At 36.7% G+C, this 72,089-nt stretch overlaps 1 protein-coding gene across 1 annotated transcript; it reads left to right on the top strand.

Annotated features, from left to right (window-relative positions):
* Nucleotides 1-21,553: 21,553 nt before the first annotated feature.
* LOC138175773 (prestin-like) lies at nucleotides 21,554-68,257 on the top strand. The gene is made up of 18 exons (XM_069106229.1): nucleotides 21,554-21,726; nucleotides 25,241-25,380; nucleotides 28,505-28,615; nucleotides 29,688-29,857; nucleotides 30,767-30,931; nucleotides 42,032-42,184; nucleotides 44,825-44,907; nucleotides 46,903-47,050; nucleotides 48,210-48,323; nucleotides 49,076-49,153; nucleotides 49,384-49,479; nucleotides 50,982-51,088; nucleotides 56,983-57,052; nucleotides 61,525-61,617; nucleotides 62,885-62,992; nucleotides 64,335-64,550; nucleotides 66,731-66,785; nucleotides 67,570-68,257. Exons 1-18 carry the CDS (start codon nucleotides 21,554-21,556, stop codon nucleotides 67,752-67,754), a joined length of 2,265 nt encoding a protein of 754 aa, XP_068962330.1. The 3' UTR covers nucleotides 67,755-68,257.
* Nucleotides 68,258-72,089: the final 3,832 nt, after the last annotated feature.

The following is a 72,089-nucleotide window of genomic DNA, read 5'->3' as shown; positions in this document are numbered from 1 at the left end:
TCCACCTCCCCCTTAGTTGTGGAAGCAGTGAGTTTAGACACATTTGAGACTACCGTGTAACCCCAAGTATCATATATGAGGAAATAGAAGGTTCTAGAAAGAGCTCAGCCACTACCTAAAAGACTGGGTAAATCCCAGCTGCTGAGCCTTAAAAGTTTCTTCTTGTAAAATAAAGGATTTCTCTAGCCACTTGCTTAGGGCCCTTCAGCTCTCAATTTGTACAGTCTGGTGCTGTCATTCACAAAAATACTTTTCATAACATTTTCACTTAACATGAAATACTGTAATATTCAAAAGGCATGAATTTGAGAAATTTATAACAGTAATTTCCATTTAGTAAAGGCTAAAATTAGAGGTAAATGAGCAGTGTTTTTGAAGTTACTCAAATAAGCAAAAAAAAAATGAGGGCATAATGAAAAGAACAAAAGTTTTGGAGTTAGTTAATTCTGACTCATAAAAGTGAGTTTAAGTTAAGAAAACAAATTTAGAGTTCTCTGGATCAGGTCTGATACTCTGGAGAAGATAGGATGAGTTCTTTTGAACAGGGTTGTAATCAAATGCATCTGAATGATAAGGAAGTTTTTGATTTTTGTTTTTTTTTAATGATGCCCCCATGCCTAGAACTAGAAGAAAAATATAAATTTCAGAAAAATTTATATTCTAGCATCTTCATTCATTGACATGGAACAGGGTTAACAGATTCCTTTGAAATACCTAAAAGTTCTCTTTGAATTCTAGATTTAAGACTGGGGCAAGTACTTAGACCTTTCTGCCTTAGGGTTTCTGTGTCAGATGAAATTTTATTATTAAAGTCAGATACATTTAAAATTATTACAAAAACTGTTGTACACTTGCATACCCTTAACAGTAGCTAGGCTAGCCAGATGGGATAAACCTTTGTAAAATGAAATTTGTAAAAAGATTCAAGTTTCCTCACTTCCCTGTCCTACTTGTTCACACTAAGCACTCTTTCTAATTACTACAGTGTAGATTTATATCTGAAGATTTCCTTGGGGAAAAAAAATCCTCACTAATTTGCATTAGAAACAAACTTAGGGTAAAGAATTAACAGGTAGGGTTGCTACCAACAGATCTCCTAAGTGCTTTTCTGGAAAGCATTCTGCTTATTAACACCTGAAGCCTGACTTGTGTTGGGGTTTTTTTCCCCCTGGAACTAACTACTCTGAAACTACACAGAGTTTCACGTTCCTCATTTATTTATGAACAACACTAAAACGAAACCAGGTGAAATACTAAGTGTGGCTCTTCATTCATGCTGAGAGGGCTCAATGGGTGATTCTCTGATTTAGAAAATAATCATAATTCTAGCTCTGAATTGACTTACCAATACTTTCCATGTATTGCATTTAATTCAAAATTAAATAATTGAGTATTTAATACCATCCTAAGTGCCATATATTTTTGCTCATGCCAAGTCACTTTGCAGGTATCCTCTGCACTGAGTTTCAAAAGCCTTAATATTTATTTTATAGGTTTCAAAGCAAAAAATTAAGAAAAATATTGGAACTTATACCTGACACCAATGTTGAATTATCTCTGAGTTAATAAGGAGAAACTAAACTAATGGAAAATGGGACAGAGGTGATTTTTTTCCCTTTGTTTTTTATCAGTTCTTGATGACCTTTTATTATCAACTCTGTGATTTTAGCGTCTTATTTTATCCTAATCCCACCTTTTAGAGAATGGTCTAGTGGTTTCCATCATCAAGTCTTTTCATGTATCACTTATTGGTTTTACTTTTACATCCTTTCTCTCCACCTTCTCAAACTTTAGTACAAGTACAACTGAGCCATAAGCAGGCTGAAGGATGGGTAGCAGGAGAGATACTGAAGTGACATAAAAGGCCTGAATAGTTCAAAAATTGAATAATTACTCCCTCAATAAAGTGTGTTGTTTACAAATAACTTACATACAAGCTTAATGAATGCTTTGAGGTTATTTTGTCTTTTTAGTAAATTATCCTTTAAGTATATCAAATATTAGTTCATGAGAGGCAAAGATTCATAAGAAAAGAAGAAAAGACATGTATTTGCATCTTACGTTCCTCAGGATCATATTTTATCTTCTCAATTCTGATTCCCTCTCCACTTAATTTTTATAAATTCAATTTTATTTTCATGACCACATTGTCTCCTTCCCACTTCCCTTTTCCAACATTGAGGGAAAAAGAAAGAAAGAAAGAAAGAAAACCAAAATAGAAGCCTTTAACAAAAATGTGTAGTCAAGCAAAATAAATTCCCAGATTAGTTCTGTCGAAAATGTGTGTGTTGTGGTCAGTCAATATGTTGACAATTCCTAAGTCTTTTTAAGTTGTTTATTTTTATAATATTATTGTCATTGTATAAAATGTTCTCCTGGATCTGCTCACTTTTCATTAGTTCATACATCTTCCTGTGTTTCTCAGAAGTCATTACCTTTAATATTTCCTACAGCACAATAGTATTCTATCACATTCATATACCATAACTTGTTTAGCAGTTGCCCAACTAATGAGTACCCTTTATATCCCAATATTTGGTAACCCCAGAAAAAGATGCTATAAATATTCTTGTACACATCGGTCCTTTTCCTATTTCTTTCATCTCTTTGGGGTATAGACCTAGTAATGGTATCACTGGGTCAAAGGGTATTCATAGTTTAATTGCTTTGGGGGAAAGAACAGTGGATTTAGAGGCCAACGACCTGGGTTCAAATCCCTGCTCTATTACTTTCTATCTTGGTCAAGTCACTTAACCTCTCTAGGCCTCAGTGTCCTCATCTGAAAAATGAAAGGGTTAGACCAGACTACCTCAAGATCCTTCACAATTCTAAATCTGTGACCCCATGGTTTTCTCTCTCTCTATCAAGGCAAGAGGTGTTGGGTTTTGTTGGGTTTTGTTTTTTAAATATTGAAACCATGATCCAAAGTTCTTCTGGTGTGTATTTCCAGTTTCAGTTCCTCATTGTCATCAAATCATTTGAAGTATTAACACTGTTAAATGTCTGAAAGACTAGCAAATATTCCATGGGTTAGTAAACTTAAAATTGTGAATCTATAGAATTAAACCACATATACAATCCTTTTCTTAAAAAAAAAAAATAACCGGTTTGTATAGTCAGCAGATTTTATTAAGCAATTACCATGGGCTGGTCACTATGTTTAATAGTTTAAAGCGATTAGCATTCCTTATTCTCATTTGGTCCTCACAACAATCCTGTGAGGTAACTATAATATACATTTATTATCCTCCTTTCATAGAAGAGGAAATTGAGGCTGAGGGAAATTAAGGTATTTGCCCAAGGTCACATGTCTAGTAAGTGTCTGAGATAGGATTTGAACTTGGGGTCCATCTAGCTCCAAGCTCAGGTCTTTGCAATGATGTGGTGATGAATGGGTGGGATTGATAAATGGAATGTCTTCAGGTTCTTTCAGTGGATTCTGTAGCAGAACAAAGCTATAATTTGACTTCTTTGTTCATCCTTCACAGGGGGCAGAAGAGGTCAGAGGCTCTTATCAAACTGTCTAAACTGAAGAGCCACTTTCAGACCCTTTAGTTAAATCAGTGCTGAGTCACACTGGATTCCACCATTGGGAAGCCTGCATTCCGGCTTCTACCATTTTTTCTTTTGATTTGGGTAAGTAGTAAATAAGCAATATGCTCTTTAGGCCACATCATCATTGTATTGGATCTCATCTGCCTTGAAGTAGAACCTAAAATATCCAGAAACCTGAAATAAACACTGTACTCAGTTTTTGGTTTTTTAAGAAAAGAAGTATCAGAGAGAATGACATAACCAGCTCAGCATCCTCTCACTTTCCTTCGTTTGGGTCAGGGCATGATTTAACTGGTCCTTGGGGAGAGTGAACTTTGAATGCCCTTTGTACTTATGAGGCAGATGGCAAGCTGACCAGTCACAGGAACCAGCAACCCTGTCTGATAACATAGACCACCAGTCCTAGAATGTCTTTGATATAATCTAGAGAGCAGAGACCAGGTCTGTGGCATTCTCTTTGTGCAATTCCCAGTATGGTACCAGAAGCCACTGAACATGGCACAACTCTTGATGATGATAAAGCCAGAATCTCACACAAATTATATATAAATATGTATATGATATATAATTATATAATGTATAATTGCACTATATCTCATATACTATATATTTTATATACACATATATGTGTGTATATTCATATAGGTGTGTATATACATATATGTGTGTGTGTATATAATATATATAAATATCAAATTAAGCCAGATTTTCTAAGTAACTCAGATCAAATACAATGAACACATTCTAGTCTTACATGCATGGACAGTATTAGCTTTTAACCTTAGGTATTTGAGTTTTTTATGCTGCTGCCCAAATTCTCCTGCTTTCTTGAAATTTATTGATTGCAAGAATGAATAAAAACCAACACTTTTCTAATTCTCTCACATAAGTTGTAACTCCCCTAACCAATTATTTAACATGAAAACCATTTCCAAGGCTAGAAACAGATTAACTTCCACAAAAGCCTAAATCACATTGTTGAGAATTCCATCTGGCCATCAGGGACTTTAAGCTACTATATCTATTGAAAATGATCTATGAAATTTGGCCATTTAGCTGCTTTTAACTCAGAAGTCCTAAGTAATCCACACACTACATAGCCTTGTCAATGAAGGTTTAGGACGTGCACTTATACCTAAATATTCATAGCATTCCCCATTCCCTTGATAGGATTCAAAGAGCTCATGGACAATTCTGTATTTTATCCTTCCTCTGGTTCTCTGGAAAGGTGCAGCCTCCTATCTTTTGACTTATCCCACAATACCTAGCAGAGTACTTAGCATCCATTAAATGGGGACTGACTGACCACATTAAGTATCCCCCTGCCCATTCCAGACAACTAGAAGATGATGCCCTCTCTCTGTTACACAAGCCACTGCTTAACAGCCTTTTGAAATTTTCTCCATGTGGTTTATAAGTTGTGGGGGAGGGGGAATAAGCAAGTGAGGTGAAGATGACTGCTTTGGTCACTGCTGAAATGTGAGCTTCCTCATTCAATATGAGATAAAAAATGATCCTCACACCTTATCAACAGTTGTAGACTATTGGATTACTAGAAACAGGGTAGGAAAAAGGAGGACATTGTCTATTTAATCTGCTGCTTGGATCTGCATACTCTATCCATCACTCTGTAACTTATCACTTCACATTTAAAGATTTCACATATTGGTTTGTTCATGTTCATCTGTTTCCTCCTTTCCTCCATTTCCCAAGTCATCCATGCAAAGCAAAGTACCAAGTATATGTGTCTATACATATTAGCACAAGTTGAAAGATACAAAGTAGGCCCAGGGTAAGGGTGAAAGGAGCTAGAGAACAAAAGAACAGATGCCCTTCTTCAGTCATGACCTGAACTTTAGGAGTTGGGTTGCTCTAAGAATAGAGTATCTTCAACCTGCTGTTAGAAGTCTTTGATTACTTATAGCCTGGATGCCATGAATAATTTCCCCCTCTAAAACTGCCTCGGGAGAATTTGCCTACCAGGGAGTAAATTCACCCTCCAGGCCTTTATTAAATACTAGACCTACTGCCTGCCAGTGGTTACTCTCTATTAGCTCATTTTACTTTAGTGACTTCCCCAGTTCATCATTGCCCAGAGATTTCCCCTGGATACACAGCATGTGGATAATAATTCATGTTTGCACCTTACTCCTGAGTCTTCTGGAGAACGAGCAACTCCTGTGTACTGTCTTACACCCTAAAAAGCTAAAATCAGCATATGGCGTACAACTTACTATTAAGGATAGGGATATGGACTGCACCTGTTATTTCATAATAATATTCACACAGCTGGTAAGTAGGATTTAAACTCAAGTCTTCCTAACTCCAAATCCAGCAGTCTAGTTGACTTTCCAGACCATTTCATTAGTTTTGAGAACTCTTTCTATCAATGCAGGTCAGAACCTCTGCAGTTTATAGTCTGCATTCCCTAGAGCACCAAGAGATTAAGTGACTTACTCAAGATCACACAAAGCCAACTTTCTATGCCATGCTGCCTCTTAACATATGACTAAGTTACAAATTAGCAGAATCTAAATTAATCATAAGTTACAATGGGAAAATCATTCCCTATTACCTGTATGGTATTGTGGATAGAGAGCTGGTCTCAAAGTCAAGAGAAACTTGGGTTCAAATTCTTCCTCTGATACATAATTTCTATATGAACCTGGGCAAGTCACTTAACTTCTTAATGTTCCAGGGAGCTCTCTTAATCCAATCCAATCCTATAAACATTAAGTACTTACTATGTGCCAAGCACTGTGCCAAACTGTGGAATAAAAAGACAGCCCCTGCCCTCAAGGAGTTTACAGTCTGATGGATGAAGACAAGAGGTGTCAGTCTCCTTTGCTAGAGGAAGTATTCTCACCCAGGAATTCTCTATCAGTGAGTGAAATCACAGGTTTAGTCTCTATCCCTCTTGCCTATAGTATGTAATACCTCCCCCCATTTCTGATTTTTCCAACCACACATCCAGGCTGTCTTTGTAAATGTACTACCTTGTGGTTTCTTCAGCATCTCAATTACTAAATGATTACTATTTTAGCTGACCTATCTCTCCTCTTACCCATTCACATCCACATTAAACCATCCCAGGATATATCCCCTTTTTACATCTTACTTTTCTCTTTCTTAATAAAATTCGGTGTGGCATAGTAAATAGAGAGATGACCCCAGGAGGTCTTGAAGCCAGGACCTGGCTTCAAATTCTTCAAATTCACATACTGGCTATGTGACACTGGGCAAGTCATGTTCCCTTTTTTTTTTTAATCTGAACAAGTGACCTTTCTGAATGAGCAGACAACCATAAACTATGAGAAGAGCCCTATCTAGGGAGGGCAGCTGGGATTTTGCTCAAGGGTGCTGACAACCTTTTATTGCTTGTCAGGAAGAAGCAGCTAACAGTCACTCTATGCAACTATCTAAAGACTATGTGTTCGCAGAGATGTTGACCTGCTTTCTTCACTTGGGAGTTTTCTATGCCAATGAAATGGCAGATTTCACCCCTATCTTTTGTCCCTTTCCCTCTTTAGGCCAGTTGCATCTGTCAGTAGCAAGGGAGTAATAATCATAATAGCCACACTACAAAATTGCACAGCACTCAATATGCATTATCTCATTTGATTCTCACAACAATTCTCTTATTACCCCTATTTTACAGATGAGAAAAGTGAGGCTGAGAGATTAAGTGATTTGTTTAGGGTTATAAAGCAAGATTCCAGATCTGATCTTCCTGCTTCTAAGACGAGCATTTTGTCCACTAAGCTGTGCTGTCTTTCCCTGCATAGGCTGAATCTAAAGATATTTTATTTTATTAGATGATAAACCACTAAAGTGGAACACAAATCTTAATTATTGGGATATTTACCCTTCTAAGGCTGTGGGGTCATGGAAGCTGAGTACTGAGGATCTCTGAAATATTCCTAGATAGAAAATAGATGGTGTGGCTTTTAAAGACAAGATTTTAATAGTAGAATAGCACATGAAGAGATAATGCATTTAATAAACTTGAATAATTCCTCAATGCCCCAGTTATTTTGATCTTTGGCTATCTGGTAGGTGAAGCTATAATAAAAAATTACAACATATAGTATCAAATATTAATTCCTCTGCCTGATTTTCAAGGCCATGCATAATCGTATTTCCTATCATGCCTCAATATGTGCCTTCTGCTTTTGTCAGGCTAGTCTCTCCCCCAATCTTGTCAACACACCATATTTACTTCTTCTTCTGTGAAAGGAAATGGAAATTTCTTTTCCATTTATCTTCCTTCCAGTGTGAGAAGTCTATCATTCAAAGTTAATTCAAATCCTGCAAGTCCCATGAAACTTTTCCTGGTCAAGTATGTTCTTTCTGTTAAAAAAAAATACCTGAACAAGCAACCACTCTAAATAAGCCAACATCCACCATCTTCAAGAAGTGCCATAACTAGAGAGGGCAACTGAGGCTTGCCCAAGGCTGCTGACAACAATTATATTCCTTTGTCAGGTGGAAACAGCTAAGCGTAGGCCTAGTTAACAAAAATGATGAGTTAAAACAAATAGCTAACAGATGACCTAATTTCCCCTCCTATCCACCTATGACCACTCAAGGTGGGATCATCTGTCTTCCATTCCGGTTTGTAACCATAATGTCTTCAGAAATACCCTTGTGGTATCCTATGTCCCAAGATCTCTCCCTGAGATTGTCCCTTAAAAGACTGAATTTGTCTTCATAAAGTTTTTTAAAAGGTACTTTTCATGCTGCTTGAAGACTTAATATCACTTTGTGGTATTTCCTCTAGAAAATTGCTAGTTACATAGTTCTGTCTAAGGACACTAAACTATGGTGGCAAAACTTAAAGCAAAAGTTTGACATCTTTAATGATAGAGAATCCTTGTGCTTCAGGAAAATTAGAGAAAAATGGTAAGCATTTCACAAAAATTACAGTAATTGGTATTACCTTTCCACAGTTAAAGCCAAAGTGTTTCTTATTTTCTCACTTCTACTTCTCTAGTATTAGTATAGTTTTCCTTGATAGAACTTTACATTTAATCCTCATCATCTTTGAAAACACAATCACATAAAAGTACATTAAAAGACAAAGGTATTTGATTTTGCATCCCAGTGGCTGCCATTCTCTTGCCTTCTAACTTCCTATCTTTCCTTTACCATTTTCCAATTCAGAAATTTTCTAGATTCAGCTCATGTGTTCCCATTTCACCAGTCATCTCCTGTGGTTCCTTCCTTACCTCATGACTATCACTACTACTGGGTGTGGGGGGGGGAGGTTGGAGGGGGTGATTAAGCAGCTTTTGCAACTCTATTACCATAACCCCAAACTAGGTATCTTAGGTGCAAAGGGATGTAAGTTACCAGAAACTCTGAGCTAATGAGATTTTGAATTTCCTGTCCCTGGAGTAACAGCATAATCACTATTTTAGATGGAAGGGTTTAGTGGCTGTATTTCAGGGCATCTGTGAACTTGGATGGGAGAGAATTTACATGTTTATTTTCACTTACCTCTAACCAAAATTTAGCATTTCTTTCAATTGTTTAAAAACAGTATTGTGAGAAAGGTCCATAGACTTTACCAGACTGCCAACAGGAGTACATAACCCTAAAAAGATTAAGAATCTTTACTTTAGAGGGTTGGGAAGAAGAAGCACAAACCAAGAAGGAAAAGCCGAATGGCATGTTCATTGTGGACTCTTGGATCTGGGTTCTTGGGCAGAGGGATGGGAGAAAAGAGATTAATATAAAAAAAAAACAATAGAGAGATAGAGGTAGGGAAAACATCCAACTCTCCTTTTCAATCCATCCCCCCTCCAACACCCTAAAACATCTATAGGGGCAGTTTTCAAGATTCTTATTTCAGACACAATGAAAAAACACTCTATGCCACAAAAGCTTTTCCTCCTCACTCTCTTGCCACTTTCATCTTTTTGTTATCAAATAACTATGTTTTTCATTCCCCAATTACAGATAAAAATTAAATTTCAATTCATTTCAACAAGCATCTTGAGCACTTGCGTGTACATTCCTGTACATAGTAATATGGGAACTGTGAGAGGCAACATGACTTAATGGGAAGTGAAACAATTCTTAAATCAAACCTGAGTTCAAGTTTCATCTCTTACCCATATAGGGTCTGACCCATATATATGAATAAGTCACTAAATCTCTAAGGCTCCCCAAGAAATTCCTTAAGACTGCAATTTTCATTCTTCATTGGTTAAGGGAGATCTCTATATAATGAAATCATAGATCCAATCAAAAGAAATTTACCATATAATAGGCATATTGTCAATTGTCTGCTATTCCCCCTTTGTTAGCATTTTAGCATCCAGCCATTAGAAGTATTCACTTGTATTTGTGACCAACATTAAACTAAAGTATAAGAAATAAAGGTTCTGTGAATTCTTCAATGTGTAGGACTCCAGTGGAATGTATGCCAATAAAACCAACAACTTAAATGAAATACATGAATATTTACAAAAATATAAAATACTCAGATTTAGAGAACAAGAAATTGAGAACTTAACCAATACCAGACTCAAAAATTGAACAAGCCATAGATGAACTAACAAGGGGGAGGGAGCCTAGGACTAGATGAATTAACAAATTAATTCTCTCAAATATTCAAAGAATAATTAATTCCAACATTACATAAACAGTTTCCTAAAATGGGAAAAGAGGGGATCCTGCCAAATTATTTTTATAATAACAGCTATTGTCTTGATACCTAAACTAGAAATAACAAAAAAAAAACTACTCCCAGAGTAAACTCCCAATGTGGGAGATTCTTCTGTCAATTCAGATCCACCATGACTTAGGAGATAAGTACTAGAAAAGAGAGAGACATATAGACATATATGAGAGACGTATATAGAAACATATAGAGACTATAGAGCCTGAGACCCAAAGAGGTTAAAAAACTTGCCCAAGGTCACATGGCTAGTTAAGTCTCATGGATAGGATTCAAAACCATGTTCCTGTTTCCAAGCACAGCACCCTATCTGCCACTTCTCTAACAAATGAGATAGTCATTGAAAAAAATAGTCTCCAATGTAAAAACTCTATACACACATACGTAAATTAAAAACACTGTAAATGTTTTCCCAGTTGTAAACTTTAAAGGTTAATATGCAATGTGTGAGTTACAAATGAATACTTGCCTTTCCGAATGGATCCTACCCCATGATCTCATTACAGCATGGGATTAACCTTGATTTTTTAAAGATTTTTCCACCATAACTCACTCTTATAGCATGAATCTGACAAGAAAATATCTCTCTGTTGATAGCTCAGATCAACCTTGCTAATTGTGAAGAATTTAATCATCAGAAACTTGGCTACCTGGTGATAGATTTTTTCTGCTACAAAATCTCATGTCTTGTACTATCTACTAAGACATGGAAGTATCCATATCAGTGGAAGGAATATCCATTCCAGTGAAACCATAGGTCTTCTGAAGTATTGAAGAAGGGAATGTACTAACCTAGATTTGTCTTTCTGCCTTTTCCTGTCCGGTTTTTCAAGGTTTGGGAATTAGTGGCTAACTAGATTCTCTTCTCTTGGATCAGAGGCCATAACTATGGCAACTGGTATAGCAGATAAGTTTCATATCAAAAACTGGTCATAAAAATTTAAACTTTGAAAAAGTTTTCTAGATCATCTTGTCCAATAGTTCTCAAACTTTTTGTTCTCAGGACCCCTTTATACTCTTAATTATTAAGGACCCCAAAGAGGATTTGTTTATGTAGATGGTATGTATTGATATTTGTCATATTAGACATTAAAATATCTTAGTATTGTTATGAAAATAACTTTTACCTTGAGGACACTTTGAAAGGGTTCTTCCCCAGACTGTACTTTGAAAACTGCTGAAGTCCAACCCTTTTTTTCTGGAGATGAGGAATCTTAGGCTCATAGAAATTAAGTAATTTAACCAAAGTTATAGTTAGTGCTAGAACTGGAGCTTAGAATAAGGTTTTTAATTCCTAATTGAATGCTTCTCCAACTCCTGACATTATCTCTCTTTTGATTTTTAAGTTCAAAATGTGGAGTACTTTTCATGACAATTTTAATATACAAATAACTCTTTCACTGACTCCAAAGTATATTTTAGAAAAGAAATATTTGGAGAATTTTTGCTGATTTTCATTTTTATAGTTTCATCTTGGAACATTATTGGCCCCTTAAGCCATACATGCAAAATCTGTAATAAGTTCTGTTCTCAAAATAAAGTGGTGCATGCACTATTAAGTCAAAGTTTAGCACTGTTCTTTTGCTCTTTGATACTGACAAAATAAGACTGCTTTGGATATAGATGAAAGCTAGTTTTCTAATATCTGTCCTTTTAAAATGTTTGTTCAAAATGCAAACTTAAAACCACACCAGGATTTGTCCTTATCTTTGCTTTAACTTTATGTGTGAACTTCTGACAATTGCTGATCTTTGTGTCAATTATTTACCTTATAAAATTGTGGTAATATTTTTCAATTCCATAGCATTTATTAATCTCCTACCATGTACTCTAGGGATATAAAGTCAAAAATAAAAGTATCCCTGGCCTTAGCTTTAATTCTACTAAATTAATTCCACTAAATTCTACTAAATTTTATCTGCACAGATAAAATAAGATGAAGTGTTTTCAGGAGTGAAAGAGCAATATCAATTCCCAAAGGAATCGATCCCATAGTGCTTTGCACATGTACTGAGCTCTGAAACAAGTTAGGGTGGTTAAGAAGCAAACGCAAGAAGTAACTTTATTCCAGGATTGGAGCTAGGAATGTCAAATATCAAATGTAGGTCAACTTGGGTATAACTGTATATGTAAAAGGGAGTAAAATGAAAGAAGTCTGAAAAAAATGTATGAGAGTCCTATTATGGAAAGATTTAAATGCCAGGCTACAGTTTGTATTTTTTTTTTCCCTTGAGGCTTTAAGAAACTCCTGGAGGTTTCAAGTAAGGGAGTAATGTCATTGTCCTATGTCTTACAAAGGAAAAATAATTTGGCAGCTGGATGGAGGGTAAGTGGAAAGAAAAAGAGACTGGAAACAAGGAGATGAGTTAGGAGGTTCTAGGAGAATAATATGAAGGTATTGATATAGAGTAGAAGCTCTGAGATTGGACAGGCTAAGGCATAGATGTCAAGGATAATGTGGCAGTAGAATCAAAAAGACTTGGAAAGTGATTGGATATGGAGAGTAAATGAGGGAAGGGTCAAGGATGATTTCAAAATTATGTAGTTGGGTGCTACATTCAATAGAATTTTGTTTTTCAAACATTTCAGTAGAGTCCAGCTCTCCATGACCCCATTTGGGATTTTCTTGGCAAGGATACTGGAGTGGTTTTGCCATTTCCTTCTCCAGCTCATCTTACATATGAGGAAACTGAGGGAAACAGGATTAAGTGACTTGTCCAGGGTCACACAGCTAGTAAATGCCTGAGGCCAGATTTGAACTCAGGAAGATGAGTCTTTCTGACTCGAGGCCTGGCACTCTAGCCACTACATATATTCAATAGAATATATTTTTCCAGCTCTCCTTATAATCAAACTTCATTTATTGTTCCACAAAATAGAGGTGCACAAGTGAGAATTTCTAGGCCTCAGTTTTTTCATTGGTAAAATAAAAGGAGTTGGACATCAGGGGTGGGGAACCTGTGGTCTTGAGGCTACATGTGGCTGTCTAGGTCCTCAAGTGCTTATGAAGTTTGAATTCCATCAAAGGGCACTTGAGGACCTAGAGGGCCAGGCCTTGAGGCCACAGGTTCCCCACTCCTGGAGATGATCTTTATGGAGCCTTCCAGCTCTAAGTTTCCATGATTCATGTCTCCTCTAGTATGAGAAACATTTTAAGCTCTCTCCTTTTAAGTAGCAGTAGCAGCAGTACTAATAGTTAACATTTACATAGTGCTTACTATGTGCCAGACATTGTTCTAAGTGTTTTATAATTATTTCATTTGATCCTCACAGCAACTCTGCGAGATAGGTGCTGTTATTATCCCTATTTTACAGATGGAAAAACTGAGGTAAACAGAAATGTCTGAGTTCAGATTTGAGCTCAGGTTTTCCTGAATTCAGGCCCAGTTCTCTATCCTCTGTACTACCTAGCTGCCCTAATGAAAAAAAAAAGAAGCGTTAAAACTGCTGGAACCTTTTCACTTCTTCCCTGAAATATTTAGTGATGAAAATATTGTGTACTGATGTTGGGTGTGTCTTGATTTTATATCAGAATCAGACCCGAAATTTGACTGTCTCACAAAAGTCACAATCTCCTCTAAGTTTATTTTTTTAACTACCATGGTGATATATAATTGCAGTCAGCCCCTTGAAGGCCTGTGATGAGTTAGATAACGGTCTTGTTATTCAACACCTCAAGCTCCTTAACTGCTTTGCCACCCAGCCTAGTTGATAACAGGGTACCGATAGTCTTTGGTGTTTAATTATTAAATCACTGTTGTTGAGCATGAAAATTATTCAGCAAGAACATTTCATTTCTCTCTCTTTTTTCTGTCTGTCCTCCTCCTCAGTACCAATCATTACCTTGTCCCAGTTGAAATATCTCAGAAGGAAAAGGGGAAAAAAATTTTTTTCACCTGATATACATAGTACCCTAATGCTACAAAAGACTCTAGTTCCATATCCCTTCTTTATCTAGTGATAGTAGAGATTTTAACCCTTTCTTTAAAGCCTACCTGGGGGCAAGAAAAAAAGTATGTGATCTGAGTTCATCTGAGGCTTTACCTAATTTAGACCTAGATAGAGCCTCAGTGTCGACTCAAGACTGAATTTGGTTCTTCTTTCTTTTCCAAATAGTAGAAGTCATTAGAGACCTGGGTTCAAATCCTGACTCTAGCATTTATTAGTTATGTGACCACAGGCAAATCACTTAACCCAAGTTTTCTCATCTGCAAAATGAGGAAATAAGATTTATAGTCCTACCTCAGAGTCAGTCTGAAGATTAAAGGAGAGAATGTAGGTCAAGCAGTATGCACACTATGTAAATGTCAATTATTATTGTTATCATTATTCTGTTTGAGTTCAAATACCAACTTCTCAGCTGAAACTTCTCCTGTACCCCCCACCCCACTACTCGCTTTCTCCCTCCCAAACTACTTTGTATGTAACTACTTTGTGTTTATGTGTATTGATTCTATTATTCTGTATTTTTGTATATATGTTGTTGTCTCCCTGTTCTCTCTTAAGAACAGAAATTGTTTCTTTCATGAATTTGCATGTGAATGGCACATAGAAGGCACTTAATAAATGCTTGTTGATTTGACTTCATCATGTTATGCTGCAAGCTCTGATGTGTTCCCCTTAATCAAGCACTGGACATAGAAATGTGTATAAATTTTGCATTCTCAAGAAATCCGTCTTTATCACCCAGCTGCTACCCCCTTATTCTCTGACTCTTACAGACTCTCCACATTGATTGTTAATTTATAATAGTATCCTAATACCTCTCATATTAAACTGAGATACATGCTTTCTGAGCTTCAAGGCCCATTTGTTAACCTTCCTCCCCACCCCAACACCCCACCCCACCCCAGTCTCATTATTTCTCTAATACTCCAGCCTAAGAAACTTCCTTAATCCTTCCCTTTTCCTCCATATCTTTACACATAGCATTGTCCTCATTTAGAACATAATTCTTCCTCTTTATCAATTCATTTATTTCATCTCTTTCAAAGCACTACTCAGTTCAGTTACTCCAAGAAGTCCTCCTTGAGTAAACTCATATAATCTCTCATTTAAATTTTTGTATAACTTTATTTAATAATTTTTGCTTGCTCACATGATTCTTTCCAAATGTAAGTCTGGTGTTTTCTTATGCATTTTCATATCTTCCCAATTAAGTTTTAAATTCCTTAAGTGCAGTGACTATTTTATGGGGTGAGGAGGGGTTGTTTTCAGGAGTGGAGTCAGAAAACTATAACCTGAGAGCCAAATCCTGCTTCCTATTATATGAAGCTAAGAACTGTTTTTACATTTTTAAAAAGAGTAAAACTTTCTTTTAAAATGTAAAAATCATTCTTAGCTTGAAGACAGTACAAAAAACTGGAAAAAGGATGGATTTGTCCTGCAGGCCATAGTTTGCCCTCCCCTGCTGTAGAATCTGAAGTGTCTGGGTGGCCCAGTGGATAGAGCACTGGCCTGGACTAAGGAAGACCAGAATCTCAAATCCAGCTTCAGACATTGACTTGCGGTGTGACCTTGGGCAAGTCTAAAACCTGTTTGCCTCAATCCACTGGAGAAGGACATGACAGACCACACCAGTATCTTTGCCAAGAAAACCCCACTCGAGATCATGAAGAGCTGGACCTGTCTGAAAAATGGAACAACAATATTCCAAGATCTAGAGACAAAGATTAGACGCTTTATCATAGATTAATATGGGGACAAGTGACACTGGCTGAAGCAAGCTGGGTAGCTTTTTTTAGGGATTATGAAGTCTGGATAAAGAAACTGAAAACCTTGGGGGTCCAGATAATATTTTTATGCCACTGTCAGTTAAGCATAGGAACTTCAGAAGAAAGGGGGAAATATGAACACATTATTATAGGCATGATTTGTAAGCATTTTGGAGAAGCAGCACCAGGAACCATGGAGAGACCAACATCATTTCACTTGGGTGGAAGTGGGGAGGTTTACTAGACTATCCATTCAATCAGTAAATTTTAAGTGTCTGCTATGTGTCCCTGTTCTGGGCACTGAGGATACAAAGATAAAAAAATGAAAGTTATCACTTTTAAGGAAGCTATATTCTATTGGAGGAAACATCATGAAAACATATAGTTATATGCACATACATCCAAAGCAAATATAATGTAACCTTGAGGAGAAAGTTACTAGCAGTTAGGGATGCTGAAAGATCTCATGCAGAAAAGGTGGCACTTGGGCTGAATCCTGAAGGAAACCAGGACTTCTAACTGGTGAGAGTGAGGAGGACATATAGGCATTGGGACCAGCCAGTACAAATCCGAGGGGGTGGATGAACCATGGAATATATGGAGGGGAGCAGTATATGATAAGGTGAGGTTTTGATGAGTTTTAAATGTCAGACAGAAGAGCTTATATTTGATCTAGTGATAATGGAGAGTCATTGGAATTTATTGAGAAGATCAGGGTGAGAAGTATAGCTTTATGAGGCCTATGACTTAATAAAATCACTTTGACAGCAGAGTAGAGGATAGTGAGAACAGGGGATGGGGACAGACTAAAAGATCAAGAGAATGGCAAAGATAAATTAAGTATTCTGAAATTTACATTTCAGAGTATTAGATGAAATCCCTCATGTCATCTGGTGGACATGGTTCGGGAATGTGAGCTAGCTGATAAAATGTAAATAGATCTGAAACTTGTTGAGTCAGCCCTAACTTGTCATTAAAGGGTCATTTCAACTTGGAGGTAAGTCTCAACAACATAGAGTCTATTCTTGGACCTAAACTGCTCAAAAATGTTATCAATGATTTATTTGAAGGTAATGATGACATACCTATTAGATTTCCAGGTGAAACTGGAAGGTGTAGGTAACATGTTAGACAATAGAAAAAATCAACATGACTCCCTACCGCCTCTAAGATAAAATATAAACTTCATAGCCTGTTGCTTAAGGCCCTTGGAAATCTGACTCCAATCTACTTTTTCAGCCTTATGTCACATTATTCTCTTTCATAGACACTATCCTTTACCCAAACTGGTTCCCTGATATTCTGTATCATGCTATCCCTTGTGTCTTTCTGCAGTCATACAGGCTGTCTCCCATGGCTATAATGGACTCCCTACGGAGCTCACCTGTTTGAAATCTGTCTCTCCCATGAAGCCATCCTCCAGCTAAAAATGTTCTCTCTTCCAGAAATTTTCCTAGTACAATCTGACATTCTCCTTCCTTTGTTTTGTTTGTTTTCTAAATGCTTGTTGAATAGTTAATATGGAAACATTTTTCATAATTTCCCATGTATAAATGGTGTCACAATGTTTGCCTTCTCCATGGGTGAAGGAGGAGGTGGGAGAAAAGAGAGAATAGAGAAATAAAAACAAAAAAAGAAATCTAAAAAAAATAATAAATGGGGCCGGCTAGGTGGCACAGTGAATAGAGCACTGGCCCTGGAGTCAGGAGGACCTGAGTTCATATCTGACATCAGACCCCTGACACATTTACTAGCTGTGTGACTTTGGGCAAGTCACTTAACCCCAATTGCCCTCCCAAAAAAAGCAAATAATAATAATAAATGCTTGTTAACTTGCTGGTTTTATCCCTCTTCTGTTTTGTATTATATGCATTTGTGTACTTCTTGTGTCCCTGTAGTACACCATAAGCTCCTTGAGGGCAGGGCTATGTCATTTTTCATCTTTGTATCCTCAGTGCCTGTTTAGTGCTTTACATAAAACAAATGCCCAACAAATGTTTGTCAGATTGTTTAGCTGAACTGAACAGCTATCATAGCCTCATTGGTACCATAGCCTCATTCCAGGCGTTTTCTTTGGACTTGTCGTGTAGGAGAACTTTACATTATTTGTATGCTTTTTAACATTATATGTCATTATAGAATCATTCCTATTTGAAAAGTAAGGAAATGGGATAGAAAAATAGATGCAGGGAAGATTCATCCAGGATCCATTTAGGTTGTTGCAGAAGTACTGTATTAAGTGGACTGCCTATGGTCTGAATATCTGTGCTTCACTTATTACTGAAAAGTAAATTGGGACCCAGTACAAATGTAATTTCACAATTCATGTGATTAATTAAAATATTTGAATAATGAACCAAATTCTCCCAGTGCCCAAGTTGGTTTAGCTCAGGTGTAGTTGTCTTGGAAGAAAGTATAACAAATATTATTAGATAAATTAGATAAATGAGCCTTCAGCATCAAAATTATAATCTGTAGTTTCATATATCAGGTAGAAAAATGCAAAGGAAAAAGAAAATAAAAATACACATTGACTAGAGACAGATTTAACTAAAAAGGTTGGGGGGGGGGCGATGTGGATAGGAAGATCTTGAGATTATAGTAGTCCATAATAGTTGAGACTAAATCTGACACATAAGCATACATCAATAGATCAATAGACCTAGACTCAGGAAGGCCTGAATTCAAAACTGGCCTCAGACAATAGCTATGTAACCCAGGGCAAGTCATTTAATTTGCCTCAGTTTCCACATCTGTAAAATGGGGGTAATAACAGCACCTACTTCCCAGGGTTGTTTTGAAGATAAAATGAGATATTTGTAAAGTCTTTAACACAATTTCTGGCACATAGTAGGTGCTATACACTAGCTCTTACCCAAATACCCAGTTTAAGGCCATGGGAAAATTAGAAAGGGAAAATTTCCAAAAGAATGGAATGGAAAATAGGATTTATAATGAAACATTAAAAATAAATTGGGGGGATTCACACAAATATATAAAAACAAGTCATTCTCCAATTAATAAATCATCAAAGGATATGAACAGTGAGTTCTCAAAAGAACAAATGTAAACTATTGACAATCATGTGAAATATTCTCCAAATCCCTAATAATGGAAATGAAAATTAAAACAGTTCTGAGGTTCCACCCCACACCTATCAGCTTAGCAAAGAAGGCTGAAAAAGAAAGTGATAGTTGTTGAAGGAACTGTGGAAAGACAGTCATACTAATGCACTCTGGGTCAAGCTGTGGCTTGATTAGAACCATGCTGAAAAAAGTCACTAAACTGTACATACCCTTTTATCCAGTGATACCACCAGTAGGCATATACCCCAAAGAGATCAAAGAGGGAAAGGATCCGTGTGTACAAAAATAATGATAGCAGTATTTTTGGTATCAGAAAATGGGAGACAAAGCAAGTGTCCATCCATTAGGGAATGGCTGGACAAATTATTGTATACAAGTAATGGAGTATTATTTTGCCATAAGAAATGACAGAGGGGTGACTAGGTGGTGCAGTGAATAAAGCACCAGCCCTGGAGTCAGGAGGACCTGAGTTCAAATGCAGCCTCAGACACTTAACACTTACTAGCTGTGTGACCTTGGGCAAGTCACTTAAACCCAATTACCCTGCCCTTCTCCCTCCAAAAATAAAAAATAAATTTAGCATATACTTCTAAAGATACCATTTATTGGTAAGAGAGATTCATTGTTTCCTATACAATCCTCTTTTCAATCCTTTATATATGGGAAAGTTCGTATTTGTTGTCTGTCAAGCTCATAATAAAAGAAAATTTGGAGGAAAACAAGAAATATGTATAGATAGTCATTTAGATAAGTATAAAGAATGAAACAAGAAAAGTTTCTTGCACAGAGAAAATTCATGTTATGTGAAATGTTACTAAAATATTTATACTTTCCACCATAATTGTTATGACTCTGAAAAAGCCTGAAAAGACTTAATTATCATTAGAAACAATAATAATAAATTGGTGTAATGTTAATGGGATTTAAGATCTCCCTGCCCATTAATAGACCTCACATGGAGTCCATTTAGGGAAGCTTACTTAGGGGAGGCTTGCTTATAGGAAGGCTTTCACACCTTTTGTTAATTTCTATTTAGGCACTGAGTCATAAAGGGTTGTAATGCTTCTGTCTCTGAGAAGTGTATATATATATATGTATGTATGTATATACATACATATATATATACATACATACATATATATATATATATTCTGAGTTGGTATTTTGCTTTGGGAGCTTGCTTATGAGAAGGATCTTGTGCTTCTCTAGTTGAGATTCTGAGTGTCTGTATGTTCAGAGCTCCCCAACTGCTCAGATGTAAAGGCTCTCTCGATTCAGGGATGTATGTAGTGTATAGTTGATTCAGCCAGTCAGAGCCCTGTCTTTTCCTGCTTGTATTTTCTCTGAAGTTCAGGGTGCTGACTTTTCCCCTGAACTAGTGAATGTAATTTAAAAAGATTGTTGATCCCTTGAACAGCTCTTTCCTAGTAAAGCAGATCTGAGAACCTGTACTAGCAGCCATCCTGGGTATACCAGTGTGGTTGCCACTACAATTGGGTCATTTAGTCTAAAAAAGATGAGCTAATGGGTGAAGTCTTCAGGATGTAAAGAATAGTAGTAGTTTATAGAAACCCTTTTTGTGGTGGCCAGTTGAGGTGATACCCATCAATTGGAGAATGGCTAAACAAGTTGTGGTGTGTGAATGTAATGGAATACTGTTGTGCTATAAGAAATGATGAAGAGCCAAACTTCAGAGAAACCTGGAAAGACTGTGCTGAGTGAGGGGAGCAAAACCAGGAGACATCATACATAGTAACAGTCACAGTATGGGAGGACTGACTTTGATAGGCTTAGCCCTTCTCAGCAATGCAGGGACCTAAAACAATTCCAAAGGACACATGATGGAAAATACAGCCACATGCAGAGAAAGAACTATGGAGTTGGAATGCAGAATGAAGGAGAATATTTTCTTTTTTGTTTTGTTTTATTTTGTGTTTTTTTTCTTTCTCATGGTTTTTCCAATTCTTGTAATTCTTTATGCAACATAACTAACGTGAGTGTGTTTAATAGGAATGTATGTGTAGATCCCATATCAGATTGCAAACCTTCTTGGAACAGGAGAGAGGAGGAAGGGAGAGAAAATTTAAAACTTACAGAAGTGAATATTGAAAACTAAAAATAAATAATTTAATCAAAAAAAATTTTATGAAGTAGTAATAAAGAAGATACTAACCATTTGCTTTCCTTGTCATCAAAGAAGTGGACGATTGGGAGAAGTGTGAAATAAATTTACTGAAAAGCTCCCTGACCAAAACAAAAAACCTGTTAAACACTGGAACAGGCTGCCAAGAGGGGGAAGAGGAATTACCACTTCTTGCGTGCTTTAGGAAGATGAAGCATAAATATCTTTCTTATGTTGCTGGATATATTTGTATTCAAGAGGAGTTGTCCTAGATGATATCTTAGGGTTCCTCCTAACTTTTCTAATTATGTTCACACACACCCAGTCATCTAAATTACCTTTTTTTTTTCCTTCACAGTGACATTCAAGCTAAGCTTGTCTACTACAAACAATGAATAACTTCCAGGATACCTTGGATCACACACAAGAAAATGAAATTCTTGTAGCAACCCAAACGTATTGTGTGGAGCGGCCCATCTATAGCTATCCAGCCCTACATGGGAAACTACACAAGAAGGACAAAATTTCTGACCCTATTGGAGATAAGATAAAACGGGCCTTAAGGTAGTGTGTTTGTACGCTGAGTATGGGGAAAGGTATTTTGTATAGTCTGTAATAAGCCTTTGTGAGATATAAGACCTGTGGTCTAGAGAAGCTCTGTTTGTTGAACGAAAGACAAATGAGTGGTGAATACTCATAATTTAGAAAACCATTTGTGCTATTCTTGGTAGTGCTGGATGTATGGGAATGTGAATAATGAATGGCACATAGAAACACAAGAACATAAACTGACGTTTTAGAGGTGATCCGGCCCAAGCCCATCATGGTACAGTTAGGACACTGAAGTTGGGAAGAGCTAAGTGACTCCTTTTAGCATTTTGAATAAAGATAATGGCATCTGAGGCCCTTCATAACTTCGCCCCTCCTGCCTTTCCACCCTTCTTACACCTTACTTCCCACCCTGTATTCCTCAATCCAGTGACACCAGCCTCCTTGATGTATCACAAATTAGATTCTCTATCTCTTGGCTCTGGGTATTTTCTCTAGCTTTCTCTCATTCCTGGAATGTTCTCCTTCCTCATCTCTGCCTACAGGCTTCTCTGGCTGTCCCAACTAATATCTCATCTTCTACAGGAAGCCTCTCCCAAACCCTCCTGATTCTAATGTCTTCCTTCTCATTTTTTTTCCTATTTATCCCCTATATGACTTGTTTGTGCATATTCATTTTTTGTCCCTCCATTAAATTGTGAGCATATTGAGGGCAAGGACTATCTTTTGCCTCTTTTTGTAATTCTGGTGTTTATCACAATGCCTAGAACATAGTAGGCACTTAATAATGTTTACTCACTGTCTGAGTGACAAGTGATAAGGACCAGGCCTGTGATTTCATTGTCAAAAGCAATTTCCAGATGAGGAAACTTTCTCTACCAGTGTAGGTCACCATCTTTTCTGCAAATTATGCTCTTCGAAAGTTGCCTAGAGCATTTAAAGATTAAGTCCCACAGTCATTATATGTCCGAGGCAGAACTTGAATAATCATCTTGAATATGACTGTTTATCAAGTGTTTACTGGAGGGGGTGGAGCCAAGATGGTGGAGTAAAAGCAGGAACTTGATTGAGCTTCTGATCCATCCACCTCCAATACCTGTAAAATATGACTAAACAAATGTCAAGTGCTTACTACATCTTGCCTATGTGTAAGAGTTTGTTAACAACTGGGTTCTGTACTTCTGAACTGTCAAAGTTATCTCTCCCCATCTGCTCCCTTTCTCCCTAGAATTTCCCGGCTAAGCCTGTTTTCCCATCCTTTCCCTAACTTCTTCACCCTTTGGTAGCATCCTTAGGTTTTACCAAAGAACCCTAGAAAAAAGAACCCCTAATTTTGGGAAACACTTTACCTAGGCAGTTAACAAGCCTAGAGATACTAACATAGCCTTTAGCAAATTTTGTCCTGAAAAAACTATTTACAGTATACCACAAAATGTGGTATACTATTGCTTCCTAGTTTGACTGATAATCACTGTTTACATCTTCAATTACAGACCTACATTTATTGTCAGAAAGTAGGAAAGAGTCAAGCAGGCAAGATGCAAGTTCCCTGGAATGTTTCTATTAGTTCTGAGACTTGCCTCAAATAGTACATGTTAGTACATTATTGCGAAAATAAACCCAGATAATACCAAGGAAAATAAGCAAACAAAAAGAAATAGTTCATTGCCAAAATAATAATAAATTCCAGTCTTTTACTGACACCTTATTAAAGTCAAAATCTCAGTTCCTCAAGCCCCAAATTGGTTCCAGTGGGATAACTACTAACTAATCTTCAAGCTAAGAAGACCTTTTGGTGAGAAGTAAAAGACAGGACTCAGAAAAGTTAGTTCTGATTCTGTTTTGTTACTGTCTTAATGGTCCTGCATCTCCAGGGCCCATCAGATCCCTCATTACCTCAAAAATTAGTACTGGAGAATTGTTCCTGTTCGTGTGAGTGGCAAGGAATAGAATTTTAATTGTTTTTCTTGTACATAGGAACATTTAATTAATAGAAGTGAATAATTCTAACGGATGTATCCTGTTCTAATACTTTTTAACTTCTTTAAAGAAATAGAAAAAGGATGTATAAGAAATTATGTAGCTTTTGTATTTGTAATAAAGATAGTCAGTCCTATTAGTGAAGGGATTTAGGATCCTTTTAAACTTTTATAAAGTAGACAAGCACATCCAAAATTAAAAGGAGAAATAGAAATAGGTATGATTTTTATTTTTCATGTTTCTGCTCAGTTAAATTCACAAATTCAAGTGAAGTGATAGGCAGCAGGTTATTTTAAAAGTAGCACTGTAGGAGGAGGAGGAAGACTTGGGTTCTGAGAGTGATATTGTAAAAAGTTTTTATGAAATAAAAAAATGGATCATGGGAATGATATAAAATACAAATTTTATTTGTATAATGAATCTGAATTATAAAAAGGAACATAGAGAAAAAAGGAAAAATAATTAAAAACATGCACTTTTTAGAGATTCCTGACCATTTAGCTTCACAATAATTATAGGGTCAGATACAAGGTGTTAAAAACATGAAAAAGAAACAGATTAAAAATATACATTGGCTAGACACAAATACAGCACAAAAAGGTGGGAATGGAGATAAGGTCAGACTTATTAATTGTATGATTTTGGATAAGTCATTTTACCTTGGTGCTCCTTAGTTATCTCATTTGTAAGATGAAGATAATAAATGTCCTACTGTCCTAGATCAGATGATCTCTCTTGAGTTGTTTTACAGCTCAGAGATCTAGGATTCTAGGTTAGCGGTTTTTTCCAGAATACCCTTTATTTAATTCATAGATACAGTTAACCACTAGAGGGCACACTGCACAAAACGCAATTCACAGAACAATCAAAATGTCATGCCTTTTCTATATACCAATAATATCAACACATTGACAAAATGGTACCTGGATTTTAAGTCTTATAGTGGTGGTAACAGATGCACACTGGTCCCTACACATTCTTCTACTTGATTCCTTTTAGGGCCAATTGCAATCTTGACTTAAAAAGAGCAAGTCTCATATCTACTTGACAAATTCACCTAGGATGCATTCTGCGTAGGACAATAGATTAGGTTTCCTTCTCTTACACCTTAAACAACCTCTTTTAGTCTTGTGTCCTCATTTCATGTTACCAAACTGTCTTGGACATGCTTTTCTACCTTCCCTCCTGAATGGAAAAATATGCAGCATGTGCGTCTTCAGCTTAGCTTATTCAAGACTTGAGTTTAGTTTACCAGGCTTCTCTTATGATATTTCTCATTGGCTTCTGAATGAAACCTTTTACTCTTTTTCAGAGTCAGCTACAGATCTTTGATTATAGCATTAATTCAGCTTCCGTCATAAAGAAAATGGATCTAAAAGACAAATCTTTCAGTTCTCTAACTTGTTAAGGATGGGAATGTTATCCAGAGCCCAAGTTATGTGATGATTTTATTGTAAAAGAATAATTACAGAGCAGGAAATGCCTGCTATTGTGAATTTTAAGTTATATATCACTAATTTGTCTTTTGTCTCTCTCTTGTCTTTTCCAGCTGTACTCCTAAGAAAATAAGGAATATTATCTATATGTTCTTGCCCATATGTAAGTGGTTGCCAGCTTATAAGCCAAGGGAATATGTGTTTGGGGACTTTGTCTCAGGTATAAGTACAGGAGTGTTACATCTTCCTCAAGGTTAGTAAAACACAATCCATGTTTATTCTGCTATCTCAAATAACTGCCTGCTTTTAAAATACATGACTTCCTTCTTTTTGTATGTTCCATTAGAATTTTTAGTCATGCATAAACCGTATTTTGTACCACTCTCATGACTTTTTTTAACTACCCCTAAAAACTTTTTTGAAAATCACTCTGTGAAAAAAGAACAGCGAAGATGGAACATGACATAGTAGCTAGGGAGGCAACCTCAGAATCAAAGATGAATAAATGAAAAGGCATTTTCTAGACACTTAACGCGTGCAAAACACTAGACTCATTGTTGGGGATACAAATGAAAAAGGTAGCCTCTACCCTCAGTGTATTGAAAGGGGAGACAACACACATGTGATGTTTCAACTGCAAATCAGATGGAAAGGACCATTGTGGTCCTTGGGGCTCCATGGCATGGCACATGGTAATATAGCTTCTTTTCTGTTGTTTCCATTGATAAAAACATATGCATTTCTGATGGTTAACAATTTGACAATGACAATGACTTTGGCAATGAGAACTTTGTTTTCTGGCTCTTCAGTCATCTTCAATAGCATGCTTTCTGAGAAAATAAGGGCTATAGCACCTGCTGAGGAAGTTGGCGGAACTGTGTCGCCAGTTGCCTCAGCATGTACCTCATTCATAGATAGATAAATAGATAAATGTGTATGTATGTGTGTATATATGTATGTATATGCATATGGATGTTTTGTGTATGCATATATCCAGGTATGTATGTACTCACATGTGTGTATAAATACATACATATATAAATGTCTACACTGCCTTTGTGACCCTGGGCAAGTCACAAAACTACTCTTTATGGGATCATGACTTGAAAAGTCTCACATCTACATTGTTAGAAGGAGCTTCCTCACTGAAGACTCTACACATCTATGAAGTTGTGGGAGGTTAAAAAAGCATATTTAAAAGAAAAATATATATTCTAACTACAGCTATATAGACAATGTTAACTACAGCTGTATAAAGATAATACTAACTATAGCTACGTAAAGAGAATATTAACAGTAGAAAATTTATGTCAAATATATATGATGACCCTGACAAAGTTAATATACATCTTTTATTCCTTTTAACAATTGACAAGATAACTGGCCATGTAACCTTGAGCAAGTTACTTAACCCCGATTGCTTTAAAAAAAAAACAACACAATTGACAAGAAACAGAAGTGTATGGTTATATACAGTAATGTACAATCACTTTGGGGTTTTGTTTTAGGTTTCCTTTCTTTTATTCTTGTTTATATATCTGAATACATGTAACTGCTGATATAAGTGAAGGTAAAATTTATAGTATTTAAAAAAAAAACAACTAATCCTCCCAAAGTTACAAGATAGTAGGAAATGGGGAAATGGTATTTGGTAATATTGATTCCATAGCGATAAAACTTGACAGGTAGACCCAGGTCTTACCCAGAGCTATACCAAGGCATTCTATCACCTGATACCTGTTGAGTACTTGCTATACATAGGGATGTACTTTGAGAGGTCTTTGAGATTTTGGTTGTTTTCTTTTTTCCCAACTCTTTAATGCAAATTATATTTTAAAAAATCTAACAGGGCAACTAGGTGGCACAGTGAATAGAGCACTGGTCCTGGAGTCAGGAAGACCTAAGTTCAAATCTGGCCTCAGACATTTGACACTTACTAGCTGTGTGACCTCAGGCAAGTCACTTAACGCGAATTGCTTTGCCTCTCCCCTCTAAAAAAAAAAAAAAGATAAAACAATTCAAGAAAATATTCCAAAGTCATATATACTATGAAGGAAATGTTCTAGTTCTAAGTATTCATTTAGCAAGCAAATAAAAGCATAGCTGAATTACCAGTGAATAGAAAATGTTTTCAAGATTTCAGGAATGAAACTACATTATCATGTATTTAATAGAACAATCTCAGTAGTTCAGAAATAATAAGATCAGGAAAAGGAATTGTAAAGAAGGAGGTCTGAACACTTTTGGAATGTGAAAAGGAACGAGTGAAATTTGAGGGGACTTGAGGAGTCCAGTTGCAAGAATAACAGAAAAATCTAACAAGGGAGAAGAAGTTGGTAAGACTAGGGATGAAAAGTAGGGTGTGTCTATCAAGATACTAATAAGGTAAAAGGATGCTAACAGAGGTGAGAATGGAAAGTGAGAATTCCAGAGTTGAAACATCTACCCCAATACTAGGTAATGATAAGGAGAAGCAGGGTTAAATGGAAGAACAATACTTTAATCAGTCAAACATATATCGTTTACCTCGTTCAGGGGAAAAAGGTCAGCACCCCGAACTTCAAAGTATACAGGCAGAAGTATCGAGACAGAAACAGATCAAGTAGACAACTTTCCAAACTGTCCGACCATTACATCCATACCAAATCAACATCTGGGTTTTTCAAAGCCGGAGGGCTCTGGACAATGGCTTCCCATAATCCATATCAAATCACAGAACACTTCTCAAAGTGAGCCCCCAAAACAAAGCTACACAGGGCTTATATAGCTTTCTTCTGGCTCAGAGAATGTAACAACCTTTTGGACCCACTGGCCAATCAAAAAGTATCAACTGAAAAACAAGTCTCCCACCCCAGGCTCCAGGTGCACTTTAGCCTAGGGGCAGGGAAGATCTTTAAATTTGCATTTCCATTACAGGGGTCAGTTATATTTTTTTTTCCTTAGAATTCTTCTTGAGAACTAAAATCTGTTGGTATTTGACAGAGTGGTGGTCTAATTATTTTAATCATCTTGACAACTCTCTTCAAAGCCTAACTTGTAACACTGTATAAGGGGAACTCACTTTACAAAGCAGATATCTTCCTAAAGTAATGTGTTAAGTTTTTTTTCCTTGTGAGTTGAATAAATTAAAACAGACTAGAAGACCTCATTGTTTGAAAAAATATTATAATGAGTTCTTTTAGAAAAAAAATCACTCCTAAAAGTATTTGTTTTTTTATTTTAATTGTTCATATAGAGAATTTTTTTAGAGCAGGATACTCATGAAATATTTAGATTTTTAAGACTTGTATTTTCTCTTACAGCTACAATTATTTCATTGGGGATAATTTTATGACTGTTTTTTTTTCCTTTCTTTTCTTTTTTCTTGCATCCCCTAGGTTTAGCTTTTGCAATGTTGGCAGCTGTGCCTCCAGTATTTGGCCTGTATTCTTCTTTTTATCCTGTTATCCTATATTGTTTTTTTGGCACATCCAGGCATGTCTCCATAGGTAAAAGTTTATATTTGATCATCGAGAAATTTTATTTTCCATTTTATATAATAGTATAATATATATTTTCTATTATATAATGTCATATAGTTGTATAATGTAGTATAATTATATATCATAAATATATTTCTATTTATAAATATATGATGTGATAATATATATTTCTATTTTATAAGTACTATAGTACTTATCTTCAATAAGATTGTTGTCAGTTTTTAATTGTATACCTCTATTCTTGAATATTCAGCAAGACCAGTATGGTACTTTTTGTGGAAACTTTCATATGGTCTCAAAATTCGACCCAAGTACTCTTACTGCCTTTGAAAAATTCAGGGTCAATTTCATCATATAGAAGGGCAATTTGTTGAAATATGTAAAACAAGATAAAAATTTAATTTCATAATACAAAGTTTTTATACATATAGATTTTAAAATTAAAGCCATAGGGCTAAAACATAGCACCAATTACTATGAAGGTGTAAAGTTATTGCTAGTTTCATTCATCAGAGAAAGGTTAGGCAAGAGTCCACGTCCAGTAAAAGGTTCCTGTGAACTTTAGGATTCTATTACTCTATATTTCTGTTATAGGCCCTATATGAGTTATCCAGTCAATAAGCATTTATTAAGTATGCATATATGGATATCTATTTGTGTGTATATATATACACAATACATATTCCTTCTATAATTGATTTAAGCCTATATATATATATATAATTGATATTAGCCTCGATAGGCAAGGTTTTCAGAATAATGTATACTACCACCCCACCTCTTTCCTTTCTCTCTGTTTCTCTGTTTCTCACTCGTTTTCTCCCTCACTCTTGCTCTCACTCTCTCTGGCTCTCTCTCACACACACTAAACACACACACACACACACACACACAACTATTTAACTATGAGGCTAGTGGTTAAAATACCAATAGCTGCTATATGACATAAAAAAGATATTTCTTGAAGCAATAAAACAGCATCTTTTGCCTAAAAGTAGATTAATTACAATTAAAAACCATTTCCTTGGACTCAAGGGAAATAAATTTGTATTAACCCCTGGATATGTCACTATTTCAGGGCCCTTTGCCGTGATCAGCCTGATGATTGGTGGAGTGGCAGTCCGATTAGTTCCTGATGACATGTACGTTGGTGGAGGAGGTGCCAATTCAACCAATGGCACAGAGGAAAGAGATGCCATGAGAGTAAAAGTTGCTATGTCAGTAACTTTGCTTTCAGGAATCATTCAGGTAAAATTCTCATTGATGGAGCAATCAGTTTGGACTTAAAATGTCAGCCTGTTGAGTTCTAATTATACTAGATAGAGGCAAAGGTCAGTACATGGATATGTTTGCCCATTCTTCATTAAATAGTAACTAATTCCTTGCTATATTCAGAGCCTCTGCCACATGCTGGCTGTGTGATCCTGGGTGAGTCATTTAGTTTCTCAGTGCCTCCAGACAATTCTCTCAGACAGAGTTTTACAACAGTTATCTTCATGCGTCAGTAGAAGGACAGTCTTCACCATGAGTCCCCTGCACCAGTGAAATCTCAGTTCTAGACTAAGAAATGTCCAAGAAACAGAGCTCGGTGCTAGGGATGCACAAAATACCACACTGATCTTGCCTCCAAGCAACTTACAATCTAATGCCAATGGGTGGTTGCACATAAATAACTAGTCCTAGACAATACTTAAAAGGGAGTGAATCACACACAATCACAATCTAACACTGCTTATATAACCAATAAGTGACTTCAGTTACGCCTCTGCAGCAGGTAGAATCTCATCATGTTCTCTAGGAGAGGCAGTAGAATGCAGACAGTGATTGAGCTCAATGATTGAGACCTGGACCTCCAGTCAGAAGACCTGAATTTGAGTTTTAGCTCTGTGTGACTGGAAACAAAGCACATAATCTCTCTAAGCTTTAATTTCCCTTATCTGTGAAATGGGTATGTACCACTTACTCTACCTCATAGGGTTGTTCTCAATACAAAAAGAGAAAATGTCTGCAGAGTGCTTTGTAACCATAAAATATCTCGGTCTTAGCTATATCTCTGTATATTTTTTTTGTATGTATAAGAATGTAAGCCATTGCTGTTATTATTTTTAAATGTCTGACCTGTTAAACAATATGCTTTTCTTTGCCATTAAAAATTAGTTTTGCTTGGGTGTCCTCCGATTTGGATTTGTGGCCATTTACCTAACCGAGCCCTTGGTCCGTGGTTTCACGACTGCAGCAGCTGTACATGTCTTCACTTCCATGTTAAAATATCTGTTTGGAGTGAAGACAAAGCGGCACAGTGGACCCTTTTCAGTTGTCTATGTAAGTAAGCTGCTTCAGTTCTCCTCAGCCCTCATAGTTTCTCCTTTTTTATTTCTAAGAGGTTTTACAATCAAGAAAAATTCCACTAAAGCTTTTCCAAGAAAAGCACAGTAAGAAAAAAGTGGGTCTTTAAAATTCCATAAAAGTCTGTTCATGGTCAGGGCACAGAATTCTGTTTAGTTTGATGGTGTATCATTAGCCTGACTGTCCAGATTCATAGACCAAAATTATGAGAGTTGTTGATACAGATCGTTGTGCCTTTATGAACTGTAAGTTAATATGTGTAGCTGTTGAAGACTCTTCTCTAAATAAATAAAAAAAGATTCATTGAAGCTATGACCATTATTGAAATTGTTACTAGACATTTACTTTAAATTTGGTTGATAGGCTTCTTTAAAATATGTGATACTGTGTGCAGCATATGAGGCATTGTGGGCAGTGATAAAAACATGGGCCTTTCCCTCAAAGAATTTACAGAGACGTAAAAATGTGTATAATATAGATAATAAATAATAAAAATATGTACATGTGTATATATATGTACATGTTTCAAAAACAGTTATACATATACCCAAATAAATATGTAAATGCATGAATTAATCACAAAATACGAATCAGAAACAAGTAAACCTTTCTATAACCTATCTTTCATTGGGTGAAAGGTTGAATTAGATCAGCAGTGAAAAATTTGTTGGCCCACAAAAAACTCCCAAGTGTGGCCCAACTAGATTAAAATGTAATTGGGAAATGTTTAGCAAAAATCAACAAAAATACAGTACAATGAAGGCAATGTTAATTTGTGGTTTTCTAAGGCCCAATGGGATCTCCTTTCATTTGAATTTGACTGCCATTGGATTAGATACCTGTAAGGTACCTTTCAACTCTTGAGATTCTGTTACTTACACCCAGCTGCAGAGATATGGGAGCATTCTGGAAACAAACAAACAAAAAAAAGTAAATGATAGTAAAATCATTTTCAATCCTTAAGTATCACCATAGAGATAAGTGAATAGAGATTTCATTGGTTGTAAAAACTGAAATTTTCTAGTGAAACAAGGTACTTTAAAGAATCTCACATTTCAGTGAGGGACTTATTACAAAACAATGGCACACTAGAGCAATGAGCTATGTGTATTAGCCATAGTTTGATATACTTACCAGATATTTTCCCAATATCTTGTGTATATTATTAAAATAATTAAATTAAAGCTTTTAATATGCATAAGTGTTCAGTCATATATAAACAAGACATGCGATGAAACATAACACTGAGTCAACTTTTCTTTGTTTTTAATCTGTTTTTTTTTTCTAACTTTGGTAGCTGACTTGAGTTTTTCAGGCCTCTAGGATAACTTTACTCAAGGCAGTAATTTGTTGAACCCTAATTATGTGAAGAAATTATTGTAGTTTCCCAGGACTGCCTAACCAACTGTCAGATGGGAATATCAGATTTTATTAAGAAAGTACAGGAGCATTTTAAATGTAATGATGCTCAGAAGAATTTTAAGGGCAAAACAAGCTTACATCCTGAGGAACTGGCAGCCTCATTACAAAGACTATATATGTTTTGTGTGTATATATATGTGTGTGTGTGTGTATGTATGCATATAACTAATTACCCTTGTGCTTTTAGGAAAATAATTAATGAGCCTGGATTTTATTATTTATCATCGTGTCAGCTCCCAGCATCCATTTATTTATTAGTAGCATCTTAAATTCATTACTATCCATAGCCCCAGTATTTTTTTTCACTTTTTTCTGAATGGAATATAGATTAGATGAACGCCTACTTGTGGATTTGTTTTGCCATGCTTGTCTCCCAGGAAACTGAGAGAATCTTGTCCCCTAAGACTTAATTTAGAAGAAAATTTTCATTTGTAAGTGTGTGTATTATTAATTTATAATCTTTAATGCTCATAGGAGCTTGTTTATTTAGTAGCCTCAGAGATTTCTAAGGCCTAAAAATGCAACATTTAAAAGAATTTAATTTAAACAGTGAATAATTTAACCAGGATATACATGATATCTTATCTGAAGCTAAATCTATCTCAGACTAGATCTGCATTCTAGAACCTCAAAATAGAAAGCAAGAGACTCAGTTATCCAGTTGCTTCATCTATATAACGTTAAATATTTATGGTAGTTCTGACTTCTAGATGTTTGGAATCATGTGCTGATTAAATATTCAGTTTTTATCCAAATATTTTGCCAGTCAGAGCCTTAAATTTTTTTTTGGAGAGGGGAAAGCAGGACAGTTGGAGTTAAGTGACTTGCCCAAGGTCACACAGCTAGTAAGTGTGTCAAGTGTCTGAGGCGAGATTTGAACTCAGGTCCTCCTGACTCCAGGGCCAGTGCTCTATTCACTGTGCCACTTAGCTGCTCCCTCCTTAGACTTTTATTAGAAAAGTAAATGACAGATATCATATTTTGCTTATTCTAGGAGCTTTCATTTTAATTTATATGATACTTTTTTATTTTTAAGTAGAGGATCTTATTTTTTAAAACTCCCAGTTTATTTCAGAGAGGACTAAACTACAACCCTATAACCTGTTGAGACCTTCCCCTCTCATTTCAGACATTTGTTAGCTTTTCATACTATGTAATAAAGTGTCTTAATTTCTTGGGCCTCAGTATATTCATCTATAAAGTGAGGAGGTTGGAATCACTGAGTTAAGATTCCTTCCAACTCAAGTTTAAGAAGTTCAAGGCCTTGAGTCATCTCCCCTAGGCTGGATTTTACTTCACTCTAGATTAGCTCTGGGATAGTTTTGGGTTTCAGAAAGAACTCAGTGCCACACTCAGGAGTGCCAGAGACATGAATAATAAGATACTATAGAAGACATACATAGCAGGGATCAAGGAGGCATTTCAGTGGCCCTTCTCACTCTCTGTATTTCAAGAGTGATGCATTTGGGGTGGCCAGATGGCGCAGTGAGTGAGGGCGCAGTGAGTGAGAGCGCCGGCCCCAGTGTCAAGAGACTCGGGATCGGTTCCGGCCTCAGATACTTGGTACCCACACAATAACTGGCCACGTAACCTTGAGCAAGTTACTTAACCCCAATTGCTTTTAAAAAAAAAAAGAGTGATGTACTTGACAGGCATCTTCAAACCCACATCATTCTGCCTTTCATTGAATGGCCAATAATAGCCTCAACCCAACCCTTCTTTGTTTAGGGTTTGACAGTTTCTGTTCCAGAAACTCTGAGGGTCTTCCCCTCCTAGATTGATATCTTTGTGATGGTGAATTGAGCCATCTTTTGTCTCAACTCTTACTTTGCCCTTAGTCGTTGAATGGGCATGGCCTCAGACAAACTGAGACCTGGGAAAGACTTTACTTTAGAAAGGCAAAGGTCACCCACTGCCTACTGGGCCATCACTAGTCATCTTGAGCTTTGTCCTGCAACTGGACTTCGATGACTCATAAGAGAGAATGGAGAGATTGAGGCTGATGCCTTAGGGTAGCTCTGCCCCGCTCATATCTAATTCACTCACTAGTCAAGACATCACCTTCATGATGCTATTGGTCCTCTTTGATGAACAACAAATGAGCAGAAAGTATGATTTCTTTGACAATAAGAGAAAACGAATCTAAGGAACATTCTTCTTAAACCACAGATTTCATCATTTTATTCCCTTACCCAAAACCCTTCAGTGACTTCTCTTTGCCTACAGGATGAAATCCAAACTCCTTGGCCTTGCATTCAAGCTTCCCTGCAGTCTGACTCTACCTTCCTTTCCAAGTTTAAGTTCAATTACTCTCTTTCATGGTCATCACCCTCCAGGACAGACAGGTAGGGTGAGCCAGTCATGTTCCCGACACTCTTAAGGAAACATTCTTGCCTTTAACACCTGTGTGTATACACATTCTTCTCCCCTAGAATGCCTTCCATCTATCCTTCAAGGTCCTGCTCAAGTCACATATTATCATGAAGCTTTTGCTGAACCATCCCAAACTACAGAAAGAAGCAGGCTCTCATTCTATTGACTTCCTACATCATTAGTCTAAGCCACTCATTTGGCACTTAGCCTTACTAACTTTGTATTGTTAGCAATCTATGCATACAAATTTCTTCTCTCGCTTACCAGATTAGAAACTCCATGAAGAATTGTATCCCTCATAGCCTTTTTTGAAGTTACATAAATGAAAGGGTCTTAGTAAGTTTTTAGTAATTAAATGGCTCTGAGTAAAGCTGTAGAAACCATCGTTCTATGCAACTACAACTTCTTTTAATTACTGGTTATGTATTTCATCCTTGAATTTAAAAAAAAAAATCTCTGTCATGAAGCTGTCACATTATGACTTTAGTTCTACAGATAACCACTCCCAATTGCATTTATTCACCTCTCAGAAGGATACAGACTGAAAGTTGGGGATGTTGCTGTCCAGTCCTGAAATGAAGCCATGAGTTGAGGAATTGAGATAACAGGATAGCAAACCTGCTACCCTGGGCGATATTCCAGAAGTGCAGAGCACAACAGATTTCCGACGGCAAAACCTATGCAAAAGCTTCTTCTATCTCTAGGAGGAGAAGGGGAGGAGTTAGCATGAGGCAGTGTGTGAAATGAATATTTCTCTCTTATATTTAGTAACTAAGTATTGTATTAGAACCAAGAGGTTTTCCCCTTTTCTACCTCCTCCTCCAGAAACCATCCAGTATGGGAAATATCTCTTAGAGATTTACCCAGATCAAGATGGATTGAAACAGTAAAAGAAATTGTGTTGGGGCTAATGGGTGTATTCCTGCTCATTGTATCTGCTCTGACAGGTCCAGGGAAAGATTAAGTCTCCCTATTATAAAGATAGATGACATGGAAATTGATGTCTCTGACCAAGATTTGAGTGACCTAAATCAAGGATCGCAAGACCTTCATCTTGATACAACCCACATCTCTCACTGTGTTAACCAAACTGAGTTAAACTCAGGAAGAGCATATGAAATGTAACCTCACTGCCACCAGGGATCTTTGGTCTGAGAGAGACAGCCAAATGGCCATCCTTTTATTAGTAACATACCGGCCTTATTAATAAAATGATTAAATTACCCAGAAACTATGTCTCTCAAAGTCACAGCAACCAGGCCTGGTCATGAGACCCCAGTGGCCCTTGGCAATCCAGGCAAGGAAAACCATTTCATTTATGCAATGAAACCCATCAGAAAGGGGCAAGGACATTAAAAGCAGAGATCCAACTTAAGCAAGGTTCCTTTACTACGTAAAATCTCTGGGTGGGGGAACTTAGAGTGTGGTTCAGCTCAACCTAATCAAGAGTAAACATGTTAAGGGTAGGAATGTAAATAGGTTGCTGAAATTCTGACACTAGGATCATTCTAGGAGTGGTGAGTAACATTTGGTATTAACTATTTTCTGTTACTTCCTTAGCTGGAGGTTGCCTGGATAATGTGTTATGTAAGGCTGATATTGGACAGCTAGCTAGGTGGCACAGTGGAGAGACTGACTAGGCATGGTGTCAGAAAGATTTATCTTCCTGAGTTCAAATCCAGCCTCAGACACTTTATTAGCTGTGTGACCCTGGGCAAGTTACTAAACTCTTTGTCAGTTTCCTCATCTGTAAATGAGCTGGAGAAGAAAATGGCAAACCACTTTAGTAGAAATTTGCCAAGAAAAACTCCAACTTGGGTCATAGAGATTTGGATGCAATTGAACAAGAAAATGTTAATGTAAGGGGTGGCTAGGTGGCACAGTAAATAGAGCACTGACCCTGGAGTCAGGAGGCCCTGAGTTCAAATCCGGCCTCAGACACTTAACACAAAAAACTAGCCATATGACCTTGGGCAAGTCACTTAACCCCAATTGCCCTACCTTCCTCCCTCCAAAAAGAAAAAAAAAAGAAAATGTTGATATTTAGTAAATCCCTGCTCAGGAAATCATAAACTTATAACCAAGAATTTCCCATATCTTTTTAGATTATAAATAGATTTCATTAAAACAACACATTATTATTTGACATTTTTTTAAACTTAACATTGAATATTATTGCAGCCAATTTTATTTTATTAGTAGCAATTTACATTTAAATTAGTTCAATATATAAAATATCATCAAAGTTTTACATTCATTTCCTTTAAGTTCTCATGAAAATTCTTTGTTCATTCATTCTTATTTATCCTCTTACATGGTTCTAGTTGGTACATTTCCTTTTATTGTTTTTTTTTATTTTGTTTTGTTTAAGCTTTGCATTATTTCACCACCTTATAGCTGGACTATTGGAATAGCCAACTGGTTGGTCTGCCTGCCACAAGTCTATCTTCTTTCCATTCTATCCTCCATTCCTTAACCAAAGTGATCTTCCAAAAGCACAGGCCTGACCATGTCACCATCTATTCAATAAACTCCAGAGGATCACGATCATCTTGAGGAAAATTACAGTCTTCTGTCATTCAAAGCCCTTCGTAACATACCAACTCCCCACCACCATCTTTTCCTATCATCTTAGACCTTAGTTTCCTCACCTATGTACTCTGATCTAATGACATGGCCTCCTTGCTGTCCCTCAAAAAAGATAAGTCATCTCCTGACTCCAGACATTTTTACTAGCTGTACCTGGAATACCATCCTTGGTCATTCCCACCTCCTGTTTTTTCTGGCTCCCTTCCCTCAGTTGATCATTTCCTATTAATCCTTGTTTGTAGATGATTGCTTGCATGTTGTCTTCCTTACTAAATTGTGACCTCTTTGAGGGCAGGGACTATCTTTTGCCTTACTTTGTATCCGCAGCACAGAACTTGGCACATAGGTGCTTAATAAATGTTTTTTGAGGGGCAGCTAGGCGGCACGGTGAATAGAGCACTGTCCCTAGACTCAGGAGGACCTGAGTTCAAATCCAATCTCAGACACTTAATACTTACTAGCTATGTGACCTTGGTTGGTCGAGTCACTTATCCCCAGTTGCCCTACCTTCCTCCCTCCAAAAAGCAAAAAAAAAAAAAAAGTTTATTGAGTGAGTGACTAAAGTACTTTGCAGATTCCTTTGTGTTTTATAATACTTAACCATGGTTTCTTTAACCATTTATTACCTTATCCAGATTGTAGCGATTTCATATAATAATGCTACTATGAAAACATTTTAACAGAGAGACCTAGGTGGTTCAGTGAATAGAGCACCGGCCCTGGAGTCAGGAGGACCTGAGTTCAAAAAACGGCTTCAGACACTCAGACACAAAAACTAGTCATGTGACCTTGGGCAAGTCAATTAACCCCAATTGCCCTCAAAAAAAAAAAGGCAAAAAAAAGCAGAGAGACTTCTTTTTTGTTGTTTTAGATAACACTTTCAGAGCATATTTCCAACAATGGAATTGTTGCCTCAAAGGGTAGAATTATTTTTGTAACTTTTCCTATGCATTTCCAGTTTGTTCTCAAAAATGGTTCTATAGTTTGCCAGGCAGCAGCAATTCTTGCAGTAATTAATGAAGTGCCTGTTTTTCTACAACTCCACTAGCATTGACTTCATTGCCTTTAATTATTTCTGCCAATTTTATAGATACAGATATGACCTCAAAGTTGTTTTTATTTGTATTTCTGATTATTAGTGATGGTGAGCACATTTTCAAGTGATTATTAACAGTCTATTACTTTTCCTTTTGAAAATTGTTAATATTGTTGGGTCATTTATCCATTGTGCTGTAGGAATCACAATTTCTTATATATTTTAGATGAGAATAAAATAGCAAATATTAAGGAAGCTAACAATACTTTTAGAATATGCTGTTAAGACAAATAAACTCCAGAATATAATCAGCTGCCTTTTTTTCCACTAACTTGTCATTATTCTCATTCTTAACTTTTTTGCTATTTTTCCCTGTATTCAAGATCTTAGAGATTTTAGACTTCTTTCTCTCATTTTTGTAATTTTGATATCCAGGCTTCATACTCAGCTCTCTAAATCTGGGAGCTTTATGTGATGTTAGAGCTCCAGTGACTTCTTTCTCAGCTGCCAAATATGAATATGACTTCTTTTCCAGTCTCTATATTTCTGTTAACTATTCTTTTTTATGTTTTTCTTAATCGAATCATCAATATATCAGAAACATCTCAAGATGCGAAGAACCAAAAGCAAACTTCTGCCATATAAAGTAGATATATATAATGTACATTGTATACATATCATACATATCAATCCATCATTAAACATTTATTAAGTGCCTTCTATGTGCCAGGCCCTGTGCTAAGGGCTGGGAATATAAAAAGAAGCAAAAGACCAACCTGCCCTCAAGGAGCTCATGATTGACTGGAGGATATAACAAACAACTATGTACAGGATAAGTAGGAAATAATTAAAAGAGGAAAGGCACTAAAATTAAGAGAGTTCTGGAAAGGCTTGCTGTAAAAGATGGAAGTTTAGTTGGGATTTAAAAGAAACCAAGGAAATCATTAGGTAGGGTTAAAAAGAGACATTGCTCCAGACATAGGGGACATTCAAAGAAAAATCCCAGAGCCTAGAGATGGATTGTCTTGTTCGAGGAACATCAAGACCAGTGTCACCGAATCATAATACATGGTGGGAATGAGGTGTAAAAAGACTGAAAGTGTAGAAGGGGGCTAGGTCAAGAAGGGCTTTGCATGTCATAAAGAGGATATTATATTTGATCCTAGAGGTAATAGGGAGCCACTGGAGTTTATTACATAGGGGAGTGACATGGTCAGATCTGCACTTTAGGAAAATCACTTTGGTGGATATGGATGGAGGATGGATTGGAGTGGGGAGAAGCTTGAGGTAGGCAGAGCCACTATCAGGCTATTGTAGTAATCCAGGCATAAGGTGATAAGGCTGGCACCAGAGACATGACAATGTCAGAGGAGAGAAGGGGGTGTATGTTTGAAAAATGTTGAAAAAGTAAAATATATAATTTTGGGCAACAAATTGAATAAAAAGGGATATGCTTATACATGTAATGTCTAAAAGCACTTTATATAGAAGAAGTTTGGTTGGTTATATGCATGTATACTGTATATTAAGCATAGACATATGTATCTGCACATATGTATATATTTTATAGTTTTATGTAAAATATATACATATGTATATTTCTCCAGGTAATAAATGATATATTTTTTATCCCTTCTATACCTACCCACACTTCCCTCTCTGTAACTCTTAAAATTATTTATTGATGTTATTTTTCTTCTCTATCAATAATTGCCTGCCTTGTGCCTAGCTTCCTTTATAATAAATACATATAGTGGAACAAAACAAATCAAGCTACTGACCATGTGTAAGCTTGCATGTATCCACCATCTCTCTACCAAAAGGTAAAAGATATGTTTCATTATCAGTATTTTGAGGTCATTGTTTTAGTCAGAATTCTGAGGTTTTTCAAACTTGTTTCATTTTACATTAGTATAATCATCATGCAAATAATTTTTCTGGTTCTGCTCACCTTATTCTGCATCAGCAAATATTTTCCATATTTCTCTGAATTTGTCATATTTCTGAAGGTCCAACAAATTTCTGTAGCATTCATAGACCACATTTTTCCCCAGCAATTCTGCCCTTGGTAGGCTCTTATTTTATATCTAAGGTTTTTTGTTTGTTTTGTTTTTTGCTTTTTGGAGGGCAATTGGGGTTAAGTGATTTGCCTAAGGTCACATGGCTAGTATTTTTTTTGTTAAGTGTCTGAGGCCAGATTTGAACTCAGGTCCAGCTGACTCCAAGGCCGATGCTCTACTCACTGCTCTACCTAGCCACCCCTAAGGTTTTTTTTTTTTTTAACAAAGCAAAAAAGTACTTTTATAAAAATTTTTTACATTTAAGTCCTTTTGCTCTGTCTGTGACCTCCTTGGGGTGTATGCGCCTAATACTAGGGTCTCTTGGTCAAAGAGTACATATGATCTAATTACTTTTTTAGTATGATTCCAAATTGTTTTCCATAACTCATCATCCTTCTGCAACCCAATAATTAATATTTTCATTTTTTCTCGTCTTTACCAAGCTGATGGATATGAAATGAAACCTCAATGGTAGATTTGCATTTCTCTTGTTTTAATGACTCAAAGCATTTTATGTGGTTTTTGATAGTTTGAAATTCTTTATTTAAGAATTCTTTTTTCACATATTTTTCCACTTACCTATTGGGGAATGTCTTTTAATATTATATATTGTATACATTCTTCATATAAATTTATATAACTTGGTCATTAGATCCCTTTATCAAAGACATTTTTGTGAAAATTTTTTTCCCAAATTGTTTCCATTTAATTCCAATTTGTTTTGTCCATGCAGAAGCCTTCCAATTATGTGTACATCCTCTGTTTCTTAACACTAGAGACTCAACCCTAAGGACAACTCATTTTCTACTGCCTTTGAGGACATTACACTGCCTAAGTGTTCTACTGTTTCTTTGAGCAATGGATTAAGCAACTTTGTAAGATAAGCTAAACATTGTAAAGACACTTCCCAACAGTGCAATGTGATGATTGTGAGATTTGCAGGATGTTAATCAATAGGTAGAATGATGTCCTTTTCTTATGTCATAAAAATTTTCCAACAATTAGAACTGTTTACTTATTGAATTGATCATCCTGAGGTATGGAATTCCTTGTCACTGTAAGTATTCAAACAGAAGCTATCAGGCATGTGCTGGTAAATATTTAACAATTGGATCTCGGGGAAAGGGACAGTAGGGGTAAGTACGCACAACATATTTTTAAGTGTAACCTACATTATTAACATTTTCTCCATCACTTTATTTGGTCTAGACAATCAATAGTACAGTAAATCAAATCTTGATTTGTAGCACTTGTGATTTTCTGAGGTATAAATGTTCAAACTGAACATTTAACATTGGTTCCCAAAAGCTAGTTTGAGCTATCTCAAATGACAATATGACACCGCTACCCAAGAACATTGTAAAAGGGAATCCAAAACTAGAGAGAAATTTGAACTGAATGAACTCAAATTCATCCATCCAAACTATAAGGTTTTTGGTTCTATGTGATAGTCTAAGGATGCCCTTCATCCTGAGAATTCATATCAACATGTTTTGGTTTATATTTCTGAATTATTTCAGTGGCAGAATTTGTGGCTACTGAATTGTTACCCTTATGTGAACTTTTTCTTGATGGTAAACATTCAATGTCTTACAGAGTACTCTTGCTGTGATAGCAAATGTCAAAAAACTCAACATATGTTCCCTCGTCGTTGGGTTGATGTGTTTTGCTTTGCTGCTGGGTGGCAAGGAGTTTAATGAAAGATTTAAAAACAAATTGCCTGCACCTATTCCTTTAGAAATTGTCGCAGTAAGTCAACTTTCTATTCAAAATAAATTTTTGTTGGTATCTTTTGTTTTCACATTACATAAATTTCCCCTTCTATCCCTCCTGCTCCTTCTCAGAGTCATCCCTGATAAATCACAAAGAATTTTTTAAAGACGGTGAAGAGAAAAAAAAAGCAGCAAAACCTATTAATACATTTTTTTTAAATAGCAATATCTGCAATGTTGCACACCTGTATACCCTCAACCACCTCTTCAAAGGAGTAGGAGGAGGTGTTCTCTCTTATCCTTTCTTTGAGGTCAAACTTGTTTTGTACTTTTGCAACCCTCACTTTTGTTTGTTTCATGGTGTGATTTTGCTTTCCAGTTGTATTATTGTGGTCATTATGTATATTGTTTCTCAAGCTCTGATTATTTCATTTTATATCAGGTCACAGAAGTCTTTCCATGCTTCTCTGTATTCATCATACCTGTCATTTCTTACAGCACAATAATATTCCATTATAATCATATACCAGGATTCATCTAGCCATTATCCAATCAATGGGCATCTGCTTTGTTTCCATTAATTTGCTACCATAAAAAGTGCTGCTATAAATGTTTTGGTGTCTTTAGCTTTAACAATGACCTCCTTAACGTATATGCCTGGCAGTGGATTCTATGGGTATGGATATTTCAGCTGCTTTGTTCTTAATAATTCCATATTGCTCTCCAAAAAGGTTGTACTAATTCACAGCTTCACCAACAGTACTTTTAAAAAAAAAGTTAAATGTAAATACTAAAAATTAAGTGCACAATAAGAAAAAAAGGAAATTTAATAAACTTAAATACTAAATAAGAAAAAAAAAAGCATTGTCACATGCACAGCAGAACATTAGAGAGGATTCACAACAGTGCTTTAATATACCCATATTACAACACCTTCTACACTGCCTATTCTCATCTTTTGTCACCTTTGTCCAATTTTTTACCAAATTTTCTGGGTGTGTTTTTTAATGAATGTATTGTGTTAATGATTTGGAACATTCTTTTATATGGTTGTTAATAGTTTGTAATCCTTTGGGAATTGTGTGTTCATATCCTTTGACCACTTATCTCTTTGGGAATGGCTTTTGGTCCTATATATCTTGGATACCAAATCCTTATCTGAAAAAATCTGTTTTTTCAAATTTTTCCCATTCAATTAAATATTTGGGTTTATTTTTTATGCATTTTGTTTTTATATTAAAAAGTCATTTTCTGATATATCCCTTCACCACATTGAATCTTCCCTTATAACAATAGAAAAATGCTTAAACAAAACCAACTGACTACAGAGACTACATGTAACAATATACACAATATCCTGTGCCTCTTATAAGAATAGAGATGTGTTTCATGATCTTTTCTCGGAAACTTAGATTAGTCATTAAAGCTGATCAGAGTTTAGCTGATTTCTGCTGTTTTGATTTACATCCTTGCATATATTGTTTTCTTGGTTCTGCTTACTTCATTCTGCATTATTTTACTTGTCAGCAAGCTAGTTTTAAAAGAAATGGCCGTGCTCAATATATTTGACTCCACTTGTCCTGCACTCATATTTAAAATTTTTCGTAGAAGTCACCAAGCATCAATGACTATTTTGTCTTGATGTAGGATATTTGTCAGCTTCTTGCTTTTTCTTTTATTTTCTGTCTTGTCCCTCACCAAACACTCAACATTCAGCAATTCTATCTTAAAAACAGTGTTGTGTTATAGAAAATACATATGTGAGTTGGCATTAGGACAAGACTTAAGCAAAATGGTGGCCTGGATCAAGAATGTTTTAAGTACCCACAGAATTCTACTTCCAACCCTGCCTCTATGACTGGAGGTGGAGAAAAGATGGGTATAGTCTACTGATGTGAAGACTTCTAATAGCATCCCTCTTTCACTCAGTCCTTTTCCCTAATATCTAGTGTTAGGTGAGAAATGGGATTCAAGAGTCTATGGACAGGAAACTGTAGCACTGAAGGGCTCCTTCTTCCCACATTCTGGTGAGAGTGAGCCCTCCTCCTGTGCTGCAGGTCACTGATTTTCATGGCTGGTACCTACAGTTCCCTGGTTAGAGTTTCTCTTCATTCACTTCACATGGTACCTTGTTCTGAAAAAGAACTGGCTCAGGGAGAGTAACCCTCTCACCTTACTTTGTGTATATTCTGGTTTTCCTTTTATTTCTGAGGTTTATAGTAGAATGTAAGTACCTCAAAAGCAGAGACTGAAATTGTCTTTGTATCTTCAGCTGCTAGCACAGTGCCTGGCACATGTAAGCATTTTAAATCAATTATGCTTGCTTCTCTTTGCTTGATTACTTGTTTACTCAATTGATTTAATGGACTCAAGCAGCCACACACCATAACATGGAATGAGAATTTTTTTTAAAAGACTGCTATTGTATGTAAAAAACAGTAAATTGAGTAGAAAAATTAGAATTTTACATATATTATATATTATATATAATTATATATTATACTATATAACATATAATTATATATTATATTATATATAGGCTTAGCTATATTTATTCTTTTAAGAGTAAGTATTATGAATGAGAATAGAATTGGTCAGATACAAGTTTTGGGGGTTTGTTTTTGTAGCTCTGTGTTTTTTAACTTTGAAGGTAAACTTGAATTTGTTCCATTTTTAGGTGATAATAGGAACTGGCATTTCAGCAGGATTTAATTTAGAAGAATCATACAAAGTGGATGTTGTTGGATCACTCCCACTGGGGTAGGGAGTATACATTTTTATTTTGAGCTGTAATGATCAGTGAAAGTATTGTTAACCTATTCTATTGCCTACTAATATACACTTACAACATAGTTACAGATTCTTTCCTATGTTTTAAATAGCTTGATGTGAATATAGTACATATTCACTTAAGGGGAAATTCTAGAACTTGTTTTGATCATTTCGTGATTTTTAGATCTACGTAATTCCCTAAGATCATCTATTGTCTTTTATCTGCCACTTTTCTACACATTTGGTACCTTATTTCCTCCTCATTTCCTACACAGAGCACATTATTCTATTGTATTTTTTTTCTTCTGAGAAAAAAATCTCTGAAATATAGAATAGTACATCTGCCTTGCTGTTAAATTCCACTGTTCGCTGAGCATCTGGCAATCTCATTCATCCCCAACTGCTTGACACCATACAAAGATATCCTGAAGTATATGGGATACAGAAATGATGTTTTTGTTGCCCAAATTCTTACTCGTGGTCAGTCCCCAAACCTCTGATTACAATGGTCTTAATATCTCTGACCCAGACACACTTGAAAAGACCCATAAAATGTTAGCAAGGATTCAGCTATCACTGACTTAATGGCAGTCATCATCACTCCAGTCTTTAGCGTCCAGAGTTCCCTAGAAATTGCACAGTTTGCAACCCAGCTTGGCACAAAAGACTTCCCCAGAGACATATACATCACAAAAACATAGACACAGACACTCGGGGAAAGCCAAACAGGAACAAAAAATCCCCTGACCCCTTCCTGCAAAATCCTGGTGCTCTGCCACAAAGAGAGCTCACCTAACTCTCTCTCTCTTTTTTCTTTCCTCCCAATCACCTTCACAACTGTAGTATAATATGCCAACTTCCTGGGAGCCGGGTCAGAGAAAGACTGATGTCCTTCTTAGGACCCTAGCCAGCAGTTGTCTTCCTACTCACATATACATCAAATACCCCGTTGTGGTAGCTTTCATTTTCTACCACGAGTGGCATGTTATCTACTTTGGAATGACAAAAACCTCTAAATTCGCATTTCTAATATCACTGGATTTTGCATAGAACTTCTTTTCCACACTTAGTAAGGAATATCCATCCTTCTTTTTGCAAAACTAGATTAACAGTGTACTTCAAGTTGAAAATTTCATTTGTGTGATATGGAAATATTCATGGGTTAATTGAAAGATACTGCTGTTAATTTTAAAAACTAGTTTACAGTTTAATATGTATTTAGAGCATAGGCTCATGGTGTCTAAATGACCACCAAATTCTGAATTAAGTTTTCAGAGTTTCTTATATACTCATTAGTTACATCAGCAAGAAGAATATAATCGGTATTTTACAGCACCAAAAAGAAAGGTAAACATTTACATTTCAAAGGTAAATTTGTGAATTTTATAGCAAGCAAATGAAGAGGGAAAAGATTTACATATCAAAGACAATAAAAAAGAAAAATTTATATCAAGTCAATTTGTAAATCGATTAACAATTGTTAGGAAATCTACTCTAGAATTTACAACTAGCCAACGTTGATCATAAGAACATAAAGTTAATAAAACTGAGCCAGAAATTCTTTCATTCCTAACCAGCTAATCACTTGGGTTAAATTTTTAGAGGTCTCAGCTAAATTCTATGCTAAAAGAAAAGACTTCAACAGGTTATATGATTTTCTTTAACAATAAATAAAATGTTTTCTTTAACAATAAAATGACTGTACAAGATGCAAGAGAAAAGAGATTAAAATCCTTGTGACTAGGGGCGGCCAGGTGGCTCAGCGAGTAAGAGCACCGGCTCCAGTGTTGGAATGACCTGGATCAAATCCGGGCTCAGATACTCAGCACCACACCCAGAAATCACTGGCCGTGTAACCTTGATCAAGTTACTTAACCCCGATTGCTTTAAAAAAAAAAAATCCTTATGACTAGTGCTACTCTCTGTTCAGAGGGCTTCCTCCTTCGTTATCACATCCGTATTAAAGTAAATTCCCCTTTTCAGGTTATTAGCTCCAGCTACCCCAGATTCCAGCCTCTTTCATCTTGTCTACGTTGATGCTATTGCCATTGCCATTGTTGGATTTTCAGTGACCATCTCGATGGCCAAAATCTTTGCAGTTAAACATGGCTACCAGGTTGATGGGAATCAGGTAAAATGATAGCATTTCTGTAGAACTGTTCATTAAAATGCAATGAGATATTTCATTGGTTTTAACTACAAAGCCAGATGGACTTTTAAAATATTTTGATTCAAAGATTCGGATAGAAAAGCAGTCTTTCTTGCTTTCCTCCCCTAAATAATGTTTAACAATCATCAGCATATATTTAGGTAATACTGGAATTTATATTCTACTTCTAGCTTTAATCACATATGTGAATTAGTTGTTACTAATAACCTCATTTATTATAATAATATGTTATATGATTATATTATATCTATATTATATTATATATAACTATAATATAATATATTATAATAACCTCATCACATTGGACTCCAAAGCATAGATTTAGGTAGACACATGTAGGGACAGCATTAGGAAAGTGGAATGACTAGGGTAGTATCCACTGCATGTGATGCCCTTCTTTATCTTGAAAGCTTGAAAAATACATTCAAACTATGGCAGAATTTCCTCCAGGGGTCACCAGCTGTCATGGATTGAAGGGGCTATTCCCAAAACTTTTAAAATTTCTGCCAGGGAGGTCACACTTTATTCATATTGACTTCTGTAGTGTTTGATTTTTAGCTATTCACTCATCCTGTGGTTCTCTCGTTTTCTTAACTTTTTGAGTATCAGAGCTACTGTTAATGTATTTGCCTCTTACATGAAAAGGAAGATCAATTAAGGGCAACTGGTATTAATACAGATATTGCAGCATACTATGTTCTCGATAAAAATATTCAGATGTGTGCAAGTTACAGCTATTAAAATAGTGATTATAAATGTGAGCCTTAAAAAGGGATTCCTCCGGCCACCCAAAGGCCATTACTTTGGAATACAGTCATTGTGGCACCTGATGGAATTTAGGTGAACGTAGCAATTTTGTATACATTTACTAAAATAGAGAATTGTGTGGGGACTCTTCTGCAAGAATTAACTTCATTTGGGAATGGGGCAAAAGGGTGATATCTGCCTCTAACACAGGAGTAAAAACTCGTGCTGCTTTTCATCCCCCCCCCCAAGACTGTGCTAAACAACTACAATAGCTGAGCAGAGAGATAAGATAGAGGTTTATTGACCAGGCTAACATATTTGTTTTTTCGAATAACTGCTTAGGTTTTCTTTGTCTTGTTTTCATATGAAAAAGGAACTCATTGCCCTAGGCATATGCAATACCATCGGCTCGCTCTTCCAAACTTTCTCCATTTCATGTTCCTTGTCTCGGAGTCTTGTTCAAGAGAGTACCGGAGGAAACACTCAGGTGTGTATGCAGATGGACTTTAGGGAGACGTGACTGGGGTGGCAGTTATGCATTTTAACCTCTCAGTTCTCTCCTGAGCCCCAGAAAAGCTACTCTGCATGCAGAGCCAATAATGGGCGCTCCCTGGAGTTGGACATCTCTAATCAGCCTTTTGGGGAGAAGGGATTTAGGGAGTTTACAATGACTCATACAGTTCTGCAGAGGAAGATGTAATTAGCTAAACTGAACTGAACTGCAGAAAGCTAGCTCTGTAGAGAGGAGCTACTGCCCTCAACTAAATTAGATGTTTGTACAATACTCTGATTCTAGCACCTGTGCACCCAAAACTTCAGACGTGGGAAACTGTCATGTGCTGTGATGAAAACTTATCCCTGCAGGCAGTGACTAAATATGGGAGGGATGTCAGCAGCTCTAACACCCATCCAAACTATCCCAACCTCTCATGTGTCTCCAGGCCAGCACCGGACATCTCATGAGGATGGCCTTTCAGCTCCCCGTCACCCACTTCGGGCAAGGGTATTTGAAATGGTCAGGGTATTCGAGCATTTTATATGTAACCAGGACCCATTAAGAGCAACTGAAAATTTTAGACAGGGGGAGGGGGCAATGGGGCTAGGTGATGGTTTGGGTGGCTTCTGAATCCATACTCATTTCATATCTTTACCAGTCATTTTCAAGGTATCAGACAAGTGAGACCCCACCTAGTAGCCTGTTTTTCTAGAAATCCCTTCAGTGCATTTTGTCTTATTCAGCTTGCAGGTTGCTTAGCCTCTTTATTGATTCTGTTGGTTATATTGGCCATTGGCTTTCTCTTCGAATCATTGCCCCAGGTATGTATCTTGGGTTGGGCTGGGAGTTTTGTGCATGTGCAGGAAGTTTGCTGTTGGAATGCAGCCCCAGCCTTCCAAGCCTAGATTAGCCGACTCAAAATCTCTTAGCACTCTGTGGGAAATGAGATGGAAATGGGAAAGGGGGGTGAACAGCATGAAGGAAAAGTGATGATTCCAAAGCCATGCACCCTGGACATCACAAAAGGGGAATGCATGGTTCTGTGTTTTAGGCCGTGCTGTCAGCCATCGTGATTGTGAACTTGAAAGGAATGTTTATGCAGTTCTCAGATCTCCCCTTTTTCTGGAGGACCAGCAAAATAGAACTGGTAAGTGGATATAGACAAATCCATCTTAGAAAATCTACCCTGCAGCTAAGTGTGATATTGGCATATTAAAAACATTTTAACCCAATAAAAACCAGCTACATATATAAAACTGTTGGACAGATATCTGCTCATCCAGATCCTCAAGGTGGAGCTCAGAAGTAGCAACTGGTTCTCAACAGTCTCAGAATAATAATAATTATTGAACAGAAAATGCCAATACTTTCCAATCTGTAAAGATTGTGACTTAAAGATGACTTACACAAAATCTGTTTGCTACAATTATCTGCATTAAATTCTGAATCAAACAGAAGATACTTGTATTTGCTCCAAGCAAAATGATGTATGCTCAATTATTTTCTTCTAATTGTGGTTTCCTGACAATTTATTAATTTGAAATTTTCTCTAAAAGAATTATTACTTTCGGTTACCCAGTCATGTCCTATAACATATACAATCTTCCTTTGCCTTTTGAAGTGGTATATCTTTCGTTTGATTGCAAACATGGTTTGTACTTAAACACTTCTGGTATGTTTATTAGCTTAAGATCATAGGACTAGAGCTAGAGGAAACCTCAGAGGCCTCTAATCTAAACCTCTCATTTTACAGTTAAGGAGCCTCTTCTTTTGCTGTTAAGGCCCTAAGAGGCAACGTGACTTGCCCTTGTCACAAAGCTAGTGAGCATCAGAGGGAGGAACCTAACTCGGGTCCACAGACTCCAGATCCTTCCACTGTTCCACATTGCCTCCTACATTCTACAGAGATTAGAACTGGAAGAACAGTAGCAGAATTTGTTTCATAAACTGGTTTTTAATACAGTTACACTGTTTCACCTTTGAAACATTCCAAAAGCTTCTATTAATATTTCACACAGAACCACATCATTTGACCTTTTTTTCTCCTATGATCCCTTTGAAATTGATCTATAAAACCTCCATCTCAGACTCTTAAATGAGTATGTTCACTGAATGTATTAATGAATTTTAAGTAAGATGTATTATTCTTCAGAACACTAACTTTTTTTTCATATAATCTCCCTAGAAGAGAGAAGTTACCATAGGTGTGTCAGGGGCTCTGTGTGTGTGTGTATGCTCAAGAAATATTATTGCCTAACAGAAGAAAAATATTTCATGGTCATTCTGAATCTACCTGCGTGCTATTTGAAAATTCTCCCTAAAACACCTATGTGAAGGCCCAGAAGAAAAATCTCCTTCCTTAGAAAGTACATATGCTACATTATTCAGTGTGTGCCCATCTATGATGAGACTTTCTAAAATACCATACCATATTTTCAAACTTATATTTCTAGAAAAAAATGTTAAATGATTGTTAAGTGAGTATATAATAGAGGTAACTAGGGAATATTGAGAAAAGTAACTGAAAGAATTATGAATGTGCTTTCTAGGTAGGGATGTTAAATTATCTGATCATCTTTCTATTGGTTACTTTTTTTTATAATTATCAGGTTTTTTTAACTAATACAAGGCTTTCTTGTTTTGGTTTAGACTATTTGGCTTACCACTTTTGTTTCCTCCCTGTTCCTTGGATTGGACTATGGTCTAATTACTGCAGTGATAATTGCTCTGATGACAGTTATTTACAGAACACAAAGGTGAGTTGGGTAGTGGGTCTATGTGTGGATGTTGTTATACTATATTTATAGTTAAAACTTTGATCTTATATTGTAGTCTAAATATGGAGTGAAATCAGAGCCCTTTGATTATTTTCATTCAGTTTGAACAAAAAGCAGAAATGGGGTGGGGTATATATGTGTGTGTTAACATGTACGTATATATGTATACATATATGCACACACATATACACATATGTGTGTTATGTGTGTGTTTATTTATGGAGTAAGAAGGTGAGAAAAGTAAGGAAAGACTTGTTAGAATTCAGATTAGTTCAATAAATAGTTGAGTACCTGTTATATGCTAGATACTACGCTAAGCTCTTCAGGGAGTACAAAATGGGCAAGATACAATATCTGCCCTCAAGCAGGTTATAATTTAATAGGAATTTATCTATTAGAGGTGGTAAAACAAGTACATGCATAGCTAGAATATGAGCAAATAGTATTAATTGTCATAAGAATAGTACAAAGATCTACAGGGGCTCAAATAATTCAAATAATTATGAGAAAGTTTTATGCAGGAGGCTAAGCCCTGTAGAATAGGAGACTGCAGATAGAGAGGAATCAGAGGAGGACATTCCAGGCAAGATGGAGAGTATGAGCAAAGGTTTGGAACTAGTAAAGTGATCGTGTTTGTGAAACAGTGAGCAGTATAGTTTAGCTGAAACATAGGTACGTGAAGGGAAATTAAAGATGAAGCTGGAAACATAGGTTAAAGTAAGAATATCAAAAACATTTAAAACCAGGATGAGAAATAAAATTTAGACTTTATTTGCTAAACAACAGCGACCTCTTAACAATTTATTGTTGTTTCACAGAAGGAGTACATAATCATTATTGAGCCTGAGGGAGCCTAATGTACCAGCTATAGCTAAGGTAGATCAGATAGAGGAAGGAAGGAGGGAAGGAAGGAAGGGAAAGAGGAAAGAATGAAGGAAAGCATAGAGGAAGGAAGGGAGGGAGGGAAGAAGGAGGGAATACAGGAAGTAGTAAAAGAGGGAAAGAGGGAGGAAATAGACATTTATTAAGCACCTACTACTGTGCTAAGTAAGTTACAAATATTGTCTCATTTGATCTCACATGTTTGTGAAACAGTGAGCAGTATGGTTTAGCTGAAACATAGGTATGCGGAGGGAAGTTAAAGATGAAGCTGAGGGCGGGTAGGTGGTGCAGTGAATAGAGCACTGGCCTTGGAGTCAGGAGGACCTGAGTTCAAATTCAGCCTCAGACACTTGACACACTTACTAGCCGTGTGACTTTGGGCAAGTCATTTAACCCCAATTGCCCTTCAAAAAGCAAGAAAAAAAGAGATGAAGCTGAAAACCTAGGGGTTGTAAATCCCCCCTTAAGGGATGTAAATGTTATTGTTATCCCTGTTTTCAGTTGAGGAAACTGAGGCAGAGGTTAAGTGACTTACCCAGGGTCACACAGCTAGTAAGTGTTAAATGTCTGATTTCGGATTTGAACTCAGATCCTCCAGACTCTAGGGCTGATGCTCTATCCACTGCACCTCAGTGGATATTAGCAATTTCAAGAAAAGAAAGTGTGCATTTAGTGAGGCTTTGCTAAAGAAATTACCTTTGTTAGACCATATGTCCCAATATTTGGTTTGGAAAATAATGCTTACCTCTTAGTAGCCTTTTGCAGTAGATGCAAATTATGAGGAAGGGAATGTCAGCAATAGGATGAATGTGAGACATGGTGGGAGAGAATTTGTCAGATTAATGAGAGAAGTCGAGGGCGATTCTGGGGTAAAAATCTCAGCCTAAGTTACATGGAGAATGAGAGGACCATCAATAGAAGAAATGGGGGTGACAGTATATTTAGAGGGAAGATGATAAGATTAATTTGAACACGCTAAGTTCAGATTTCTGACAAAAGCAGCTGAAAACAGGAAGTTGGCAATGAGAGAGAGTTCAGTTTTGGAGATAAAGACTTGGAAGTCATCCCCATATAGAGAACAGAAGTAGTGAAGGTAAAGTTTGGAGTGCCCAAAACAAAACAAATTAAAAAAAAAAAAAAGCCTCATTCTTCCAGAAACAATATCTAAGAGGTGGGGAAGCTACAGCCTTTTATTAAGGAGATTTGTTCTGGGAAGTTTGAATTCAGTCCAAGCGCTGCATTTGAGGACCTAGAGGGCCACATGTGGCCTCAAGGCCACAGGTTTCCTGCCCCTGCCAGTCTATCTCATACCATCTTCACTTTCCTTCTGTTCTTTCATCATATCAAAAGATCCTAGTTAAGAACAAAATAGCAGTCATCATTAGCAAGCTATTTGTAGTCCTAGAATTTACTGATTTAGTCTTTACTTAGACACTAATTCTTACCATTTGCTTTGATCATTCTAATTTCTAATACTCATGATGTAAAAATTGATGATCTTTACCAAGTACTTCCAGGTCTTTGTTTACCACACCCGCAAACTTTCTCCTTTAATCTGTACTTCTTGACAATAGTCTTTCTCTCTGAAGTTCAGTCATTTATAGCTATGTCTTTGTAGTGATGCATGGATTAACTCACATATTATCCATAAGAATTTCATTGATAAATTCATTCATTCAACTGAAAGCTCTCTCTCTCTCTGTGTCTCTCTCTCTGTCTCTCTCTTTCTTTCTCTCTCTCTCTCCCTTTTCCTTCATCTTTCTCCGTCCCTTCCTCTCTCCTCAAATACACTAAGAATTCTTTATCTGAATGTCTTCTTTGCCTCAATTATATGCTGCCTTGTATCATGTGTGAAGTACTGGTACAGCTGAATCACTGAATGATTTCAAGTAAATTCATAATAATCACCTACTCAGTTGAAAGTTCCATGAGGACAGGGACTATATCGTGTCTTAATACCTTAACTCAGAGTTAAAAGCCATTCCAGAGTATATCCACAGTTCCATTTTAACTTCTCAAGAAATATTTATATACTGTGTTCTTCATGCTGAGCAAGATACCAAAAAAAAAATATAATAACCATTCCTGCCTTTCAGGAGCATATAATCTCCTTGGGGAGACAAAACATAAACAAAGTTAAATAATAATGCAATGTAAAATAATTTTCCCAGCACACAATTCTGATGATATAACCCTGCTCAGATACTTTCAATGGCTCCATATGGCCTGTGGAGTAAAAGACAAAGCCCTCACCTTGGCATTTGTCTCCCTAACAGTCTGGTTCCAACCTACTCATTCAACATCTCTTTATACCACACCTCTTTGATGAGTCTGTTATCTCAACTGTCCTGCTGGCTTTCCTCTTAACTCAGCCTACACTTGTCTGTCTCTTGGCATTCATACAAAGTATGTCCCATGTCTGGAATTCATTGCCTCCACATCTCCACCTTTTGAAATCCATTTCTTTCTTCAAGGCCCAGCTTGAAACTTCTTCATGAACCTTTTCTTCAACCTCACCCCCATCCTTTCACTCCTGAAAGTGTTATCCTTCCCTTTGTGTTTTCTTATAGCACGTTTCTGGATCACACCTTCACCTGTATCATTCTATACCTTGTATCATACTTTGTGTGTAGTTGTGCATGTGTGTGTGTGTCTGTGTGTGTGTGTGCACAAGTGTGAGGACAGTATTACTGGACTGCAGAGTGTGTATGTGGAGGGGGGAATGGAATGTGGCAGAGTAAAGAAAGGTAGAATGTGACCAGGTTATGAAGGATTTTGAATGCCAAACAAAGGATTTTACATTTGATTCTAGAAGTGATAGGGAGCCCCTGGAGTTTATTGAATGGAGTAGGGGGATGACATGGTCAAACCTTTGATTTAAGGAGATCGGTTTGTCAGCTGAGGAGAGTGGGGAGAGATTCAAGGCAGGGAAACCAACCAGAAAGCTATTGCTGGACTACTTTTCAGGTGTGAGGTGGTGAGGAGCCTACACAGTGATGCTATCAGCATCAGAGGAAAGAAGGAGAATTTTGTGAGAGATGGTATGAAGCTAGAATCTATGGTACTTGGTGACTTAGTTACATGACTGGAAGCATAGTGGTACCATTTAGAGAAATAAGAAAGTTAGGAAGAGGAGACAGTGGATTCAGTTCAGGATGTCTCCTTTAAAGGATAAATAGAATCCAGCTAGAGATACCCTCGGGTGAGTTGATGATTCAGGGCTGGTACTGGAGTCAGCCCTGAAGCTGACAGTTTGGAGAGTTGGGTCTCACTGATTTCAGGTCCAGGGCTCCATCTACCCAGCTGCCTCTGGGATGAGATAAAGAGGAGGAAGTAGCAAATATTATTGAGTTTCAGCCCCTCCTCACTTGTCTTCCTCCTGCTATGAGTTTTTACTTCTCTTTCCAGATCTATTACCAGAGACTTTGTGACTCAATACTCAGGATTCTTTATGCCGTTTCTCCCTGTGTTGGAAATGAAAAAGACACTGACCTTTTAAATCCATATGATTTGGCAGGAATGGAAGGGAATTCTTAAGGGAATAATATCCCTTTCTCTTGACATTTTTCATCCCTCATTCCTTTGCTCCCTCAAGCCAGATCCTAATTTTTTTTTTGCATTTCAATTAATATGTTTTTTCAAATAGTTCTTCAGCATCTAGCATTCAGCCTAGAGATAGACTAATTTATGAAAAGGGTTAGGAGTTTCAAAATCTAAAAATTCCAAGTTATAACTTTTTAAAAATACATTTAAACAGATTTTAAGAAGATTTTTAAGAAGAACTTTCCCCACATTCTTAACTGATGTTTTTGGTTTTTTTCCTGTGGAACCTTGTTTGAAGGGAGGCCTAACTAGACCGTGAAGTATAGATACAATTTTGGCTAGATGGAGAGATGAGAAATGATTCAAAGTAGGAGGAAGAGCATGAGAAAAAACTTGGAATGAAAAATGAACGGAGGTCTTCACAAGACAGTAAAGCTGGCACAGTCAGAGGAGGGGAGTATTCCTATTGGGCAAAAGTGGGAGAAAAAATGGTATGGCTAGGGTGAAGCCAGGTTATGCCAAGTTTAGAGTTTCTCCTTGGAGCAGTAGGTAAGGGATAGAGGTGGTTTTTTGGCAAAGAAGTATCATAAGTGTGTTTTGCAAGGTTAATTCAGTGTTAAGTTCATTAAAGTGTCAATATATAGGATGAATTAGAGGGAAACTGAGACTTAAAGGAGAGAGGTCTTTCCTCTGCCAAGAGGATTCTCTCTCCTCCATATAAGCGGTAGAGCAGGAAGGCAGAACGGAGGCCTTAAATCTTTTTTTATGTCATAGACCCATTTAGTACTATTGTGAAGTCTGTGGATCCCTGAATAGTAGCTTTAAAGGCATAAAAAAAATTCATGGGATTACAAAGGAAAACAATTATATTAAAGTACTGTCATCAAAAAAAATTTTTTTTTTAAGACAGGTCTACAGATCCCAGGTTTTGAAAATTTGGCCTAAGACACAGAGTGAAGACTAGGGAATCAGGAGAACTAGAGTTATACTCTGGTCAAATCTGACCTCCACATGATTGTACACTTCTCTCTGCCTAATATTTCTCCTGTCTTTGAAGTGTCTGTTTCCCATTCTTGGGGAGATTGTAAGCCAGATCATTGTGTTAGTGAGCCAGAAAATGCATTGTGTTTTGGATGTTCTATAAAAAGATCAGACGGAGCTTGGTGTAGCAGATAGACATTTGGCATCTGGATGACCTGGATTTGGGTCCTCCCTCTAAGTCATTTGAACTCTGAAGTAAGTTACTAACAAGTTACAGATTGCATTGGCAAAGGGGTTTTCCATACATTGAATATTCCCTAAACCAGCTTTAGACCCAAAAAAGGCAGAAAAAAAACCAGTAATTATCAGATATTGCTGGGTTTGATGACACTGTGATCCATATGTATAAAAACTATTTCTTTTTCTTCACTATGATGATATTGTAATATGCTTTCTCTTTTTTCCAGTCCAACCTACACAGTTCTCGGTCAGCTTCCCAACACGGATGTATATATTGATATAGATGCATATGAAGAGGTAGGAGCTTCTTCTACACCTTTCCTTCAGTACACCCTCCACTGGTGTAGATCACAACTCCTTGAAGTCTTCATGGATGGTCCTTTTGAGTTGACTTGACCAAAATACGGTTCATCACCTGGTGGCCAACCTTATGGTGATGGGACCCTATAAACTTAGTGAAGCTGGTCTTACAGAGGATAGACACACTGTGCATTGTGAAGCCTGGCCTCAAAGCCTTAAGTACTTTGCCAGAACTAAGACTTGCCAGAACTTTTACTCTGCTAAATTTCAAGGAACCCAAGATATCACTTCCACACCACACTGAGGCATCAGATAAGGGCTTGAGTGAAAGCTAACATTTTAAATTATTAATAATAGATTTATAATAATATATTTAAATTTTAAGATGTACAGAGCACATTTCCTACAGCAAACTTAAAAAGCAAATAAACTAAACCGTGCAGTTATTATTTTCTCTATGTTACAGACAAGAAAACTGAATTGTAAACAGGTTGTGACTCATACATAATCATACATACATGCACAAATACACACACATAATTAGTAAGTTGGTAAGGCATAAAAGCCAGAATTCATACCTAGCCCACCAAGTTCAGAAGTCTTTTCACTACACCATGAAGCTTACATAGTCCCTACCCATAGCACTGCCAATAATGAATTTTATTATTTTTACTTAGTTCTGTTAATTTTGTAGATAGTGATACCTTAAAGTTTCTTTTACATTTTCATTTCTTTAATTGCCAGAGTTAGATTTCCCCATATGAACTGAGAGTGTAAACTGTTCGTGTCCTTTCACCAATGCTTTCACATTGTGCTATTAAGTTATCCTTAACTATTTATACAGTGATCTAATAATATATTGGAATGTAATTGGGTTTTGTGAATGTATATCCTTTAGATTTGCTGAACTCATTTGCCTCTAGTAAATTTGAGATTAATTTCCTTAATGCACACATGTACGTGCACACACATATCACATATATGAGCAGCTAAGTGGCACAGTAGACATAGCACTGGGTCTGAAGCTAGGAAGACTTGAGTTCAAATCCAGCCTCAGACACTTACTAGCTGTATGACACTGAACAAGTCACTTAACCCTATTTGCCTCAGTTTCTTAATCTGTTAAATTATCTGAAAAAGGAAATGGCAAGCCACTCCAATATCTTTTTGTCAAGAAAACCCCAAACAGGACCACAGTTGGTCACAACTGAATCAATTGAACAGCAGTATCACGCACACACACATGCATTCATGTATGCACATATATACACATGTGCATACACACACAAGTGTGCACTGGTTGTGTGCCTATATGTGTCTGTGTATGTGTGTATATACGTATATGTATATGCATCTTTACACATGTGTGTGCTTATACACAATATATATACACATATGATGTATATTTCTTTATCTCTAGTTTTATACCTTTTATTTCTTCCTTCATAGCTATGGCCAACATTTCTAATATTACTTTAGATTAGCATAGCCCACATAAAAGTTCTCCTCCTCTTGGCTTCATTAAAGTGACCCTGAGTTATGCAAGAGGAAAATAAGTTTTGGCAGGTTCTACCAGCAACAGACTATGTCTGCTACCTGAGGGCCAACCTAAGTATAAAAAGGCTCATCACCAGTAATTCGGACAACTGAGTGATGAATTATTTGGCCATGATAAGCCATATTTAGTACATTAAATAGGAATGATGATGAGAAAGCCTTACCTTAATCTTGTTTCTCCATTAAATAGGTTGACTGTTTGTAAATGTATACACTTAAATCAATATTAAGGGGAAAACCCTCCATAGTTTCATTTTTAAAGTATGTTGACTTGTATCAATTTTCTCAGCATCTATTATAATATGTATATAATTCTTAGTATTTTTCTCACTGTACTGAATTAAATAATTATTTTATGTATGCCAGCCTTGTATTCTAGGGATAAAAACCCTACTTAATTGAAATATACAATATTTTTAATGTATTGGATTTTGTTTGCAAAAGTTATATTTAAGATTTTTTGACCTTTCATGTATTTTTAATTCCTGTTTCATACTTTAAAATTTTATTTTTAAAAGACCACTTCTTGATGCAGGCCACTTTTATATTTTCTTATGTGTTTTCTTTGGGTCCAAAATAATAGGTTATATCATGGCCAAACTTGCCTTTTCTTTTAAGCTCTTAGCACAATCCCTGGCACATGGTAAGCACTGTATAAATATTTGCTATTACTACTGTTACTATTTTATTTTTATTATTATTTTATGTCACCCACCATTTTTTGGTCAAACTTTACCAGAGTAGTGTGGGCTGGTTGTTATCCTTCATTCTCAAAGAGGACCAAAATGGCATCACTATGTTAGAATCAAGTTACATTGTGTCCAGCTGGCTGATCAGACCGATATGAGCTCAGAACATTCTACCACTGATCGGGCATACATAGTCCCTGTGAACTTTGGGGTGGATTCTCTAAATTTGTGCATCTCACATTTCTTTTGAGCTACTTCAGTTCTGCTTTGCTCATAGCACAGCACCTTCTCTGATGAGGGCACACCATGCTGGGCAGTCCTATGCCAGTGTCTCCCATGTCACACAGTCAATTCCAAAGTTCTTTAGAGATACCTTGAGTGTCCTTGTATAGCTTTTTCTGACCACCATGTGAGCACTTGCCTCATGTAACCTCTCTGTAAAATAGTCTTTTAGGCAACCGTACCTTTGGCATTCAAATGTGGCCAGCCCATTGGAAGCTGTACTCTCTGCAATAGAGTTTGAATGCTTGGAAGTTTAGTTCAAGAAAGAACCTCAGTGTCTGGTACCTTATCCTTGTCAGGCAGTCTTCAGAATATTCCCAAGATAATTCAAATGAAAGCAATTCAGTTTCCTGACATGGCGCTGTATGTATCTAGGTACCAAATGTTGACTTGTTACCGTATTTGCTGATATGGTATTGAAATGAATTGAAAAAGTTATTAAAGAATTCAACCAAAGGATACAGCATTGATAGACATCTGGAAACATCCTATTGATTGTGCCCTAAAGGTCCTTAGCAATTATTTGATGTACCTCTGTAGGTAACGATTCCTTAGAGTGGGGATTTTTAAAAGTATGTACATAGATTTGTTTTCGGATGTTATTTGTTCAATGAGAAATGTTACAAGTTTTGACTTTAGACTCTTAGTCCAGTGGTTTTATTGGCTGACCATTACTACTATTTTGGACAAGGGAGGGTCTATAGGTCAAAGTGAGGAATTTTCCTTTCCATTCCCAACTTGTCTATACTTCAATTTCTGCTCCTTTAAAATGACAACAAATACAGTGTTAATGAATATTCACGGCATCCTGAGAAAAGGTGGGAAACTGATGTGTATTTGTGTTTCTTTGTTCTTTTGACTTCAGAGTTTTGCTATAATATTTTGTAGCTGTGTAATAATTTATGATAACACTCTTAGGCTATGAAACTATTCTTTTCCTCTTCCATTTTAATAGTTAATAATGATGACTTCAAATTTCCTTGAATTTGAAAATCCCCTTTCTTCTGAAGATCCCAAAGTCCCTTGCAGTATGTTCCTTAGAACAATGTTTTGTGGCTGACATTCAGTAAAGTTCTTGGAATTTCTTTGAAGAAAACCTCAGAAAAAAAAATTATCAGGTATTAGAGAATGGCATTGGTCTTTACAGTTGTTCATTATATCCCTATAATATAGAAAAAGCCCAAGAATTAAGAATTATATTACTAGCTTCTAAATTGTGTCCCAATGTGCAATGAAGCATCTGTAGGGGCTCCATAAAACTAGTATGATAACATCAAACGGTTTTATGTGTCAACCCCATCACCTTTATGCAGATTATATCACACCAAATTGGGAATTTTGAGACATGAAAAGCAAATTAGAAGGATCCTATGGTCTTAAAAAGGTTTGAAAACACACATTAGAGAAACCTATATTTCTTTAGGGAAGTGTTACTGTTCTTAGAGCTATGTGAGACAAAATTATTGTGTGTATATGTAAAGAAAAAATATGCATATGCATACATGTATACTACATATATGTAGTAGAATGACAGTAACATTGATATAGTATATTCAAGGTCCTTCTTTCCCATTCTTCTCTTCCTGCCTTCTTTGAATCAAGCCAGTTTTCTCAGTTCACCTGATTCTTCTTTCCTTTTGCTTAAAATCAACTTTCACAACTTCTTCCTCCCCTTCTAGTTTTCTTTTTATGTTTTTGAGAAAATGAAAAAGATATGAGGAAAATCAATCCTTTCAACCATTCCAAAGCTTTTTGTTTTTCTCAGTAGTAATTTCTCCCAAATATGAATTGAACAGGGAGAGATTTTGAACTTAACAGAATAATGATTAACAATGATACCAAGACACTTAACTGTTCTGGGTAGAGTTGGGAAAGGGAGAAACTGTCATTATTAATTCTGAAAATGAGTGTCTTTAAGTATAATAATATCTTATTCCTCAGGTGAAAGAGCATGCTGGGATAAAAATATTCCAAATAAATGCCCCAATTTATTATGCCAATAGTGACTTGTACAGTAATGCACTAAGCAGAAAGGTGAGTAAAAGAATCTTTTTACAGAGTCTTGCACTTGAAATAGTTTTCTCCTTTTGCTTATGTTAAAACATTATACAGTATTGCCCAGTATTCATAATAGCAACCACATGCTTAGAGAGGATACATTCTAGAGACGTTCCTCATATGGAGAAATTCTGTACAGATAATAAAGACTCATGCACAAAAGGAATTTGTACCCAATAGAAAATATTTCAGACAGCTGCCAAAGTTCTTCAAAACTTTCTCTTCTTCAATGCTATTTCAGTTCCTATGATTATGTCTGAAAGAGAATCTCTGTTAGTTACTCATCTTTGGTTTTAAAGCAGCAGTGTGCCCAGGGTTCAGGTTGGGAATCAGGACACAGATGAACCCGTGAAGAGATATCAGAGTGAGAGTAAAAAGTATGAATCCACACATCTGGAGGGTTTCCATATATAGAATAGAGTGCCCTTTTACCTTTGTTCTTGTTCCGCTGTTCACTTGGGTCTGACTCTTCATGACCATATGGATTATAGCACTTCAATGATGTCCATGGTGCTTTCTTGGCAAAGATATAGGAGTGGTTTGCCATGTCCTTGTCCAGTGGGTTAAGGCAAACGGAGGTTAAGTGACTTGCCTTGGGTCATACGGAGCTAGTAAGTATCTGAGGCCACATTTGAACTCAGGGCTTCCTGATTGCAGGTCCAGTGTTCTATTCATTGAGTCACCTAGCTACCTCCTTTTTCCTTACTCTGCCACCCCCACCCTGACTACATCATGCCTTCACCTCCCATAGAAGTGATGGTAGTCATTTATTATACACTAATGCTACATAGTGAGAACGAGCCAACAAGAAACACGCTAATCATCTTTCTTATAGCTCTCTAAATACGTCTGAAGGGCAATCAGTGTCTCTCTTTTTTTTTTATTATCAACATACTCTCCACCCTCTGAAGGAAAGTTGCACTGGCCTAGAGTCAGCAAAACCTGAGTTCAAATCCAGCTTCAAATACTTGCTAGCTCTGTGACTGTGGGGAAGTCATTTAACCCTGTTTGCCTCAGTTTCCTCATATGTAAAATGAGTTAGAGAAAGAAATGGCAAAACTCTCTAGTATCTTTGCTAAGAAAACCCCAAAAGGGGTCCTAAAGAATTGGACATGACTGAAATGACTGAGCAGCAACAAAAATCAGGTTCCCTTTGAGAAAAATTAGAATGGTAAATCTGGGTGGGCCTTTGGTAGCCTGAAAGTAGATGTGCATATACATTTAATGTTGCATTTCCTTAAAGACAGGGGTTAACCCAGCAATTATAATGGCAGCAAGGAGAAAAGTCCTGAAGAAGCATGCCAAGGAATTAGGGACAAAAGGCAAACCCAAATCTTCGGTTGTTAAAGTTGTGAGTAGTCAATAAGTTGTTTTCTACTTTCTTGATCTGAAATGTTTCTTTATTAAGCTACACAACATACAACGTCTAAAAAAAGGGACAATGAGAAAGAATTAATGTTTTATAGTGAAGATATTTGATAAAGATAGCCAAACAAGGAGTGAGAGAAGCTTTTTACACCATCATGCTCTTTAAATTCCTGTCTGTCCATTAACATGTGATGCAGGAGTCACCTTTCCAGGAAGTATTGTCTGAGGACCTTCCTTCATCTAGGACCTCACACACTATGTGGTGTGTTCTTCTCTGATGTACTTAGGTGTGATTTTATATTATAGGTATTTGTGCCTCTATCACCATATTCTGACCTCCATGAAGGCAGGGACCTCATCTGCCCCAATGACTAGAAGAAAGTTCTGCACATACAAGGAACTTAATAATTTTTTTTATTCAGACTATTTTTGAAGTGATATCATTAAACTGTGGAAGAGTTATTCCTTTTTAAAGAAAAATGTCTGAGTCATTTTAAGTATTCATCCCTTGTTCTAAGTTTACTCAGAGAAATAAAAGGCCCAATGGGCTCTTCATCCAGTTAGACCTTCAGTTGCCTATAATTATTCATAATTATTCTCTTAAGTTAGTCATTAATTAATTCAACAAATAGTGAGCAAATATTATATAAAAGATACCGGTTGGGGAGGGAAGAATAGATGTAACTGACAAGGAATAAAAATCAAGTCTTAAAGAAGTATATTCTTTATATAACAAATTTAGGGATTGTTGTTCCAGCAGAGGCTAGTAATAAAAATTAAAGCACATTGCATAAGATTTTCAGCCTTATAGAGGTGCTGTCATTTGCATGGGGGACATAGAAACATTTTCTATTACAAATCATACCCAGTGCAGCCTTTTGGCTAGGTCCGTGTTTTACAGAGCAAGTCCTTTTAAGGGGATTTGTTCTGTGAAGTTTGGATTTGGTCAGGGAGCCATACTTGAGGACCATATGTGGCCTCGGGGGCCACAGGTTCCACATCCCTGAACTGGGCTATTCTGAGTTATATGAATATTCAAATAAAGTACAAAGGACCTATGAAGGAAGATGCTATCTACCTTCAGAGAAAGAATTGATAATACAGAAGTAGGTATTATATGGTTTCACATATATATCTGTGTCAAATATTGGCTTTCTCTAGTGCAGGGTTAGGAAAGAGGAAAACAGGTTGGAATTCAAAATGTAACAATAAATTAAACAAAATATTTTTAAAATGCAAAAAATCATACCCAGAATCAAAAATATGTTATGTATGTTCACAAAATGGAAATATTGTGGTAAAACTCTGATCTGTTCTAATTCTAGGATGAGGATGCTGAAACAGGTGGGGAAGAAGATGCAAAACAAGAAGAACAGATAGAGGAAAATGCAAAACCTTTGACAATTGATTCGCTGGTCCAAAAAACATTTCCAGAAGAACTGGAAAGATTTTTGCCCCCGGGGCCGAATGTTCACACTATGATTTTGGATTTCTCACAAGTCAATTTTATTGATTCAGTTGGAGTAAAAACAGTATCAGGGGTAAGTATTTCTCCTTCCTCTCCCTTCTCAACAAGACAGCAATATTTGTTTTTATCTCCAGATAAAGCACTAAGTTTTCAAATTTTTGCTCCTTTTTGTTAATGTTCTGTACCTTTTGGCTGTAGGACATATAATGACAATCCATGCTAAATCATTTAGTTTTCTCTTTCCCTGTATCCCATAGCAAGTGTATATAAAAGCCAAAAAAAAAATGAAGTAATACTATAAAAGTGCATCTCATTCAAGATGTATTTACTGGGGACAAATAGAGGAAGTAAAAGAATTTGTACATATTAAATACCAGAAGCCACAATTCAGTAGAAGTATCTCATATCCCTTCTCCTATCCTTAAAAGTACTTGTTTGACGCTACTATGCCCTCAAGCTATTATCCTCTATTTTCCTCCCTTTTCTCTGCCAAACTCCTAGACAAAGTTGTCTATTCTTGCTCCATTTCCTCTCTTTTCAGCTCCCTTCACAGCCCCCAAGTCATATAGATGGAGCCATGGATGGATCACTGGGCCTGGAGTCAGGAATACTGGGTCCAAATCCAGGCTCAGACACTAGGTGTATAATCTTAGGCAAGTCACTTAGCCTCTGTTTGCCTGAGTTTTCTCAACTATAAAATAGGAATAATAAAATAGGAAAAATACATTACAGGGATTGTTGATCTGAGGATCAGATAAGATAATATTTATAAAGCACTGTGCCCAGCAGATATTAAGCACTATATAAATGCTTAATCCCCTTCTCATTCTCTCCTCCATTCCACTTGCAATCTGGATTCTGATCAACTTCATCACTCAAATGAAGCTGCTCTCTCTAGAGTTGCCAGTGATATCTTATGTGACACATGTAGTAATTATTTCTCAATCCTCAGCATGCTTGACCTCTCAGTAGTACCACTGACCTACCTCTCTTTTCTCCCATATCCTCCCTCTTTATTTTTGCATAGTATTGCCCTCCTTTGGTGGTTCTCTTACCTTTCTGACCACTCTTTGTCTCTTTTCTTGTATCATCATATCAGGCCCCCTAACGGTGTATTGAGCCCGAGGCTCCTTCCCAGGCCCCCTTTCTCTTCTTCCTCTACACATTTTCTCTTTGTGACTTCACTGACTCCTATAGTTCTAAATTTCTTCTCTAGCAGATGATTCTCATATCTAGGTATCCAGCTCTGATCTCTCTTTTGAACTCCAGTCCTGATCACCCCACTGCCTACTACCTATTTTCAATTAGATGTCCTATAGGGCATCTCAGATTCACCATGCCTAAGACAGAACCTCATTAGCCTCCCTTCAAAGTCCCCCCCTCTTCCAAACTTATCTACTTCTGCTGACTACAGCACCATATTTCCAACCATTCACTATGGCAAGGCCTTGATTCTTCTTCCTCCCTCGCACCATTTAGCCTTGCCAAGTCTTAATGAATCTGCTTGTACATTTATCTCCATCTTTTTCTCTTCTCACATGGCTGCCATGCTAGTGCAGGCCCTCATAGCCAGTTGCCTGGACTATTTTAATACCCTTCTACTTGATTTCTCTACCTCGTCTTCCCTCTCCAGAATTTCCTTCATACAATTACCAAAGTGATCTTCCTAACATCCAGGTGTGAATATGCCACTCCTATAAATTTTAGTGACTTCCTATTACCTCTAGGATCAAATACTTGTCTGCCATTAAAATTCTTCATAATATGGCTCCTCCAATCTGTCTTTCTAGCCTTTATTATACATACAGCACAGTCAAATACAGCACAGTCCAGCCAGACTGGCCTTCTTGCTACCTCTCACACACTACATCTTGTTGCCCATCACTGCCCCTTTGTATTAGGCATCCTCTTTGCCAGGAATGTGTTATGCACTCTCTCCTCACCTCTCAGAATCCTTTTACCTTCAATGTATTATTTCCTTCATAAGGATTTTTCTGTCCCCAGATGCTAAGGCATTTCTAAAAAAAACTACCTTGAATTTTTTTGGCATGTGCTTTGTATATGTAGGTAGGCACAAGTACCTATGTATGTACCTGTTGTCCTCCTTAATCAAATGTTAAGTTCTTTGAAGGCAAGGAATATTTCATTTTCATTTTCTTTGTATCTCAGTGCCTGCTTAATAAATACCTATTGATTGTTAATTGACCTAGAAACATATCAGTAGAAACTAAATTTATTTTAATACTATTACAGATCCTAAAAGAATATGGCGATGTTGGCATTTATGTATATTTAGCTGCATGCAGTGGTAAGTAGACAAAAACCTTGGGAGAAATTTTAGCATTTTTTTTATTTCTTTGTTTAATAAATGTGTTTTGAAATTTTTATTAGCTTTTTGTTTTGCTTTTTGGAGGGGGGAAGGTAGGGCAGTTAGGGTTAAGTGACTTGCCCAAGGTCACACAGCTAGTTTTTTTGTGTGTGTTAAGTGTGTGAGTCCGGATTTGAACTCAGGTCCTCCTGACTCCAGGGCTCATGCTCTATTCACTGCACCACTTAGCCTCCCCTTACTAGCTTTTTAAAGTTTTTAATATAAAGCAAGTCATTTACCAAAAACCCCCCTTAAAGCCAGGTTTGAAAATTAACCACTAAGAAGTTAAAACTTGGGGCAGTTAGATGGCACAGTGAATAGAGCACCAGCCCAGGAGTCAGAAGGACCTGAGTTCAAATTTGGCCTCAAACACTTTACACTTACTAGAAGTGTGACTTTGGGTAAGTCACTTAACCCCAATTGCCCTGCCTTCCCCCCTGAAAAAAAAAAGTTAAAACTTAATTATTTACCTGTGTGTAGATACTTCCTGAAAGCTAGATTGTAAAGATGGCCATAAATATAAAATGGTTTCATGTGTCTATTAAAGTAATAATTGTATTTTTCTATTCAGAAAACTCAGAATGTTTTGCCTACTAACCAATTACCTTTTCTATTTTACATCATCTATATCACATTGTTTTTCATACACACAAAAAAAAGTTTAGAAATAATGCTCAAACATGAAACCTAAGGATTGAATTAATTTGCTTCTCTTCTCTTACAGCCCAAGTTGTGAATGACCTCACTCGAAACAGATTTTTTGAGAATCCTTGTGTAAAGGAGCTATTATTCCACAGCATTCATGATGCAGTTTTAGGCGCTAAAGTTCGAGAAGCCCTTGCACAGCAAGAAGCCTTAGCCCCACCTCCAGAGGAAGACTCGGAGCCAATTGCTGACCCGGAGACGTAGAGGAGGAATTAAACACCTAACATTATAAAACTTCTTGTGAAACTAGGTAGACGTTTTGAAATACCAGACATTAAGGATTTTAACTTTTGTAGCTAAATTCTATTAGTTGAGAACTGCTTGATTTGGAGGGTGAATGAAGCATCTCAAGATGTGTCACTTGTATTTTTTCTGTCCAATTATTTCCCCCAAAAATTACTCAATCTCTTCTGTAGCTTTGTGCATAGAATATACATCTACTACTGTACACAGTATAAACAGTGTTCCTTTCTAATGAGGATGAGCTCCTGCCAGGTGAGTGGAGGTATATTGGTTGGTTTTTCTATCCAATCATATTGTCTTCTGATAGACATGACTGAAGGACAGAGAAAAGCATACTTTTCTATTTAAGTACTTTTTTAAAAACAAAAAATAGAACACTTCATTATACAACAAAGCATACATACTGAAGAGTGAAGTAGATAGGTACAATTTGGTACCTTTCTCAGCATTATAGGTTATCAGTCACAGCTTAATTTAACCCTGGTTTTGTCCTCAGATTTTAAACACTTCTTTCAACTCATCCTGAATCTTTGTACTCAAAGTAGACATTCCTTTCTGGCATGTTAGTATCTGGGAGACTTCGGCCACGTTGCCATCTAAAGATCTTACTGTTACACTTATTACTGTGATGAGACCTGCTTGCTTGTTGGCATCTAATCAGGTAAAAGGCCACAGAGCAAAGCGAGAATACTTCCTGGCAACAGTGAGTTTTCCTTTTCTAATTCCCTGGGGTCTCCCTTTCTCAGCCAGCCTAAGAAGAAATGCCAGAGGAAGAGATGTCTGTCCTTTGGCTCCTAGCTTCCCTTCTTCTCCAGATTATTATATAGAAATACAATATTGCTGGTCTGTGTTAAATCTTATTACCTTCTCTCCTTATTTCAAATCAAAATATTTTTTAGTCACTTTACTATTGCTACTTGCACCTGCCTTAATCAAATTTCCCTTGGTCTTTTTGTATTGTCCTTTCCTTAGTAACCATAATACACAAGATCAGATACATCTGCATTCTGATACAGACTGCCTTCTGAAAGAGCATGTAGTTACAGAATTTCACTTTATTCTAGAAACCGTTTTCTAAAAGGTCTGTCATCTTTTTCAGCATCAGTAATTTAAACAGAAATTAAGGATTTTAAACAGAGATATAATGTGGTTTTTGGACCACATATGCTTTAGCACCAGTAAAGGTCTTAAAGCAGTACCTTGCACATTGTAGGTGCTAAATATTTAATTGGTTATCTATCTGATTCCCTATCTTACAATATTTTAAACTTTTCTGCATTTTTAATTTCTGTATATTATTTCTATTCTTTGTTTTTAACAGAATTCTGACATGTATATAAAAACTATTGGAGAAAGTCCTGTGTGTATGGAGGGGAGTGAATGTTACTAAAATCAGTTATTTTTGTTTCTTCAAATCTGTTACACCCAAAAATCAGGGTCCCTTTTGGGTAAAATGTTTATGCAGGATCGTGGGATATATTAAAATAACCTATTTTTACAGCAAATGGGATATATTAAAATTACCTATTTTTACAGCAAGTGGGATTTAGGGATTTTACTATAAAGGGGGCTTTATTTTCTTTATTACTTTGATACCCCAAGATATTTAAGTTGTTACTCCTATGGCTTTCCATACTTCATATCATTGTCTTCCAATTTAGAAAGTCATGGATGATTTTTATGTTATTACCCAATTTCTGTTCGAAGAAATTTATTAATGGGTTTGGAGCCTCTCCCCTGCCATTGCAATCTTTTGCTACAATCTGGAGGATTCTTGCAGTAAGGATAGACCTGTGAAAAAAGTAGTCGTCCAATACAGGCTGCCCAAGCTCTACTCCAAGTGAGGTTACAATTGCTGATCTATACAGAAGTATGGGCATGATGACAGTGTATTGACAAAAGCATGTTTGACTTTCAGCAAAGGCTCCAGGTAATTCTCAGTACCAGACAGACACTACCTCTACAGTCTCGCACGTAGCTGGAGGCTTACCACCAATAATTAGCAATTCACATTTATATTGTGCTTACAATTTACAAAGTGCTTTTCCTTCTAACTTGAGGTAGATAATATATTTTCCCCATTTTACAGAAGAGGAAACTGAACCCAGAGGTTTACTGAAGCATTAGTATCATGGAAATGTTCAGCTTGGAAACATCATCTAGATGGGCTCAAACTGCAGCTCTGATACTGTTATCATGGGCAAATCACTTAAGATCTCTTGAACCTCAGTTTCCTCAGCTGAAAAAAAAATGTATATATGACGTGTAGCGTTTCCTTCACTGGGTTGTTGTAAGGATAAAATGATATAGCATCTACAAAGCACTCTGCAGATCTTAAAGTGCCATGTCAGCTATTAAAGTGACTTAACACACCACACAGCTAATTCTGGTGGAACACATCTTTATAGAAGTTTAATACTCACCATAGCATCCAGGCTGCCTCTCAGAGCTCAAGCACACAAGGATGGATATGGTTCCTCTCTGGGTCCTCCTATACGCTACTCATTCCTGCAGACTTTATTCTAAATACCATATCCTGTGTACCTCATTATGTGTATAGCTGCCTCTATAGAAATGAAGAAAAGTGTCTATTTCTATAGGTGATAACTGACATATTTGGCGTGGGGAGTATATTGTCTTCCCAGGTATGTGAACCTAACAATGGATAGGAAGACTGAAAGGAGGCAATAAATTAAATTTGGCCCCAGCGATGGGGGGTTGGGAGGGATTTGTGTCTCTGTGTGTCGTGGGGAAGGGGGGGGCGATATGCGTTGGGCCGGGGGGGGGGGGGGGGGGGGGGGGGGGGGGGTGGGTGATACTTGGTGGGGGGGTGGGGGGGGGGGGGGTTGTGTCTACTTCTGTGTGCCCCTATGTGGGGATGGGATAAAATGTCTGCCCAAGTAAGGGGTGAGACTGTGTGTGTGTGTGTGTGTGTGTCTGCCCCTTTAAAGGTAATAATGCAGTTTCAGTTTTGAAATCACACAAGATTGCACGACATTTGACTATGTCTGCTATAACCAAAACAAAAATGCTCTAGGCCTTTTTAATACCTGTATACTTTCAACAATATACTTAGGAGGAATAGTTGACTTGGTGTGTCTAGATTCCTGCTCATGTAAGCAAGAGCTGAAGACATGAAAGTACTACAAGCTATTTAAAACACAGCAAATTAAAATACAACTGTAATACTGTTTTGAAATACTTCAAGTCAAAACAATAAAAAATTGCTAAAACATTCCGAAACCAGCAATATTTCAAGTAGCCTACCTGCTCAATCATTTCTCAAAGCAGGGTCTACGTTGATTATCCAAATGATTTGGTATAATCTGTACTCATAAAACCACAGGGGAATAAGAATGGCTCGTAACTTCCAATGTACCTTATACTTTATATAAGAAACATTTTGAAAACAGTATATAAAACAAGTTTTTATACACCCATCACATTTTAAAAGGTATTATAGAAAATGTAGTATTTAAAAGAATCTATAGTGACTCTTCTTTTGAAGCAAAATGTAATATTGTATTTTGAATTAACATTCACTGATGTCATGGACTTTGAAATGTTGGTTTTCATACATATTTTTTCAGTGGGATACACCTGTACTATTCTAAGATATTCACCTATGTTGATCTTTTTCCAAACTGCTTCTTCTTGTATATTTACAGGCACTTCCCATTTTTCATTGTAATATGTTCTTAGAAACAGTCCCAGAAAACAGATCACATATTCCCACACAAGAGTTGTTTTTCTTTTAATCAAGTGTAACCTATCTGACCAAAGATTCAGCTTTAATTAAATCTTAGCAATGGCTAGCTGCATGTCACAAAAGCAATGATACAATAAATACAAAATATTACTTGTTAAGCTGTTAACTATTATTTGGTATAAACAACCAACATCTTTTTTTTTTTAAAGCAATCAGGGTTAAGTAACTTGCTCAAGGTTACAAGGCCAGTTATTTCTGGGTGTGGTGCTGAGTATCTGAGGCCGGATTTGATCCAGGTCATCCCAACACTGGAGCCGGTGCTCTTACTCGCTGAGCCACCTGGCTGCCCCTAAGCACTTGGGGTTAAGTAACTTGCTCAAGGTTACACGGCCAGGTGTTTCTGGGTGGGTGCTAAGTGTCTGAGCCCGGGATTCAATCTCCAGGTCGTTCTGACACTGGAGTAGGTGCTCTTACTCGCTGTGCTACCTGGCCGCCCCAACAACCAACTTATCTTAAAATAATCAGTTGCCTCCTTGATATGAGAGGCTGAATTTCTACTTTGTAACTGAAGACAAAAATTCTTCAGA

Source organism: Petaurus breviceps, unplaced genomic scaffold (assembly GCF_028583685.1).
Source record: "Petaurus breviceps papuanus isolate PSGF00001 unplaced genomic scaffold, PetGlider_PUasm1.0 79, whole genome shotgun sequence".
Taxonomy (NCBI): Eukaryota; Metazoa; Chordata; class Mammalia; order Diprotodontia; family Petauridae; genus Petaurus; species Petaurus breviceps.
The sequence above is the reverse complement of the archived record's forward strand: the minus strand, read 5'-3'. Positions and strand labels throughout refer to the sequence as shown.

What these genes read in the sequence shown, in the direction of transcription:
- LOC138175773 (XM_069106229.1), top strand. Translation starts at nt 21,554, where the DNA reads ATGAATAACTTCCAGGATACCTTGGATCACACACAAGAAAATGAAATT. An exon ending in GTTGGATCACTCCCACTGGG is followed by an intron (nt 44,908 to 46,902) that starts GTAGGGAGTATA and finishes TCCCCTTTTCAG; the next exon opens with GTTATTAGCTCCAGCTACCC. An exon ending in GGACCAGCAAAATAGAACTG is followed by an intron (nt 49,480 to 50,981) that starts GTAAGTGGATAT and finishes GTTTTGGTTTAG; the next exon opens with ACTATTTGGCTTACCACTTT.